At 36.7% G+C, this 62,140-nt stretch overlaps 1 protein-coding gene across 1 annotated transcript; it reads left to right on the top strand.

The window, feature by feature from the left end:
* The first annotated feature begins 7,082 nt into the window (after positions 1-7,082).
* On the top strand, positions 7,083-41,083 carry mRpL41 (mitochondrial ribosomal protein L41). Its single transcript, XM_090407055.1, has 3 exons — positions 7,083-7,402; positions 33,076-33,176; positions 40,810-41,083. Exons 1-3 carry the CDS (start codon positions 7,216-7,218, stop codon positions 41,026-41,028), a joined length of 507 nt encoding a protein of 168 aa, XP_090263181.1. The 5' UTR covers positions 7,083-7,215; the 3' UTR covers positions 41,029-41,083.
* Positions 41,084-62,140: the final 21,057 nt, after the last annotated feature.

Raw genomic sequence — 62,140 nt, 5'->3', positions numbered from 1 at the left:
CAGCATTTCATTAATCAGGTGCCAGGTTTCCTTTATGTCATTCTGAGCTGTTGTTTATTTGTTGCTGTAATAGTTTCTTTTTGCCATTCTAATCTGTGTTGTTAAGAGATTCCGTTTTCTTTTGTATTCAGCTTTTAAAGCGATATTGTTCGGCGATTTCTTAAGTTGTTTCCATAGGGCATCTTTTCTGTTAGTATGTTGTCTGTTATCAATGGATTTTGTTTAGTTTGAGGCGTATTTTTATTTTTGTTAATGCTTTGTTATATATATTGTTAAGTGCAAGTTTAAGATTATTATATACAGCTTCAGTAGGGTCTAAAGATGCTATCTGCATCCAGTCTGTTTTCCTGATTTCACCGTTTACTATTGTTTCGTTTAGAATGCTATAATACTGTTTTGTAGTCTCAGTGGTTTTTATGGGTTCTGGTTCAGTGTGTAACTGTAATGCTGTGAAATAATAGTCTGCCAGTTTGCATGTTATGACGGCTGCTGTGTAGCTGTTTGGAGGGGCCCTTATATTTATATGATCAATGCAGGATGAGGTTGTTCTCGTGTATACGACTGTATTGATGGGGTTATGTTATATGCCGATAATAGATCTAGGTATTGTTCTGTGTTGTTATTTATGTTCCTAATGTTTATATTAATGTCTCCTGTTATTATCAGGTTTTCTGAGGTACCAACTTCCGTAGGAACCTCAGAACATTCTAACATTCTGTGGCTGAAATCCATCTGTTTAGTTCTTCTAGGCATTTTATGGTGCTTAAGTTGGGTGGTCTGTATATTGCGTTTAATATCAGGAAGTTTTCTTGTTTGATGTTTTTAATTTCGATGCATATGTTTTCTGCGTATTCTAATTTATAGTTTATTTCTGTTACTTCTAGTTTATGTTTGGTAAATATTATTATACCACGGCCTCGTTTTGTTTGTCTGCAGTGTTTGTGTTGTTGGAAGTGTGGCATTTGGTAGGTGGATGCCTCTTCCTTTATTAGATACTTCAGTCAGTATTAAAATGTCTATTTCGTCTATATCTTCCTTCAGATAAGCTTGCAGGGTCAGCCAGTATTTTTGAATGCTTCTGATGTTGATGTGGAGAATAGATAGTCCTTTTTTGGGAATTGTCACTTGTTTCCATTCCGTTATTGATTGTAGAATGTGGCAATTATCATGTTCCGTGGTGATTACGCCTGCTTGATGGTCTATATTCATGTTGGTTGGTGTGCTGTTCCTTCTTTACAAGTTGTCAATATTCCTTTCAATGTGGCAGCCTGTTGAGGTCGTCTACGGATTGTATTTCGATTGGTTTTGCGTCTTGTGTCTTCCTAAGGAATATTTTGCTGTCTCTTATCCATATAAACTGGTATTTGTTTTCTGTTTTTACTTTCCTTGCTTGAATAATAATAATAATAATAATAATAATAATAATAATAATAATAATAATAATAATAATAATAATAATAATATTAATAATAATAATAATAATAATAATAATGTCTCTCAGAAATAAGGTCGTAAGCATACTAAAAATATACTGCTGTTTGAGCAGTTACAGTTGGGAAAGACGTAACGTGCGATGACAAGAGCAAACGAATATCGGCGTTAGATCGCAGTGCATTTGTTTCGTAATCTAAAGCGTTAATCGAACAATTCCAATTATTAACTATTCAATCAATGTTAAAACATAAGCTGTAACCTTTAACATGTTTACTGCATTTATATAATGTTGTAAGCATTGTTACTATTTATAAACACAAACAAAATTTAATTTTTTCATTTTTTCCTTGGGGGTGCTGCAGTGTCACAGTACTTTTGTATGGGCCGTCGCTGTTGTGAGCTCTCAACACGTCTTTATGCTAGACGTGTATTAAGTGAATTTCCAGATGTCTGTAGCCAGTGATACCGTTCTTGGATTTCCACCTATTTTCCCATGGTCGGGTCCGCCACGGATGTATTGACGTGATAGGCGCAATAAGGATAGACGTGAAGGACTGGAAGAATTTTGTTTTTGCTGCTGGTTCTACAGGGTAGTAGATGTCGATGAACCTAGTGGTGCGTCCTGGGTACTTCTAGTCGATGAAGAGAATTCTCCCTTCTGCATCTCTCTCTCTCTCTCTCTCTCTCTCACTCTCTCTCTCTCTCTCTCTCTCTCTCTGGATATTTTGAAAGGCTCCAAGGATGGGGTAATTAGCACAAGTACCCAGACTCTGCGCTGTTTCTTGAGCCGAAGCTCTATAATGATTGATGTAACGGGGTGCTTTTGGCTCAGTCGTAACTACATATCTCTTTAGTGAAAGAAGTGTTTCTTGCAGGAAGCCTAGTTCAGCTTTTACACCTTCTTCTTCTTTGAGTGCCATCTCCTATCGGAGGTCGGCGACCACCTTGGCAAATTTTGAGCGATTCTCAGCTATTCTGAGCAGTCTCTCAGAGTTCATACCAGTCCACTGTCTGATATCTGCCAGACAAGATTTTCTTCGTCTTCCGTGTCCTCTTCTTCCATTTATCTTCCCTTTTATAATCAATTGAAGTATCTTATATTTTTCATTACGAAGTAGGTGACCAAGATATGCAGTTTTCCTTCTTTTTATGGTATCTAAAAGTTCACGTGATTTCCCCATTTGCTCCAGTACTTCCTGATTGGACGTACTGCTATCCATGGGATTTTTAACATTCGTCTGTATAATCACATCTCAAAGGCTTCAAGTCTTTTTATTGATGTTGTCTTCTAGGTCCAAGTTTCTGAACCATACATAGCATTTAACCATGCGTACTCTAAGTTCTAAGCTTAAACTGCGGTTACACAGTGTTGATTTCATCAAGAGAAAATGTTGTCTTGCCATTTCACTTCCAACTTTTATTTCCATTTCTGGATTGCAATCTTCATTTAACCAGCATCCGAGATATTTAAACTTTGCCACTCTTTCTATTTGTTTCCTATTTAAAGAAAGTGCTAAATTAAGAATTAGTTTCTTATTTATGACCATGAATTTAGTTTTGGTGATATTTATTTTTAATCCCATTTTTTCACTCTCTGCATTTATTAGTTCCAAAAGATTTTGAAGATCCTGAATATTGTCAGCCAGAAGAGCTGTATCATCGGCATATCGGATGTTACTGATGATTTCACCATTTATACTAATCCCGTCCTTTCTTCCTTCCAAGACTTTTTGAAACATGGCTTCTGAGTAGATGTTAAAAAAGAAGAGGTGACAGCACACATCCTTGCCTTACTCCTCGTGTGATGTTAATGGAGTCTGTAATAATGTCATCAACTTGAACAGATGCCTTTTGGTTCCAATATAAGTTTTCAATGATCCTGATGTCTTTACCATCTAATCCAATTCTTTTTAATAGTACAATTATTTTAGCATGTTTAACTTTGTCAAATGCTTTCTCGAAGTCGATGAAGCAAATGAATATTACCTTGTTTTGGTCAATACATTTTTGAAATAAGATCTGAGAACAGAAAAGGGCCTGTCTTGTTCCCAAGCCGTTTAAATGGTTTAAATGGTAAATAGAACACTCTGACATATAAAAAAATCAGCTAACGCCTTTTTATTCCCGTATACGGGGAGTAGGCGATGCCATTTAGCCCCATCTAACTTTTGGAGACTGAGTGGGCAGTTCAATCTCCACTGGTACCAAACAGAGATAGATGGCCCAAGGCTATCACTAATTAAGCGGTTCTCAGTGAAGAGAGACGGCTCAAATGTGCCGCCATCTCGTGGTCCCTAACCCTAACACAATATATTTAATGTCTGAAATAATGTGGGTTCTACGGTCGATTTTCTTGAGTTTACAGGACGAAAAACCCGATTTTCCGGGAGGAAAAACCTGCTTGCCCGTGCCAGAGGTCGACTAACTCGGGAACCGGTCGAAAAAAGGCTTAGAAAAATTTCCTCTAGTCGCCGACTAGACTCGAAACCAAGTCTTCCTTCGTGCGGCCAAGCGCCGTGGTGGGCAAACGCCACATCCACTGAGCTACACAGGCTTACACTCTGACATTAAGGGAGCAAATACAGAAAAGGTGATGGCGGCATTATGATGTTTTTCGAATTTACACTCGACCTAGTTCTTCTTTTCTTATTCAAATTAAGTGGATATTGAATCCAACTTTATTTCAAAGCGAAATTGAGAAACTGCAAGAGTTTCCTGTTGAATGTATAGAAATTATAAAGGTTTCGGCGGATCCAATCATAAGCAAACCTGGATCTTCAGTCTAATGCTCTCACCACTGAGCTATTTCGGCTTGCATCGCCGAAGTGAAGCCTTTTGGCTCTCTATTTCAGCAGCTTTTATCCTTATTTCTAGAATCTACCAATTAATCATTCTACTCGTACGGAAAATATCCCGGCACCTGAAATCTGGCTTCTAGTTTCGAAAACAAGCTTTAGGATTTTGAACTCATGCTTAATGTTTGTAATTTTGAAGATATTTTGTTTTACAAAGTCTTGCAATCCGAGTTGTTAAATTAGGAGTGGGTACTTTTTTTGATTCTGACGTGCTTTTTCTTTTCTCTGAGGAGAGGTTTTCCACTCCATTTCGGATTCCTATGTTGTTTCTCCGGATTTTTGGAACTGGCTTCCATATTTTGTTCTTTTTTTTTTTTTGGGAAGAAGCTTCTTCCTTTTCCTTTTTGTTGGTTCCTTGCGGTGGTATTTGTTTTTCCCCTCACCTCGACTTCCATTTCTTTTGCTGGAGGAACCTAGCTACTTCTGATAGGATCTTGGACATTTCAGATATAATAGATGTAATATCTTCTGAAGTTGCTGTGGAGTTTGCAGCTGGTGGACTGGCTTTGTTCTAGACGTTTATGATGGCTGGCTGTGTTGTCCTCTTCTGTAGCTGAGAGAAGGTAGGGTTGTAGCCGAAGTGGAAACTGTTGTTACAGCAGCTGTTGTGTCTGCTGTTGATGTCTTCTTTATTTTACCCAAGACTTGTTTTTCCCTGCTGGCATTTTCTGGAAGTTCTGGAAACTCGCAACTCCAACAGGTTGCAGCTTTAGCGGCTCAATGGGAGTCCCTTGTGTGCTCTGCGAATGTGCGAAGAAGACAGTTGTTATCTTGTGCCCTATGTTATTGCACTTGCGCCAAGGGTGTGGATATGTGCCCGACTTTGACGTAATCAATGCACTTAGTTCGGAGACAGTCGCTTTCCAGATGTTTTGCCTCCTGGTATCTCCAATCCTAAAGTCGTGTTCCTTGACTGGACGGCAATAATCTTAGTCATGGTCCCTCTCTCTGCGTCTAAAAAGAAAGGGGAAAAACTGAATTAGAGTGATATGACTCGGTATAAATCTCATAGCATGAGACGCACGCGACCAGCAGAGATTAGTAAAGTTAATAAATAGCAATAAACTAAACAACGCTAGTAGTTTTAAACAAGTATGGAAAAGCGGTGGCCAAACCTATATAAAGTATAGAAAAATATCCGGTGAAAGAGTAAAAGAAACCCACAAGAAGGCCCAGTAAAATAAGAATGTGTCAATGTGTCCTAGAATAAAGAAAAGGAAGAGTGAGTAATTTCGTTAAGATTGAGGTGGGCTGGTGGGGAGGGAGGGTAAAGGAATGGTTCGGAAGTTGAATGGGGGATGAAGTAAGAAAACAGGCTAGGAGGATTCGCATTATTAGAAATTTTTTCCTTCCTTTCCATATGTAATATTTCAGCTGATTAATGATAAATATCAATAACTACTGTATGTTGGTTAATGGCAGAGCAAACTGCATTTGGATGACTTAATCCTGTTGTAGGAGGGGAATGTCGCTAAAACCTCCTCCATATGATGTTAGATAGAGGACACTAGTAGAAAGCGTGCTCCCCGGATCCGACTATAGTCACAGGAGGGGTTCCTGGTGTTATGGCACCTTTAGATATTATTATTATTATTATTATTATTATTATTATTATTATTACGGGCAACTCCAAGGAGTCCTTAGACTCATCGAGGGAGGCCCTAAACATCATATCAAGAACAACTCTCCGGCATTCGCACAATATATATCATATTTTGCTTTGAATTCATTTACAGTCATCAGATCCACAACAAGGTATTAACTGGAAGGATGTCATAAGGTGTCCTCCATGCCAGATCTTTTCTCGATGGGTAGCTTCGATGTTTGATGAGGTGACGAAATAAGATGTTTTTGGTCAATAAATCCGGAACTTTGGTAAGAAGGATGTTGAAGAAGTGCTGATTTCAGATGTTGCTCTTTCGGATGTCGGTGCTGCAAATGGAACCCTCAAGATGGTGGTGGTGGTGGGAGGTGGGGGGGTCTTCTGTAGAGCAAGACCCATAGGAATGTTGTTTGGGTCCCAGCTTCCATATGTTTTGATTTTGTTTTTGTCGGTGTTGGATGTGAGCCTCGACACGTGGTCCTTGGCAGGATGGGCATCATCTTGCTCATGGTCTGTCTCTGCCTCTAAAAGAAAGGGGAGAAGGAAAAAAAAAGAATTATGAGTCTTATGACTCGGTGTAAATCCCGTGGAGCGGGACGTGCTACCAGCAATGTTCAGTAAAGTTCATGCATAAATTTACAACACACACAAACACCGCTAGTAAGTTTTAACAACAATAAAAAAAAACAGTAACAAGATATCAGTGGGCATGTCACTATGCAAAAGCTAGGTTTTGTAAACTAAATGACATAGTCACGAAAATAGCTTCCTTCAATTTACGTAGTGCTGCCATTTTGCGTTTTATCCTGTTGAATGCTACCACGTGATCCTTTGCATGCGATTCGAAATTTTGAAAGTGCACCCAATTTCTACTCGAAGCAGTGAGGTATACAAATTATAACAAGATTCGTTTGAATTTGCGGTTGTAATTTTCAGAAACAATGTTCGTCTTTAGATTTTGGACACTAGTGTATAATGCATGCTGGTTAATAACCAGAGGATTTTTTTTTCTTCCTTTCTCCTCTTTCTGTTTTTTTTTTTTTTTTTAAATCTGAAGGATTGAAATAGAGTTCTAATTTTGCATCTCGGAAAAATCTCTATGTAAACACAATTTAGTTAAAAGATTTGGAAACATTGACTCTTACCCATTACGCAGTGGGCAATTATTTCGGGAATGATTCTCTGGCGAACGTAAAGCATTGTGCATTTATTTCTTTGTGAAAAAACAAAAATTTAGGTTTTAGGGATTTACGGATTTTTTGAAAAATTTAGGGATTTCTTCGCTCTCTTGTAGGAATAGAGAAATTTTCTTGATTCTGTTTTATGATGTCTGTGATTAATTTAAGTTTGACAGTTCGAACTGCTTTTTTCGGGTGTTGCATACGGTGCATGCCAATATGTATTTATGCTCCTCTATATGGGAAAAGAAATTTCAGAAAATTTCAATTTCCAAATAAGAGAGGATCAGTGAAATACAAACGTGAACTGAGTCGACTTGGTTTAGTCGATCGTAAGTATACTGTCATAGGATATACTAATTTGTGTATATGTGTTTTTAACAATTGAAGAAGAATAAATAGGTAGGACTATTCCATTTAAGAAGTTGTTTGCATGAAATACTCGGTGATATGCAAAGTCATGACCATGATTTGTAAATAAAATAGTCCATCCTCGACATATGACGATTGTATGAACGGAACCCGTCATAAGTAGGAAATCTCCACTTGAACTGCATGGATATGTTAACAATTAACATGCCTGGATGCTAAAATGTGCCCATTTTGTTATATTTTTAAACAAAGTTCACTCTTTGTTTATAGTGAAATCATACCGTAAAATTAGTATAAGAGTATATACTATACTCTAATAAATGATAAAACACGAGTACCTGTTGTGCTGCTGTAAGCAAATAATAAAATAATCAGCTGGAAAACATGGACAGGCAAATTCTTCAGAGCTGCTGCTTTATTAATTGGACAGTTCATTCGCGGACGCAGATGAAGCCAGTTAATAAACAACAAATTGTTCTTAGAAAGGTAACCTCTGCATTGTTTCTGCATAAATTTTTCCGTAGAAAGCATTTGCATCATACATCATTCTGTTTGCTTTGCTAAATTTCTTCTTGTTGGGGTTCATTTCTTTAAACAGTATCATGCCTTAATAACCTCTGCGATTTTTTTTTTTTAACTGCAACCTTTTTTTTGGGTGTTTAGCTTTTTCTTCTTCCTCCTCCTCTCTTCTTCTAATGAAAATTTCTATACTTTTAGCTTTATAAGCTCTTCAGTATGAGATTTCTTCGACAGCTTCCACCATCAGCTGCTCTACATCTTCATTGGCAACTTCCATCACGTTATCTGGCAGCAATCTCTTGTAAGGCTTTGTATTTGCTAAATCTTGTGAATGTATATGAACATATTTTCAGCATTAGCTTCTAAACTCCATTCATACACTATGCAGTCACCTAACTGTATATATACTGCATGTACATTCTTTGTACAATGCAAGATATTATATTCCATCTGTAAAAAGTCAGGTTTTCTCATCTGCAATTGCCTGATCAAAATTATTTCCTAAATAATATACCTTGAAGGTAGCAGCCACCTCATCCACATAGTGATTTATGATGACCCTCACAGTGAACATATTTAATGTGAGGGCCATCATAAGTCACTTATGTTGTAAGTTGAAGACTGACTGACTGCAATGGAAAATTTGGATAGGATTCTCATATCCCTCCCCCACACACAAACTTTTATTTGCACATCACTGAGTTCAAAGCATAACCCATAATATTTAGGGTAGGCTCTCACTGCATATTTGTCTATATGTACTTTAGTTTTCATGTAAAAATTAAACTAGTTATAGGATGAAGTATAGCTGAATGTCTGAACCGAATAATTTGAATTCACTGCCAGCATAGAATCGTGAAAACACGGACTGTTTCAGGTGGGCAAGAGTTTCTTATAGTGTGAATTAAAGATGGATTTTTTTGTGTCCACAGATTGTTTGATGTAAGAAACAGTGCCAACATTATCATTATTTTCAGCATTCCTCATTTCCCCAGACTTTATTTTATGCCAGCCCTATTCATGAAATGTTGGTAAACTAATTGTACATTTTGTGCTGTAGATAGGTTAAGCTGTAAATAATCCAGGAATCCTGCAATGAACACATGCCCATTGAGACCTCCATAAACATAAACCTCCATAAGTGGTTATCTCATACCATGTGATAAACTGGCTGTCAACTTTTTACAAACAGCCATGGAATTTAAACCACAGCTTATTGGTCAGGGAGGACATATACTAACCAGACTGGTAACTCAATGAATTGATGACCCCCCCCCCCCTCTCTCTCTCTCTCTCACATAGACATTCAATATCTTCCTAATGCCTCTTCTATAGATATTTTGGTAGACAGTGATCTGTTGAACTGGTCACCACCGTCATTTCTCCACCTTCTTCCAAGACTAAGAACTTGAGCAGCTGCTGACCGACATCTGCTTACTGCCCAGATTCAGATTTATTAGACCAGCTTATCTTCCTATTTTATTCTATCTACCTTTGTTCTCTTGAATAGCCTTTCTCAAACTGTCATCCCCAAAAAGTACAACTTCTCTCTGCTCAAGAAGCACATCAACAGATTTCTTCTTTCTCCTAAATCTGTTGTCCACATGTGGTACTGATGTGTTATGAGTTTTGTGGCATTTTGTGCTGTGGATCTGATACTTAAAACAGTAATAATAATAGTAAATAGAACAATACTTGCTTATGCCATAATCAAATGCATACCTTTCCTGTTCTCTAGAACTAATAATTGCATTTTATTAGTAAAACACATTCCTTTTAATGTACTTCTTACTGAATTGACACTGCTGTTAATCACTTTTATTAGTGCTTTATAAATTACCAGAAGAGCAAAAGTTAACAGTTGCTTAATATACTGCATATAATAACTAAGAAGGTTGTATGTTAGAAAGTGGCAGCCTACATATCTTTTATCCCTGTGTACTGCTGTAATCTTTGCTATGGCACATTATATGACCTTTGCTGTTCTTGCACCAATAGACCTTAAACCAACCAACCAGCCTATATCTTAGTGATTCATGAATACTGAAAGCATCTTCTGCAAATTAAGGTCCCAAAACATTAACTGCCACTATGTTATTAAGGCCTATAGCATAATACAGTAGAACTTTTTTTTTTCTCTATCAAAAGATAAACTTTCTATCTAGATTTAAATATTTAGATGGACCTCACAAGGGTTCATTCCTCTTCTTATCACTTTTCCTAAAATGTTTGGTTTTTTTCCAGTGTCATATACAAGAAGTTATTATATTCCATCTGTAAAAAGTCAGGTTTTCTCATCTGCAATTGCCTGATCAAAATTATTTCCTAAATAATATACCTTGAAGGTAGCAGCCACATCATCCACATAAGTGATTTATGATGACCCTCACAGTGAACATATTTAATGTGAGGGCCATCATAAGTCACTTATGTTGTAAGTTGAAGACTGACTAATAATACTGACTAATAAATAATACATAACTTCACAGTGTTGATGGTAAAGTAAGTTAATAATAAAACTTATTTAAATATTGTTATTACTATTAATATGTATATCCCTCCAGGTAGTAAAACAACTCATTGAAGAAGGGCCGTTTTAGTCACTCATACCTTAAAAACCTGTCATACCTTTCTATGAACATATCACCAAAGATACACTTACAGCATCTAACATTCCATATAATCACTGCTTGCTGTGAAAAGAATCTGGACTACATGTGCTTCCTAGTCACACCCTTAGCCATTTTCCAGGGCTGACCTCTAGTTATGCATTTACCAGTCATAAGCTGCAATATGTCACTTATGTCTATACTATAAGTGTACTTATAGTATATCATATCTTCCTCAAACTTAAAAGATTACATTTCCTGAGTCTATCCTCATGTGCAATTCCATAGGTTGATTATCATCGAGACCTCTGGATCTTTTTCCATCAATCTCCCAATCTCAGGTGATCATTCTGTGCAGAGTAGTCTAGATATCTTATCAAAGTTTTGTAAACCAGGAGAATAACTTGCTTTTTTTTCTTACACATTGATAACTGTATTGGTGAAGGGAATACAATATGGTGAATAACCAAATTAGCAGTGTGGCCCTAACTTTAATATCTGTCCATTTACTCCTCCCCCAACACACAAACACAAGTCCATAGCTTCGTTGATTACTGGCAGCAAATTCCCATTAATATCATATTCATATGGGGGTAACAGAATTCCCCTCCCCAGAAACATGGATTTTTCATCCTGCATATAAGCAAATCAGCGATGAGAAATGATGCAATTTACAGACAAAAAATATTGTTGGTGGTGGTGATGGTCAGTAGATGGCATTGATCAAAGTTCTGTGTAGTGGGAGAATTAAGTAGTAGGGGAAACGCTGTAATGTTTGTAGCAGAGTGGAGTAGTGTGCCCTCCCACAATGAGTCCTTGGACTGTTAGGGGGTGTCACATATTATTAATAAAAACAATAATATAATGCATAACTTTGCATTTAGAAACATTAAACTGACACTCATTAAAATTGCTCATATACTTTGTCTGTTCAAGTCAGCCTGCAGGAATTATTTATCATGGTTTAAGCCATTAGAGAGAGAGAGAGAGAGAGAGAGAGTACGGTTTGGTTGACAAAGTCCCAAATTGCCAGCCCGTTCCTTTTTTTTTTGTTTAGTATCCAGTGGATACCTACTAACGGTGCACCATGCGAAGGAGAGGATTGGGAAGCCCTAAGTCAGTTCTCTGCATTCCTTAAAGGTGATGTGGAGGTCTCTTCCCAGTTATTTGGCTTTGACCCTTAAGAAATCCCCAAACTGTAGTAGAAAAGTTTCAAGAGAAATGCAAACAGGGAAAATAAAAATACAATAAAAAAATAATAAAAATAATTTAATAATAATAAATGGTACTAATGGTACTAATTATTATCAATCAACAATCATTCATGGTTAGAAGTTACATTTAAAACAACTTTTTCTGTTTGGCTAACTTATTTTTATTAACAGAAATAGATGAGCTTTGTGATAAGATACTCACAATCACAAATATTTTGTCGTATCATACATCTTTATTGTAACAGAACCATTATGAATTTCAGTTGTTAGTAAATAAAATAAAAAAAAGAATGCACACTTGTGTCTTGTTGCAGAGGCTGATTGTTAGACTTTAATATATACACTATAAAAGTTCTTATTGGAATGTGTAATAATCATCATCAAATTCCTGCCATGTACCCTCAAGGGGGGGGGGTGTACAGGATATGATAGTACTACATGAAAAAAATTACATCATTACTAACTTCCTATCTACAATTTTCCTCTAAATCAGTCTATTACTTGTCAAGACTCCAACATTATCAGATCTTATATTTCTATCATCTAAGGCACTTTTTACCGTATCAATCCACCTATATCTTGGTCTTCCTCTGGGTCGTTTTGCTGCCAACCTGGCAGAGAACACTTGCTTTGCTAATCCTTCTTCGCCCATTCTGTTTAAGTGACCATACCACCTGAGATTAGCTCTGCTAACGCATTCCTGGATGTTGACAATGTCAAATTCTTTCCTAATATCCTCATTTTTAATATGATACTGCCATTGATGACATCTATTCATGCCTATAATCTTTCTCAGGACTCTCATATCTGCGGTCTCTAGTCTTTGGTCAAGTGTTTTACTTCTGACCCAGCTCTCAGATCCATAAGTTAAAATTGGTTTGAACACTGTCTTGTATACAGCTAATTTAGTGTACTGACTAATTTCTCTCTTATTCCATATGAATTTTCAATTGACTTCCTACCATACCAGCTTTGCTGATTCTGTTGTCTATTTCTATATTTAATTTACCATCTTCAGTAAAAATCATGCCTAAGTAGCTGAAATGTTTCACTTGTTCCACAGGTTCTCCATTCACAATACAGTTGACATTTTCAATGATTCTGCCTATTTTCATTGTCTTTGTCTTTTTATTGCTGACTTCCATACCGTATCTATTACAACAGCTACTCAATTTAGTCAGAGAATCCTGCAGACTTGTAGCGGATTTATTTAGAAGTATAACATCATCCGCATAAAGCAAAGAGCTGACATTAATATCTCCAATTTTGATATCATGTTTAATACCACTTTCTTTCATAATGTGATCCATGTAGATAATGAATAACAGAGGGGTTAATGTACATCCTTGTCTCACACCAGATTTAACATTAAACCATCTTCCTGTACTTCCTTCAATTCTAACTGCTGACTTACAACTCAAATAAAGACTAAGTATTGATTGATATAATGGCCCATTGACACCATATAACTGTAGCGTATTGAATAGCTTCTCTCTTGGCACCTTGTCATATGCCTTTTCCAAATCGACAAAACTTAAAATACAGATCTTTGTAATATTCCCATGATTTCTCCACTATTTGTCGTAAAGTGAGGATCTGATCCTGACAGCCTCTATTTGACTTGAATCCAGCTTGTTCTTCACCAAGCTTTTCTTCCACAATTCTTCTCAACCGTTTCTCAAGTATATTCATATATCTTACCAGGAACACTCAATAGTGATATACCTCTGTAATTCTCACATTCAGTTTTATTTCACTTTTTATATAAGGGAACTATGAGAGCTCTGCTCCAATCATTGGGAATTCATCCCTCTGTCCAGGCATTCTGAACTATGCAGTACAGCCATTGTAAGACTTTTATACCACCATACTTCAGCATTTCTGGTCGAATATCATCTACTCCTGCTGCCTTTCCACATTTCAAGCCTTTGATGGCTTTTTCTACTTCAAGTATGGATATGTATTCCTGACTGCATGCCTGGTCAGTGTTTTTTATCACTGTGCTGTCATCACTGATTGTTTCATTTAGCAAATTTTCAAAGTAATTACTCCATACTTCAAGGATATCTATTTCTTCCATTTTCATTTCACCTCTGTCATCTCTAACTCCTTTTACAGCACTCTTTCCTCCATTCCTAAGCTTCTTCAACAACCTCCAGAATATTTTGCCATCTTCTTGATATTTATTTTCTATGTTCTTGCCAAAGTTCCTCCCATGACTTTTGTTTAGCTAGTTTTACACAGTGTTTAGCATTCTTGCATTTGTCTCTGTATTCTCTAAGAGCACAAGCTGACTTATTTGACAGGAACTTTTGATATGCTTTCTTCTTCTTTTCCTTCACTGCCTCTTTAACTTCCTGTGTCCATCAGGGAGTTCTGATTTTTTTATCCTTGCAGACAACCTCACCACATGCCTCTCTGGCAGAATCAATCAATGTTTTCTTCAGAGTTTGCCACTGAATCTCCAAGGTTTGATTCCTGTTCTCAAACTCTTTCATTTTTTCTTCAATAATCTTTGTGTATTTTAGTCTACAGTTCACATCTGAGAGCTGCTCAACTTTTATTCGTTTTAAAACTTTCTTACATGTCATTCTTTTCAATATGAAATTCAATTTTATCCTGCTCAAGACTAAATAGTGATCGCTTCCAATTTCAAATCCTCTGTACACTCTGGTGTCCTGCACCAGGGAGAAAACATCACTATCAACAATAACATAGTCAATGAGACTTTTCTTATTTCTAGCCTCTTCTCTCCATGTGAATTTGTGCACATTTTTATGTTGGAACATGGTGTTAGTAATAACCAGTCCATGTCCTGAGCAGAAATCCAACAGATATTTGCCATTATTATTAGCTTTGCTCTCTTCAAATTTTCCCAAAATATTATTGTATGTCTCACAATCATTTCCTACTCTGCTATTTTGATCCCAAACAAGGACCAACTTTTCCTTTTTCATTGTGTCAGTTGCTTTTTCTAAAGCATCAAAAAATTCCTCAACTTCTACCGTAGTAGAACCTTCTGTGGGACCATAGGCACAAATAAGTCTCATTGTCCAGTTCCCCATTCTCATATTTTCCCACATTACTCTACTTGAGACTGACTGCCATTCAAGAAGATTAGCCTCGTATTTTGTGTTGAATGCTATGGCTACTCCTTCTTTTCCTTGATTGTCATTGCCTGAATATAACATTTTGTATTTATTGCTCAGAAAGATCTCACCAGTTTTTGTCTTTTTTGTTTCAGTCACCCCTATTATGTCGATCTGGTACTTATCTAATTCCTCAGCTAGCTCCATTTCTTTGCCATTCAGGCTTCTTATGTTGATAGTACCGATCTTTATCTCTTGGTGATGTTGAGTTGGGGTTTGTTTTCAGATTTGTTCCAGTAGCTGGCTTTTCGCTGTTCGCCCTGGTTTCCTGGCAAAAACAATGGGGGCCTTGTTTAACCGGGCGACGCCCCAGCTGGCATGAAATTTTGTCATGTCGTCCCGTCATTTTTCATTTTGGTTTAACCAATAAGAATACAATTTGGTTGGCTAAATCCCAAATTGCCAGCCCATCCTCGTTCGTTCAGTATCCAAGTAGATACCCAACAGGGTGCACCACGAGAAGGTGAGAATTGGACATTAGGTCAGAAGCTCTGGTTGGTTCTCTGCATTCGTTTAAAGGCTATGTGGAGGTCTCCTCTCAGTTATACAGCTTTGACCCTTAAGCACCCCATGTGTATAAAGTCTATATATAATATTTCTGACCTCTCCCTATTTTCCACCAGGCAGTGCAAATGATACCCCTCATAGGTTCCTGCCAAACACATTGATAAGACTCAGAACCTCCACATCTTTGAGATACAGCAATAAATCATTTTTTCAGACTGGTTGCCAAATAGTATATAGAACCAAACCAGATAGTAATGCATTAAATAGGCTTCCTGATTACCTGATGCATAATCTTGTGTGCATGCTTGGAGGGAGGCTGTGCTAACAGTATGTAAGGCACTGTTTAGACCACTTTATTGCATTCAGAACGGATACTCTCGGTATGAGCTAAATGTCATCTCTTCTCATAACATATTCCTCTGCTCTTTTTCTCTTTGCCTTTGGAATACTAACATGACAGTAAACCTAAATATAGTTACTGCAGTTAAAATCAAAAGCAAATGTCCCTCAAAAAATTATCCCCTAAAGATTAAACTCAAACATACAAAAAAATTTCTTATATCTTCCCTGACATTATCAGCATGAGGCACATCATCACTTGCAGAACATCCAAATCTGATAATTTATTTTTGATCCAACCCTAAATCTCTCCCACACAATAACCACAGCCCATCGACTGTCCAAACTACATTCCATATAATTATTTCTGCCAAAATGTGGTACTTGTGCTTTTGGTGGTCTGATATTCCTTGCCAGAGAATGCCTAATTGAATCTATCTACTTTTTTTGACCTTCCATAGCTTAAGATTTCCATGTATCATTCATCTGCTATCTCAACCCATTCCCCAATTCTGAAAATCATTTTGATATCTTTGATTTCTTTTCCTTGAAACTCGATTTCCTACAATTCAAATTTCCTAACAGTAAAGTCATCTTCCTTGGTGACCTTAATGTTCACAACTTTAACTGGCTTCCTTTTTCCAATTCCACTGACAAAGCTGGGAAGAAGTGGAAGTGTTTGCTGTAAGCAGTGACTTAAAGCAAATTATTCATTTCCTGATCAAAATTCCTGACAATTCTCTTCACTCCACCCCATAATCTGGATCTTTTCTTAATCTCCTTGGAGGCACACTGTTGAGGTGACTTCTCCTCTTGGTAATTCAAATCACGGTGTTATCTAAATTTTGTCTCTAGTAGAATGTTTCCCTTCTGCCGTTCACAGCCTCATTACTTTGATCCAACAACAATGCGAAGTGGGAAGATCTCCATGATTTTTACTCCTTTCCATGTTAGACTACTGTTTCCATTCTCCTGATCCAGATACTTATCTTGTTACAAAAATTATCCATGTTGGAATGTGAAGGTCTTCGTTCCCCACTTTGTTCAAAATTCTCACTATATATATATCCAACTTATAGTTTTCCAAGTGTGTACCAGCAGGGTGGTGAAAGGAAAACAGCTTATCATAAGTAGCTTAAGACAAAAACTAAATTTGCGAAACCAGCATTAACAAGACTGACTTTGAAAGGGCTAAATGTAGAAACCTTGCCACTGTGCCAATGGCAGTCATGGCTTCTGATCTCTTGCATTGGATGCAGTTTCTACACATCTTTGCTCCTGTCTCTTTATCTCCCTCACCTAGATAGGAGTAATGCAACATCACCTAAAGATAAAGCTGACCTCTTGACATCATTCTCATCCAAATTTTACATGTCTGCCATCAAACTAGACCTCCATCAAACACTTGACCTGTTGCTCACACCTCATTGTTGTTCAAAGTAATGATGACAGTCATACAGTCAACTTCTTCAATATAAGGAGACTGTCACTTAATCAGTCACCACCAGTATAGATTTTGTCAATCAAGATCCATAGCAGATCTTGTCTATGTTACCAAGGTCTTCCTTAAGAAAATTAAGACCAAACTTTGTTTTGGAAGCAGTGAAGGTAACAAGGTTATCACCCAATTTCAGGATGGTGTGGAGATCACTGTTTATGATGCTTATTGTAGGTTATGTTGAAGTCTGAGTTGGTTGAGCACTGCAAGGTTTGTCATATGAGTAAGATGATTGGAGAGTGCTATCATCAGCATAACTGTGAAAAAGGCTTTGAGGTCAGTGATATTTTTTTGAAAAATCTAAGTCAAAATTTGGACTGGAGTTGAAAAAAAAAATAATAAAAAAACTTGAGTTCAAATTTAAATTGATAGAAAATATCAATTTAAACTGAAATAGAGAAATAAGCCCATAATTACAAAACAAGCAATGCCTCACATTTCCAGCATTACTTTTCAGGGTTCACCATCACCAAAGTCTGCAACCATTCATCAAGTAAGCAGACAATATTGGTACTGCCACAATTGTGCCCTGTACAGGTTTCAAATCTGGGACCTTGCCATATGAAGTCTATCACTAACCAACACGTGAATGCAATAAGGTGGATTTCGAGCTGTCGGTGAAATAATGTGAAAGAATTTACTGAAATACAGTGAAGAAACTTACTGTGTTTCAGATTTCTGATATTAAATTTTATAATGTGTTAAATAATAATATTATTATTATATTAAATAAAAAATAATTTATAGAAATCTGAAAAATGAAATTGATATTTCTTAAAGCAACCTGTGTAGCTCAGTGGTTGTGATGTGTGTGTTTTCCACAGTGCTAGACTACTACCCAGAGAAAGAGCATAAGTTAAATTCTAGTTGCCAACTAGAATTTTTGCTAAACTTTTTTTCAACTTGTTCCTGAGTTAGTCAATCTTTGGCAGAGGCAAGTGGGTTTTTTCTCCCAGAAACTCAAGAAAATCAACTGTAGAACCCAATGCTATTTTCAAACAGTAAACCTAGTGTTAGAATTAGGGATCATGGGATGGTGCCACTTGTCAGCCACCTCTCTTCACTGGATGCCATATATAATTAGTGATAATCTTGGGCTAGCTATCTCTTATTGGCAACCAGTGGCGATTGAACTGCCCCCTCAGTCTCTGTAAAGTTAGATATGGCTAAAATGGTCTCACCTTCTCCCTATAGAAGAGCTCATTTAAAATCCTTGAACTTGAATCAAAACCTAAATTGTTATTTTTTAAATTGGCACGTGATATTTTCATAATCTCACTGTTTCTACTGACAGGTTGGTGGATATAAGGAAGACAGAAACAGATTCACATCATTCTGATAAGACTGAAGTGCTATGGATCTCACCATACCAGAACATATTTTGCTAGTTGAGCTTCACTATCAACAATGTAGTAACGCTAATGCTGCGCTTCGAGAATTCTGGTATTTGAATGAGAGGAGAAAAGGTCCAGTGATGATGATAAATCGTAGAAAAATGATTTTACGATTTGAAAATAGCAGATCTTTAGCAGTGAGGCTAGGATGACGGTGCAAATGGATTATTCTTCAACAAGTTGATGAAGTTGCAATTGCTGTCATGGAACCACGGAATGAATAATGCACAAGGGTCTAGCAGTGCTCAGGCAAAGTCAAGGCAATTGGACATGCCATACTCAACTGTGTGAAAAATCCTTCATTAAATGCTGAGGTTTTTCCCCACAAGATCTCCCATACTTAAGGTGATGCCAAAACTTGACTGTAGTTTGTCCTGATGTTCTTAGCTTGAATGGAGGTAGATGGTGCATGGCCATGGAAGATCTTGTGGAGTGACAAGGCACATTTTTATCTGAATGGTAGTATTAACTCACACAATTGCTGTATTTGGGCTGTGAATAACCCTCATGTATTTTATCAGACCTTGACACTCACCAGAAGTCTCAGTGTGGTGTAGTTTCACTGCATTGTTTATTAATGGTTCGTACTTTTTTGAAGATCTCCACCCAGCGGGACCAGTGACTTAATGCCTAACAGCAGAGACAATATAAGCGATGCAGGATGGAGCACCACTTCACATTGGATTGGCAGTACAGCAAATGTTACGAAAACAATTCACAGAACAGAGAGTGATTTGTCATGCATTTCCCACAGCATGGCCACCTTGTTCACCTGATCTCAATCCCTGTGACTTTTGGTTGTGGGACCATCTGAAACGCATGGTGTATGAAGGACATGTTCCTGATTTAGCAACCTTGAAAGATAGAAATAACGCAGCATGTAAGGCAAATCAATCCAGATCTGTTGTGTTATGCTGTAAAAAATGTCATTTACAGAATGCAGTTCTTAGAACATGTGAAAGGAGGACATATTGAACCACATCTGTAAGTTATGCGAACACAAAAATTGATTTGCAGTCTCTTCTAGCCATTACTGTTTAATTAATGTTTAATGTGGTGGTGTTGGAGGTGGGCAGTAGATGGCGTTGATGGAAATGATTCGTAGCAGAGGTTAGGTGTAGAGACAGTTGTAGGTGTCCTCCCGCGATGAGTTTTCGGACTCCTTGGAGGTATCAGGAATAATAATAATAATTAATCCCAAGCCACATGCTTATAGTATCAAGTGTCTCCTGGTGGCAGATTTTATACTATTTTTTATTTTCTGTAAATAAAAATCCCATATTCCAGAATGTACTTATGCCATGTTTGGTTTGAATTTTGTCCAATACATTTTTCACTACAGGGCTCTGAACACCTCCTGTTTAATTATGACAACTTTATATATCATAATATATATATATATATCACATGCAAATCATGAAATGTGTAGTTTCTTGCCCATTTCATGAATTGTACATCCCTCTTATACAATTCACAAAATGCCTAGGGCACATTTCATGAATTGTACAAAGGTGGCCATAATTAAAGATTGTACAATTCACATAATGTACCAAAAGTTGTGCATTTCATGAATCGTGTAATTACACAATCTGCACATAACACACACAAACTAATTTTGAACATTTTCAGAATAGTAATTAATATTACTATCAGATCTTTGCACAGTCAAGTGATTCAGTATATGAGGGCACACTGTTCACACATAGCTCATCATACCATGCCTTAAACCAGTTTGCTGTCTGTGTACATTTGACACTCTCAGGCATTGCATTTCAGTCATCCGACTCTCTTTGCAAAAATTCTACTCATATTCTCCTTATGAAGTTTCCAGGGATGACTGTGTTCTCCCACTTCACTTAAGAACCTCATCCATATTGATCTGTTAATAACCCCTTGCCAACTTATGTCTATCCTATCATGTCCTCCTCCTGTCCACTAGATTAGAAATTATATTTCCTCAATATTTTCATATACAACATTCCAGATACCAGAAACCACCTTATCCAATCCAGTTGTTCCTTGACTCATTTCACTCATTCTTCTGAAACCCAACTGACCAAGTTCACTCTAATCAGTGACCTAATCAAGGTCTTATACAATGGAATAGTATTTCAACTTTTATGTTCTAGGTCGTAAGTGTTGTTGCCATAATCCAATGTGTCCTCTAAATTTTACGTCCTTTGCAACTATCATTTCCTACATTTGTTATCTCCTTCACCTGCTCTAAGATATCCACAGCATCTGCAAACAATCCATGCATGTCCCTAATAAACCCTTTCTTGGTGTCATTAACATACAAGTAAACAGCAATGGGCCTAAAACACATACTCTTGGGACATACCATTAGTGACTTTCCTTGTCTAGGATATTGTTCCCACATAACTTACTGATAACTATTAGACAGCTAACCTCCAATCTAGCACACACTAATCTACTATCCAGCCCCATCTATTCCAATTTAATTACAAATCAGAGGCCTTTGCAAAATTTAAATATACAACTGTATGTGCATTTCCCTTGTCCAATGCATATGTCATCTTATTTTTATGAGTCGATTGCCAATACATGATCTTCCTTTATTATACTCATTCTGTCTATCAGAGAGAATGCTGCTGTTTTCCTAATTCTGAATCTTACTCATTAACCTCTCTAGTGTTTTAATCCCAACTTCATATGGAACAGATTGACCAATGTCTTTGTCCCTTGCCTTATCATATAGGAAACAACAATTTTGTCTTTTTTTGCCAATGTAAGACTCATGTTAAACATGATATATGTGAAAGCAGTTAATTTTTGGAACATTCCTTCAAAACATGCAGTGGTATATAATGAAGTAACATCATGCCTTATTATACTCATTTAGTATATAGTGTGTGTGTGTGTGTATATATATATATATATATATATATATATAAGTATACTCATTTTCCCATATACCTTTTGCTTGTTCACCATTAGTCCCTCCTCCATTCCTGTTCATAGCACTCAAGCTCTGCACGATGTCACATTCATGAAGGTGAAATACTTTTATGAATTACTCATTTAATATCTCAGCTATATCCTCTGCAGTGGTTATCAACTAACTGTGGTTAGTACTACACTTTTGCTACCCTTACCAAGCAAGTCACTTTCCTAGCCTGCTGTAGGTGCTCATCGTGTAACTGATTATTATCACTCATTTTGTACTGCCCTCATAATGCCACCTTCTTCTTCCAGACTGCATGCCTAACTGCTTCATTCATCCATTTCACACCTATGTCATTTAACCTCCTGACCCTTGGAATACATTCAGACTGCCTGTGCCAGATAGTTCTTGAGTAAGAGTCTAAGCAGCATTGATTTCCTTTCCATTCTTTCTTCATTCCTTGATATAGCTGCCAGCTGTCTCCTAAGCTTTGCCTTATAGTTCCAAATATATCTCGCAGATGTCTTCATATGGCCAGCTACCACCAACAGCATAGCTTGATTTTTAGCATCCTGGGCAAATTTGTGGCTATGTGCCTTTTTATAGTGCAACAATTTTGATAATTGGTAAAACATCCTGCTACTGGCACCCTTTCAGCTTCCCCTGTCTCAAAGTGTTCCTATGCCTCTGGCTACCACCCAGGTTATCACTTCATGGTCACTTTCACTAACTGGAGGGAGATTAAATACCTTATCTATAATATCCTTTAATAAGATGATCAAATCCAAGATCCTTGCTCCTCATGTGACCTGTGTTACCTACTACTTAAGGTAGTCATTTCTCAAAAACTCAAAATTCATTCCCTTTGCTACCAGATACCATCTCTTCATTCTAATCTTTATTACCATAATTAAAATAACCCGTGGTTTACCTTTTTTCTTATTTGCAAGACCTATATGTTTCCAAACTATCAACACAATGCTGTCATACTTCTCCTTGAAACCATTTACAGACAAAGCACTTATAACTGATTCAGGCAACCCATTCCATTTGTTCATCACTTTCTGAGCAAAAAATCTATTTCTCATGCCCTTACTAACCACACTCTTGTTCTACTCCTCTAGCCATGTGCTGAAACATTTCCCCTGCATCTGTCCTATAAAATCTTTCAAGCAACTTTAATGTTTCTATCATATCTTCCATTTTTTTTGCCTATCAACCCACTTTAGCAATCCACAAACCCTCATTCTGTCCTCATAGAATGAGGACAGGATGAGGGTTTGTGAATAACAAGTGGTCTGTGGGTTCCACAGACCACTTTCTTCTGGATCCTCTCCACTACTCTCTCATCCCCAAGAAACTCAGGTGACCAGACTTGAGCACAGTAAACTAGATGTGATCGTATTAAGGCTTTACAAAGAGGAATGATAACTCCCTTATCTCTGCATATTAGTTTGTTCTTCAATAACCAAGTAATCCTGTGAACTAACTTGGCTACTTTAGCAATATGTGCTCTGAATTTCAACTCTCTATCTATAAAAATCCCTTGCTTCATCAATTTCCTGTCGTACAGTTCCCTTAATGTGGTACATAACTTTTAATCCTTGTTTCATCCCTGCAGAACAGACGAATCAGCCCTGTGACCACACATCTATTTAAAGACAAGCCACTTCTGGAATAAGGATTAAAATGCCTGCACGGTGAAGTATGGGTCTACGTGCAAGCATAAAATCAACAACAGTCAACAGTCCCAAATTGCACGACTTTGCACTTTTCCACATTAAATTTACATCCATTATGTTTTGTTGCTGATACTGCCAGCCTATTTAGATCATCCTGTAGGCTCTGTTACCCTACCCAACTTTGCATCATCATCAGCAAACAAGTGAATATCTCCCTTCAAATTATTTCCTATGTCATTTATGTACAAATTAAATAGCAGAGGTCCAAGCACAGAGCCCTTGGACCATTAGTCACTTGCCGTCTCCTGGATTCTGCTCCTCCATATACTGCTTTTTGGTATCTGTCCCTCAATCACCCTTTTATCCATGTCACCAGTTTCATATCCATCCCCATCTGTTGTAGTTTGTGTAACAGAGTTCCATATGGTATCCAGTCAAAGGCCTTTGCAAAATCCAGTAGTATCATCGTGCAATGGGTGCCCCCCCCCCACACGTTTACATCCATCCTAATTGCTTTAGTTTTATTGACTCTGCACTTCCACACTCTCAGGACACTCCTCTCTAGATGCCTAACTCCAACTCCATTTAAGTGCAGTTCATCAGCATTGTATACAAATTTTTCCGTCCATCGAACTCAGGCTATAGGTCCACAAATTCTTCTGCACAACCTGCATATTGATTCATTGGTTACCATTGCTCTCCTCAGTTTGCTTCTATCATAACATGGCAGCAGATTTGTAAACTTCATCATCTCACTCTTCTTTTCACTTCTTCCAACAACTCTTAGACATCCTCCTTCAACACTTCTCACAGTATTGTATGGGGGAGGTCTGGTTTGGTCTGTGTTGAAGAGCTTCAAGACATTCTTTAATTAGTTGTTTCAGTTTATAGTTACAGGAATGTAGCAACAGTGTATATACGTCATGTCCATATCATGATGGAATAATCCTGACTTCTAGTTTTATCAGTCTGATAGATCATATCTGTACTCTCTTTTCTTTACTGTGTTCACTTCGGTTTACATAAGAGGTTATACAAACACAAAACCTGTTTTATGATAAACACTTGAGAGAGAAAAGGCTGCCAGTTTTTTCTTAATTTGCAGTAGAAAAATGTTAGTTGATTAACCCTAGAACACTGAATGGACATAAAAAGTCCAATACCAAGTTATGTAACTTAGATTTTTCACTTCTCTTCAGAATTAATTCGTATCTCCATGTGATATTTAGTTTTTTTTTCAGATAATTACATACACGTGTGTGTGTGTGTGCACATGTGTGCATGCACACACACACACATATTTTGTTTTCAAGCACCTTAGAAGTGTTAAGATATTTTACTTTGTAAATTTATGACTAATTACCATCCTTGCAAGTTTTTCATCATTAGTTTTCTGATGTGTGTCCACATATGCTATACAGGATACTGTAATAGTAGTACATGTACTACTATCATGTCCTCCTGTGATAATAATACATGATTAAGTTTAGATTATTACTTGTTTCTTATCATTAACTTCCTTCCAGATTGATCTGTTATTTGCAGGTCTTCAATATTATTATTATTACTATCCAAGACCCCATGGAGTCAAAGACTCATCTAGGAGGTCCTTTTATCGTACACACACAGCTCATTGTACCATGCTTTAAATTCACACATTTAAATACATTCAAATTCTCTGCAAACACCACACTCTCAGGTAAGGCATTCCGATCATTCACAACTCTGCATGAAAAAAACTTGCTTCTCACTCCACTACTCACATCCTCTTTATACAGTTTCCAGGGATGACCTCTGGTTCTTCCCCCTGATCTCCCACTATTTTCTGTAGAACCTCTCCAGCATTGATCCTATAACAACCCCTTACTAACTTGTAGGTCTGTATCTCTTGCAGATGCAACTTGCAGTCTGGTGGACAGCATATCTCCCCCCTTCATGCTGTCCACCAGACTGCAAGTTGCATCTTCTCAATCTTTCCTCATACTCGATATTCCACAGGTTAGAAACTACCTTAGTCAGTCGCCTCTGGACCCTTTCCAACATCTCTTCATCCTTCTGAAAACCAGATGACCAAATCTGGGCACATCCATGTGTGGCCTTATCAAAGCCTTATTATACAATGGAACAAGAATCTCCCTACATCTACAAGTCGGTGTCCTCTGCATCATTCCCAGAAGCCTTTGTGTTGTCTTCACAATTTTGGCTATGTTTCCCCTAAATTTCAGATCCTTATCCACTATCACCCACGGATCTCTTATTTCCTTCATCTCTGACAATATATCCTCAATATATCCAAGCATAAATTCTGGATCCCATTTTTGTTTTCCAAATTTTAAAACCTTACATTTTGCAACATTGAACTCGCATCCCCATTCCAATCACTCAATTTATTCAAGTCTTCTTGTAAGGCCACAACATCTTCTCTACTCTTCAAGGTTTGTCCCAACTTTGCATTATCTGCAAACAACTGAATATCTTCATCCAAATCTTCTCCAATATCATTAATATACAAGTTTAATCGCAATGGCCCTAAAACAGACCCCTGAGGCACACCACTAGTAACTTTCCTTTTCTTGGATATTGCTCCCCTGTACACAACTTGTTGATACTTATCAGATAGTCAGTCTCCAATCCACTGCACCGATCTAATATCAAGCCTCATCCGCTCTAGTGTGACTATCAACTTATCATGTTAATCTATCAAAAGCCTTTGCGAAATTTAAGTATATTACTGTGTATCCTTCTCCTCTGTCCATGGAAGCAGTCACTTTATTGTAATAAGTAAGTTGATTACTAAAACATGACCTTCCTTTAGCAAATTCATGCAGTCCATCAAAGATAATACCATTGTTGTCAACCCAACTCTGGATCCTAGTTCTCACAAGCTTCTCCAACAACCTAACCACAACACCTGACATACAGATAGGCCTATAGTTTGATGCTTGAGTTCGCTCACCTCCTTTATAAAGTGGCACAATATTGCCCTCCTTCCACTCGTTAGGAACTTGACTCAGTGCAAGACTTGTATTAAAAAAATATGTCAAGGCCAGCGTCAACTCCCTGGCATATTCCTTCAGAATACGTGATGATAATTATCATGTCCCAAAGCCTTATTACATCTAGTTTGCTCAACTCCCCCATACACCTCTTGCTCATTTACAATCAGTCTCTCTCTTCCCCATCGTCAACTGCTCTCAATCTCTCCCTGAAGTCAGATTCACAAGATTGAAAGACCTTTATGAACTACTCATTAAGTATCTCCACCACACCTTCTGCAACAGCTGTCTTTATACCATTTTCATTCATAATCATTACCATAATATACCATATACCATAATCATTCTTGCTTTTACTGGCTACATATCGAAAGAACTCCTTAGGATTCTCTTTGGCATCATTAGCTAATTGCTGTTCATACCTCTCTTTAGCTACCCTGATCAACCAAGTCACCTGACTTGCCTGGTCTTTGTAGTCCTCATGGAATTGGTTATTTCCACTTTTCTTATGCTGCCTCCATAATGCCCTTTTTCTCTGTATCGTATGCTTAATCTCTTTATTCATCCATTTCACACCTACCCTATTAAACCCTTCTCACCCATGGAATATATTTAGACATTGCATCTACTATATCAGCGTTTCCCAAATGGTGGGTCACGACCTGACACAGGATCACGAAAGCTAAATCCCGGGTCACCTAAAAAAACTCTCGAAAACCTACATGTTTTGTTTCTGGGTTTTCTTTTTTTTCACGAAACTTTAAAATACAAGTAAATAGCGTTTAATCGGGACTAATGAATAAATGATTTAATTAATAGAGACAAAAAACACACTCCATCCACATCACTTTTTCACGATCTCTTTGTTCACGGTAAAGCAGTTCAACTAATGGCGAGGCTGTGTGAAACCAATTGGAAGTCAAACCATATTATAGAATAAAGTTATCATCTTTTCTTCCAAACCTGAAGTTTCTAGTTAGCAAACAACAGCATCAGACTTCTCATTAATAAATTACTTGGCTTTAGTTTAATTTCTTAATTTTTTTGTAAGAGTAAATGCCTCTTTATTATAATAATAATAAATGAAAACTCTATGAACATTCAAATCTGTTTTATTTTACCTATTGGCCATAAAAATTTTAGTGGGTCGCAAACATGAAGTATTAAAATAACCGGACCACAAAAAAAAAAAAAAAAAAAAGTTTGGTAAACCTTGTATTGATAGTTTTGGAAAATCCATTATTTTTGCATATCAAACATTTTGGTTCTTTGGACCTTTACATCCATAAGTTTGGGAAGCAGTGCTTCCCAAACTTATGGATATAAAGGTCCCCTTTAAAAAAATTTAAATATTTCACGCCCCCCCCCCATCGGGAAAAAAAAATTGTAATACAGACATATATTATTATAATATTTATTTTATTATATTCAATACAAAACATACATAGCAAATATTGCAAAAATCAAATGAAATATTACGTTTTTAGCAACTTACATACACATCTTACATGGCACACTTAGTCTTAAAACATTTTAAATTTGTTATTTTTATGACTAAAAAAAAGCCTGCTTTTGTTTAGGAGTGCCCCTGTTGTAATGTCATTGGCTTTTTACTCAAGAATTCTTAGGGCATTGCAGATGTAGTTTAGAGACAAATATATGTAGCATAATAGAAGAAAATTCGCACATATCTTTTCTTGGATGTTGTTGTTGTTGTTGCCTGTCTTCTTTCTGCAGTGTGCATACTTCTGCTGTTATGGTGTTGAAAGGGGAGTGGGGGGGGGGGGCTTAATCAATGTGGAAGAATTAATTTGAAAAAACCCGTTTTTTTTTTTTTTTTTTTTTTTTTTGTATAATATAAACATATATTATTTTTAAGGGTGGACAGAGTGCTTTTTTTGTAGGGTGGGAAAAGGATGAAAAAGAGGGCTGAAAATCGCAACTGTTTTTTAGAGGAAGGGAAAGGGTTTATGGGGAAAGGGGGGGTGCGAGCCGTTTTGACTGTGTGGGTCATCGTGTGAACTCATGGAGGAAGTGGATGCTATGTCGTGTCAGCTTGGTGATTCTGCCTTTGAAGTGTTTGTGTTATCGCCTATTGGTCGGAGTTGTGACCTAATTTTTATGTTGTGAAGCTTCCAACACTCGGAAATTATGTAAGGTCAGTGGACGTTGATTGAGTTCTCATCGCATTTTATGGCTATCGTTTCCGATATTCTAATCATTGTCTTGTCTGTCATTATGATGGCCTTGTCGATTTGCGGGGTGTATGTTTTTGTTCAATGGCGTGAACTGCTATTTCTGTTTTCCCTGTACTTTGTATTCTATTTTTCTTTTTGATGTTGCATTTTTTAGTGTTTAAATGTTCTGGAATAGGGATGTTATAGTCACAGAAGTCTTTTTGTAGAACCTGTGTAGGTGATATCACAGTCTTTTAGGCAGAGAAATTTTTAGACTACGTTGTGGTGTTCTAATATTTCTTTGTGTGTGTGTGTGTGAGATTTAGTGGGTTTAGAAGATTTACCAATTTTTGGTTTGTGGTTTGCCCACAGTTTGGGAAGCTCTGCTTTAAAGGAACTGTTATCTGCATCAAACCCTACGTTTTTCTTCAGGTCTTTTTGTTGCCATTATTGGCAAATCTTCTAAAACCCACTAAATCTCACACAAATCTCCCTGTTAAAAAGACTGTGATATCACCTACACAGGTTCTACGATCAGGTCTTTATGGGCAAGACTACAATAACACTTTCGTGACTGTAACATCCTTATTCCAGAACATTTAAACACTAAAAAAACACAACATCAAAAAGAAAAATAGAATACAAAGTACAGGGAAAACAGAAATAGTAGTTCATGCCTTTGAACAAAAACACACCTGCAAATCAACAAGGCCATCATGACAGACAAGACAACGAAACAGTGCTTAGAATATCGGAAATGATAGCCATAAAATGCGACGAGAACTCAATCAACGTCCACCGACCCTACATAATCTCCGAGTGTTGGAAGCTTCACAACATAAAAATTACGTCACAACTCTGACCAATAGGCGATAACACAAACACTTCAAAGGCAGAAACACCAAGCTGACACAACTTAGCATCCACTTCCTCCATGAGTTCAGATGACGACCCACACGGTCGAAACAGCTCGCACCCCGTCAACTCCCCTCCCCGGCCCCCTTTTCCCATAAACCCTTCCCCTTCCTCTAAAAAACAGTTGCGATTTTCAACCCCCTTTTTCATCCTTTTCCAACCCCACAAAAAAAGCACTCTGCCCACCCTTAAAAAATAATATATATATATATATATATATTATACAAAAAAAACGGGTTTTTTCAAATGAAGTCTCTCACATTGCCTAAGCTCCCCCCCACTCTCCTTTCAACACCATAACAGCAGAAAGAAGACAGGCAACAACATCCAAGAAAAGGTATGTGTGAATTTTCTTTTATTATGCTACATATGTTTGTCTCTAAAATACATCTGCAATACCCTAAGAATTCTTGAGTAAAAAGCCAATGACATTAAAACAGGGGCACGCCTAAACAAAAGCAGGCAAAATAGCTGTGAAAATAATAATTTTTAAGAGGAGTAACATGGGAGGTTTCCGAAAAACAATACCTATATTTTAAATTTGTTTTCATTATTTCATGGCCCCCCCTCAACAAAACTAACAGCCCCAAAGGGGACTGTGGCCCACAGTTTGGGAATCTCTTCTTTTAAAGGCATTGCTACCAGCATCAAACCCCACTCAGATCTTGGTTATTCTTCAGGTCTTTTTTGTTGCCATTTTGGCATCAAATACCTCTTTTGCTAATCTTTTCTTTTCTATTCTGTTTTAAAAGACCATACTGTCTTAAATTAGCTCTGCTTAACCATTCCTGATTATATCCATTTTTCATATGATTCTGCAATTAAGACCATTTCTTCATTCCTTTTTTTTTAAATATTTTTTTTCTCAAAAACTTGTATATATGTTATATAACAAGTTATATATACAAAGTTATATTAAACCTCTCAGAGGCTTAATTTAACTTTGTTTGGATAATGTCTCACAGTGGTTAGACTGCTGTTTTGGCTAAAATCTGTCTTATTCCATGTTAATTTATTTGATTATCCCATCATACCAGCTTTTAGTTGAAGGATTTTTTTTGTTTGTTTGTTTGGTTGCAAAGCAAAATTAGAAATTATCTTCTTTTAATCCTTTACCTAAATGTAAGCAAAACGTTTGCACACAGAGTATCTTGTTGGGTCTAGCTCACGCTGATGAGATGTCGATAAAGATCAAACTAGTCTACTTAGTGATCCTCTCCATAATACATAGCAGTATACACATTCAAAAGGAAGTATATACATTATGGAAATGTTAAGGCAGTGAGTGTGAAGCCAATAATAGCCTCTATATATTAGTAGCTTGGTTGTGATGGTTCTTCATGTGTGAACTTTGTTTTCCTCAGGGCCACAGTTTCCATAGCATACGTCATAGCTGGCCTCACTACTGTCCTATAGATTTTGCCTTTCAGATTGATTGGCACCCTCTTATTGCATAGCACTCCAGCCATCTCTCTCCAGTTCCTCCAACCCGTGTGTATCCTGCATCCCACTTCCTTCTCAGCCCCTCCATCTTCTTCCACTGTGGAAGATAAGTATCTGAAGTCACTCACCTTCCTGATGACATTTCCTTCCAGCTCCAGATCTGTTTCCTGGCTGCTGTCCACTTTGCAACACGTATACTCTGTCTTACTTCTGCTCAGTCTCATACCTCTCTCTTCCAGTACTTTCCTCCATCTTTTCAGTTTAGCTGCCACTTCTTCTCTTGAATCTGCACACAGCAAGATGTCACCTGCATACAACATTGTCCAAGGCACATCTTCCGTCACCACCTCCATCACAATATTAAACAGAAACGGACTTAATGCTGATCCTTGATGCAAGCCAACTGTTACTTGAAAACTTTGTCTGTCCCAGACAGGTCCGAACTCTTATCTTCACATTTCTGTACATCTCCTGCACCAACCTGACATATTTCTCCGGTACCTTCTTGTCTTATCACTCTATTGTATGCTTTCTTCAGATCAATAAACACCAGATGTAGCTCTCTTTGTTTCTCTCGAAACTTTTCCATCATCTGCCTTAACCCAAAGATAGCATCTGTCGTTGATCTACCAGGCATGGAGCCAAATTGTTCCTCTGCAATCTCCACCTCCTTCCTCAATCTTTCATCAAGAACCTTTTCTATGAATTTCATTGTGTGGAACATCAACTTTATTCCTCTGTAATTCTTACAGTCTTGGGCATTCCCTTTACCCTTGTAAATGGGGACAAGAGTACTTTCCCTCCATTCCTCAGGTATATTTTCCAGTTGGCAAACTTTCATAAACAGGTCCCACCTCAGGTCAATTCCCTCTTCCCCCAGTGCCTTCCATGCCTCCACTGGAATCCTGTCTGGGCCCACCGATTTTCCATTCTTCATCCTCTTCATGGCCTCCTTCACTTCCACTCTACTGATGTTCTGCCATCCCCCTCAGAAGGCTGCCCATCTTCCTGTGAGTCCTCGCATTTTCCTCATTCAAAAGTCCCTCAAAGTATATTCTCCATCTGTTTCTTATGTCCACATCCCTCTATAATACTCTTCCTGTAGTGTCTTTGATCTGCCTCACATGTAAGATGTCCTTTGCTGCTTTATTTCTACATTTTGCTAGTTGGTAAATTTTTCTCTGTCCTTCCTTTGTAGCTAATTCATCATACAGATATGCCATGGCCTTCGTCTGTGCCACAACTCTCTTGGCTTCTTGCTTTCTCTCTCTGTACACCTCTCTGTCCTCTTCTACTCTTGACTCATCCCACTTCTGCTTTGCCTTCCTCTTAGCTGTCACTGCTTCTTGTACATTATTATTCCACCACCAACCCTCCTTCTGCTCTCTAATCTTTCCAGATGTCTCACCAAGCACCTCAATTGCACAGCTCAGGATACTTTTGAATTATATTTCCATCAATCTTGTACATTTCCTTGTCCATCCAAAATCCTCTCTAACACCCTCTCCCTAAAACGATTCCTCACACTCTCTTCTTTTAAGTGAAACCACTTGTCTTCAACCCGTGGCTTCTAGAGGTTCTTATCTTTGATCTTATTTTAAAGTCTGCGCACAGCAGTCAATGTTGCTGTGCCACTTGATCTGTTGGAATTACCTTACAATTTGTCACAACCTTAAGATGTTTTCTTCTAGTCAATTTGTGAACTGTTTTTACCACTTCAAAATGTTATCAATTCTTCCCTCTTGTAAAAAAATGAGTTCACAGTTGCCAGATCAAATGCTAATGCAAAGTCCACAATCCTCTCTCCTTCCTGGTTCATCATTCCCACTCCATGGCCACCATGCACCCTTTCACAGTCTCTATTCTGTCTCTCTATGTGTCCATTCAAGTCTCCTCTGACAATCACCATCCTGTTTTCTTCCAGTTCCCTCATTTCTTGGCTTCTTCTTTATGTTGAAAGAAATCTTACCTGAAATACACTTAGTGGGGAGATTCCTGTAACAACTTTCAATTTTGCTTAAAAAAATCAGCTAAATCCCAAATTGCCAGCCCATCCTTGTTTGTGTTTCTGGGTAAATACCTACTAATGAAGTCCACCATGGGGAGGTGAGGATTTCATGTTAGATTAGAAGCCCTGATCACTTCTCTGCATTCCTTAAAAGACTATGTTGAGGTCTCCTCCCAGTTATTCAGCTTTGACCCTTAAGCACCCCCTTTGTAATTTATTTGAATTTTAAATGTAGATGAAATGAATATAACTGGATTTAAAATGTAATATAATTACAGATCGTGGCATTCAATTTTGTGGCTACCAGAGAGGTCCAAAATTTTGTGTTGTACCAGAAATGATTCCAGAACTTATTGTTCCTGATCTCACAGGATGTGAGGTATTTTTTATTTTTATTTGAAATACAAAACTTTCCTAAGTTTTTCATAGTAATTAGTTAAACAACAAACCATAGTTTGCCGATTAGTTGTTTAATAACAATATATAATGGAATGTCAGTAATATACCGATATATAATAAGTAATAGTGAGTTGTTATATAATGAGTAATTTTTATTTTTTTATTTTATTTAATTTATTTAATTAAATAAAATAAAATTTTTATTTAAATATTTAATTTATATATTTTTAAGTGATTCCCACTCACAAAAGGTTGCAAGTCTTTAATATGTTAGTACCATAAGTGAGCTGAATATTTTTTTCCCTATTTTTATTAATTTTATATTTTTTTGCATTTTTATTTATTTATTTATCTATTGTCACTGGATTCTGCTTAATCAGCAGCTGCTCCAACAGAATTGTCAGGTCAAGTGAATCATACCTCCATTTATTTCTATCCTCCAAAATTCTTTCTTCATAAACACTGTTCCAGTTCTTTTTTTCTAAATCTTTTCTTATCCTGTCTCTCTACGATTTCCATGGTCTTTCTCTTGGTCTCTTCCTTCAATTTTCTTTTTCTACAATCCTCTTGGTATTTGTATTAAACATACCAGAGAGAAAATTATTCTATTCAGGAAGAAGAGACAATGTACTTAGAGAAGGAGTTGCAATTCTAATAAAACGAAATCTTATTGCAAGTATAACAGATATCAAGCCTATCTCATCCAGAATAATAGGAATTTGACTACACATAAAAGTTATTCCGATTTACACACCAGAAATCTGAATAATTCTACAATGATCTCCAAAAAAAGAAATAGATAACACTAACACTAACTTCAGAGACATCTTATTTTTAATCAGAGATTTCAATGCTAAGATCAGAACTTTCAGAGAAGAGCTAAAAGATGCAATGGGGAAATTTGGAATTGGAACCGGAAATGAAAGGGGAGAAACTATGTGCTCAATTTCTGCAAAGAAAACAACCTTGTCATCTCAAATACAATGTTTTACCATAGACCTAGTTTTAAATACACTACGAAATTGTATAGATTATATCCTAATTAGAAATAGATGGAAAATCTCAATCAAAAATGTAAGAACACTCAGAAGCCTAGAGCTGGATACAGACCATGAACTCCTTTCTGCAACAATGTGGATAAAGTTCAAAGTCAACTATAAAAGAAATAGGATTGATAAACTCCACACAGAAAAGTTTAAAAAATAACCAAATAAGATGAGATTACATTAGGAAAATTGAAGAAATAAATAGGACTCAAACAGATGAAACCGAAAACCTTTCGAAAACAGGAAAAGAAATCTTGGCAAGGAAAACTATAAGAATTTATAGGAGACCCAATAATAAATGGATAACATCTGAAATTTTAGAAAAATGTATAGAAAAAAGAAAACTAAAAATCAAAAAAAATAAAGAGACATACCCCAGAAGAAAACAAGAAGAAATACAAACAACTCAAAAACGAAATTGATACCCTGCAGACAGGATAAAGAAAACTGGCTGAACAAAAAAGCATAAAAATGCAATGAGGCATATAAATACTATAACTCAAAAATATTACATAACACAAAAAAATTTCAAAAACTTTTCACCACTACCTCTAACAATGATCAACCATCAGGGTGAGGAAACAGGAAATCCAAATACGATAAAAGCAATATGGATGGAACAACCAAGAAATCTTTAAGAATGAAAGCAATAACCACCTAATAACAAGACCCCACACTAACTCAAACATGACACCTTAATGATCCTTCCATCGGAAGTGGAGAATGCTCTAAGCAAATGAAAGCATCAGGGATAGACCAAATTCCATCAGAACTTTGGAAAGAAGGAAAGCAAAAAACTTCAAAATTATTTACCACACTTTTCAACAGAATCATTAAATCAGGAGAAATACCAGAAGATTGGAAAATAGTAATTCCCACACCAATTTACAAGAAAGATGATAAGAAAAATTGTAAAAATTACAGACAAATTACATTACTTAGCCATGCTCACAAAATATTTACAAGAGTATTACATTACTAAATCACTTAAGGAATTGACAACGTACATAAGAATATAAATTAAATTACACTTCAATAAATATTTCCGATATTTCGGCAGCATCACGTTTGCCATCTTCAAAAGGAACTTACAAAAAAGGCACGTGCATGTAGGCACTACAACACAGTAACTGAGAATGAAGTGACGAAGCTATTGTTCTCCTAAAAGTCCTGATGGTGCCCCCTAGCAGGCTATGTAGGTGTTCTTGGCCATAGTGCTGAAGGTCTGCTGATGTAAGCCTCCCAAATTTGGGACAGTCTCATTCAACCAAATTTGTTGAGGTTTGGAAAGTTTCTTAGTGCTAAGGCTGATTCCATGAATAGTCTTTCGAATTTGAACTTGCTACGGTGTATTATTATATCGGAAATATTTATCCATCAGGACTTTTAGGAGAACAATAGCTTCATCACTTCATTCTCAGTTACTGTGTTGTAGTGCCTACATGCGCATGCCTTTTTTTTTTTGTAAGTTCCTTTTGAAGATGGCAACGTAACGTTGCCGAAATATCGGAAATATTTATTAAAGTGTAATTTTATTTATATTCTTATGTACGTTGTCAATTCCTTAAGTGATTTAGTAATGTATAACCAACATATAAGCTTGTCTACGAGAAGAGTATTACAGAATAGAATAAAGAGCACATATGAGATCATTCTTAGTGAAGAACAGGCAGGCTTCAGAAAGAAGCACTCTACATTGGATCAGATCTTCATAATACAAAAACTAGCAGAATTATACTGGGAACATAACAAAAATATATTACTGTTTTATAGATTTCAAACAGGCGTTCGACTCAATAAATAGAGTAACGTTATTAAGAATATTAAAACAGAAACAAATCAATGAAGATACCCTGGACTTTTTAGAAAATATTATAGTCTCACAGAAGCAATAATTAAATTTAACAGTATAACAACAAATAAAATAAACATCATTAAAGGAGTAGTCCAAGGATGTCCCATTTCCCCATACCTTTTTAGCATCTGCCTAGAGGATATGGTTAACCTGGCCTTGGAAGGAGAAAAAGGGGTCAACCTAAATAGTTATAACCTTAATAACATAAAATATGCAGATGACATTGTAATGATAGCAGACCTAATAACTAAACTAAACAATACAGCTAAAGGATACAACATAACCATAAATATGGACAAAACAAAAATCTTGGTAATTGGAAAAAAATGAAGGGAAAAAAAGTAAACTTCTCCTTGAATGGATCAGTAATTGAACAGGTAAAGCAATTCAACTATTTAGGAACAGTAATAACAGAACCCTTAAATACCATGACCACTATTAAACATAGAATATCGACTGCATGGTCATCCTTTAATAACTAGGTAAAATCTGGAAATAATAACATCTCCAAACCTCTAAAAAAATAAAATTATATAATGCAATTATAATATCCACGGTGCTATATGCTTCAGAAACTTGGATGCTCAAGAAGACAGGGATATGAAAACTGGAAGCTTTTGAGATGAAATGTCTCAGAAAAATAAATAAAACAAAATGGACAGACAAGAAAACAAATTAAACTGTAAGACAAGACCTAAACTATACAGATATTAATAGAAAAGATAAAAGAAGACAACTTCAGTGGTATGGACATGTCAAGAGAATGCCACCAAAAAGGCTACCCAACCTCACTCTGTATGCAAGATTAGAAGAAAAAAGAAAAAAAGGAAGACCAAGAACTAAATGGATAACATCAATAAAGGTTAACTCTGGATTACAAACCTATAGACAGCTCACCAGCCACATGAAAAATCGAGACTACTAGAGATTGTAGTGGAAACATGGAAGACTCAACCCATTCCAGACAGAAGAGGACAGTAAGTAAGTATTTGTATTAAATGCATTCCTGTATGTCTAAACCACTTCAAGGGAAAGTTCAAAAGCAATTTTTCAACACTTTATAGTCCAAAACCATTTTTAATCTCCACATTTCTTATTCTGTCTTTCTTGTTTTTGCTGGCATTGTCCTTAAAATTTTCATTTCTATTGCTTGTAATCCGCTTATGTCTCTTTTTTGTTAGTCTCCATGTCTCCGCTGCACAAAACAAAATGGACAGAAAGTAACTTCTTTTCACCAAAATCTTGCACTTCAATGGCATCTCCCTTTTCCACAGGACTGCTTACACTGTCAGAAAAAGGTTTGGCCCAATGAAATCTTTCTCATTATCTCCTAATCTCAACTAGAAAACATATTCCCCAGATGATTGAAGTTTTCATTATTCTTCTTGAGCTTTTACATTTTCTCTATGATGTAAAATCGTGCTCTTACTCTTCCTGCTATTGATTACCAGAAATCAATGAACATCAACAGAAGACGCTGTTCATTTGTCCACTTTCTTCTATAGTTCTTCTGAATGAAGAAGAGCTAAAATGTCTTATCTCCAACAGCACTGGAGATAAGACACTTTCTTTTTTGCAGTCCATTGTTAAGTGTAAACCACTCTGAATTACCAAATTTAGTTTTTGCACAGCCCTTAGATTTTTAGCTATTATTTATCAGGAAATAACGTATACAGTACTAAAACATTAATTATAAAAACTTTAATTAATACTTTCCTATATTTCAGCATCATTACATTGCCTAGAGTTCTATACAGCCCCACCCCCTACTGGGCTAAATTGGATGGTCATGGCTGTTCGGCTGAAGATTTGAGGATTAATGCTTCCCAAATTTGGTGAAGCTCATGCACCCAAATTTGTTGAGGTTTGGAAAGTTTTTCAGGGCTGAGAAAGAGTCAAGGAACAGCCTTTTATATTTATATTTGCTGCAGTGTAGTAGAGTGGCCTTCTTCCAGTGTATCCTGTGGTGGGTATCCAATTCATGATCAGTAAGTCCTGAGTGACTGTTATGGTGGAACCAGATGTAGTTCTTGTGTTCAGAAATTCTGATATTGGTCGTCCTGCCTATTTGGTCATAGTAAGACAGTTTGCAACAGCAACGGACCTAGTAGACACCTAGTAAGTTTAGGGAATGTGGCTGATCTTTGGTGGAGCAGATAAGGGTTGCCAATTTTCTGTGTGGTTGTAAGTTGTATTTCTTTAAAATTTTTGTCAATTTTTTGGATGTGCCTTGGATATATGGAATTGTGATGGATGTTGAGTAATCTCTGCTCTGAATGTGGGGGGGGGCAAATGCCAGTGAACCATCAGAGTGTCTAGGAATGGAAGATTGTTGTTTTCCTTTTCCATGATATATCCTGGATGTTGACTGTTTAGATGTGTTAAGAAATTGTGGAGTATATCCAAGCCATGTGGCCAAATGGAGAACATCTGAATGATGTGTTGATGATTGATGAATGAATACCAAGGTTGAAGTAATGCAGAAGTCATGTTTCCTATATAAAAAGAAGTGAAAAGGTGTGTCACCTTATTAAATTACTCTGGATCGGAGACAAGTGTTGAAAGTTTTTTCACTTGGCTATACTATAAATTAAAGATTCAGGTTTTTCTGCATGTTAACTCTATAAGGTCTTTATTTGATAATTTTTCTTTCACAGCTTCTGCTAACTGCTCTATTTCACTGTCAACCTTCAGCACTTTAAACTAGCAACACAATCTTGCCACCAATCTCTTGCAAGACTTGTCTTTGAATAGTGTTTGAAAGAAGCTGCTGAAAATATGTGAGCATGTATTTTCAGCAGCTTTTTCTGAACACCTTTCATACACTTGCTGTCACCTCACTCCATATTGTGTATATATATTCTTCTACAATGCAAGATATTATATTCCTTCCAAAAGTTTCTGAAGGTTTCCTCATTAGTCAAATCCTATATTATTAAGCTTTAAGAACGTTTTGTATTTAGGGAAAAATCATACTGTAAAATGGATTTGAATACTTATTTCTCAAAGTTTTGTATGAACAAAAAAGTAATTTATGCTTATTATGTACAGCCTCGACTATTAAAGCCATGTAAAATGAGATGCGAATATCCAGATTTTGAGGGCTTCCACACCTTGAGGTCAAGTTAGCCCTCAGAGAGCTAACCTGATGTAAAATCTCACATGAATGTTTTATTTCATGCCTGTTTTTACAATTTTGAAAGAAAAGAAATTATTTGTGAAAAATACTTTTTTTTTGGTATGTAAGTTATATCTTGATTACAAAATTTTGTGTTATTCAAATTGGTGTCACATGAGTTGTGACATCAGCATATCTCGTGGTTAACATGACTCCGAGATGGGAATCAGAGAAGACAAGCATGCACACTATTTGCAAAACTTGAAGTATAAAAGCTTTTGCTTCAGGGAGGATCTTTTTCTTCCCTGGGATTGTTGCCATGTAATGGTCTACTGTTGTTGGAGTGACTATTTTTTTTTTCCCTGGAATAGTTGCCAAGTAGAAGTCTGTCGGAGCATCTCACAGGAGGAGATATGCACATGCTGTTACTGAGAGGTTGGCAGTAAGGAGAAGCATTCGTTAGTAGGAAGGATATTCATTGGTGGATATTGCAATCGTCACTGGCTGAGGTCGTCCACATTGCCTGGAACAGGAATTCTGAAGATAAAAGTTGAAAGTGCTGAAAGTTTTTCCACTTGGTTATATTATAAATTAAAGATGCCAAGAAATTATATTCTTCGTTTCATCCATTATCGAAGTGTAAGCAAACAAAGTTTGTGCATTAAGTAACTTCATGTCAGGGCAACTCATATATAGAGGCTAATGACTTCACATGAATTCCCTTAGTATCCCATAATGCAGTGCACATATCCTAACGGATCTGTATAATGCTATGCATTATGAGAAGGGCCATTCCTCAGGTGAGACTTAGTAAAGGTGAAACCAGTCTGGATAGTGGCCCTTTCCATAATGCATAGCATTATATGTCTGTAAGGATATGTGCATTGCATTGCATTATGGGATACTAAGGCAATTGATGTAAAGTCATTAGCCTCTATAAATGAGTTGCTATGTCATGTAGTTATTTCATGTGCAAACTTTGCTTCATTAAATTTTTGTGAAACAACACAGTGAGGCTGAGAGTCAATGCACTAATCTCCCCCCCCCCACACACACACCCCAAAAAAATGTGACCCTGGAAGTATCTGACCAACAAAGAGAAAGGAATTTAAATTGTTAGTAAATAAGAATGGGCAGAGATAAAGGGGAATAACATCTATTTTATCTCTGTTTAAGACTCTCACAAATTCATACTTATAAAAATTTAACTGGCATAGTCGATAAACAAATAAGTTAAATAAAGAGTGTGAATGGGAGAGAATAATAAAAGATTAAAATAAACAAAGGACACAGATAAAATAGATATAACACTTGATACCCAAAAAAGCATGAGAAATTTGGTCAAGGCTTGTAACCTTCCATTTTTGAAGTTTTGGTTTCACATTTTGCCAGCACATTTTGAGTTCTTCCATATCTGCTGAGTGTACTGGTCTTCACTTCTAAGTTAGTTGCTATAAAACCTTCTTGAGTATACCATAAGAATTTGTAGTGTTCTATTCTCTGATGTTTAATTGATGACATATCATTTTGCATAATGTATTGTGTTATATTGTGTGTATGTATATTTATTTATTTATTTATTTGTACATTACAGTTAAATCCATATGTATCATATAGAACTGAAATTTCCCAAGGAGAATTTACTGCAAAAGACTTATTCAATATGATATATGCAAAGAAGATAATTCAGGACTTTAAAGACAAAAAGCTAGATACTGATGGTAATCCTCTTGAACCTTCTGAAGATGAAACATTAACACCTGAAGAAGCTAAGATTAGAGCTAAAACTACAGGAAGTGATATTTTTGGTTGAATTGCATAGCTGCTTTAAATATATAAAAGTTGTAATAAAAAATTACACAAACCAATTTTTGTAATGTTTTGAATTAATTAGTTAATTCTGAAATAAAATATTTAGTAATAGTGAATAAGTAGAATTTTATTGTACATTCAGTGTACATGTTGAAAGATAAAATGACTAAAAACATTAATGAATAACTGTGTGTTATTCATTATTATACTTGTTTGTATGTGTGTGTGGTATATATATATATGATTATAATTTACCATAATTTTAGTCTTGTTTGGTTATGATTGATTATGGCATGTTTGCATTTGGAAGTTAATCAGGTTTGAAGTACTTTTTCAGAATAGCAGCTAACAGAGGCAAAAATGACAGTAAGAACAAGGTCATCCAGACACACTGTAAGAAAATCGAGTGTGTTAAGTGGTGTGGATTTTACCAAGATGGTTTGTTGTTAGGAAATGTATTATGTATGTGTAGGCAAATGTGGCAGATTTGTTTGTTGAGAGATTAAACAGGAAAAGTGAGAGAGAAAGTGAGGGTCTATAGAAAGTCATATGTTAATAGATTGCAGTGATTTGAATGAAAGTTGGGAACCGGAAGCGAAGAAAACCTAACGAAAGACAGTGATGGATGTTAGACAAAGAATGATAGCCAGAAGAGTGAGTGTGATAATATGAGTGTATAGAATGTGATTGTGAATATAGAAATTTTTTTTTTTTTTTTTTAAAAAGAAAAACTGGCCATAATTACGGAAGCAGAAGTGTGCTTGACTGATGAAGCAAGAGCTGGTGTGACTGTAAAAACAGAAGAATGTCTGACCTTTGAAGTAATAGTGGGAATAATTTGCTAGAATACAAGAATTGAAGAATTAAATGATTAGGATGAGGAATGAAATAAGGCATAAAATTAGATCTATGGTAGATATGAATGGAAGAGTGCGAAAGAATAAAATTAAAGATATTAGAAAGAAAGAAGTAGCAATTGGCTCAAGAATAGCACTACATAGAGATTCTAAGATAAAAAGTGGGGGGGAATGATAGGGAGTGCACAAGGTGTTTTTCCAGAAGGGAGAATGAAATGGGCAATTGAGGTGCTGGATATGAGAAGTAAGCATGCAAGGGAGTTAATGGTTGTGGTTGGAATTAATGATTTGGTTGGGTAGGGTGAATGGGAGATTGGATATCAGGAGATTATTGAAGAGAGTGAAAAACAACAGTGTGGTAAGAAGGATAATTTGTGTGTGTTACCCAGGTATGAAAATGACAAGTTGCAGCAGAGAGCAAAGATTTTGAATGGGGGATTGTTAGCAGAAATGTGTTAAGAGAAAGGAGTGCAGTTTGTGAACCTTTTGGAATAGTTTGAGGGATGAATGGAACTGTATAAGAGTTGACTGCATCTGAATGGTTTTAGAGTGAGTCATTTGGAAAGGTTACTGCTGGAAGGAATTGTAATGATAATCCAAACAAAGTATCAATGGAAGTCAAAGATTATGTGAATGAGCAGGAGATTGGATTAAGTGAGACTGATGTGAACAGAGTTGTGATTGGAGAAGAGAATGCAAGTTAGACAGGGAAACAAGGGAGGTTAGGAAGACACATGTAAGGAGAGTAGATTCTAAAAGTGTAATGTATGTATATATGGGGATGGCCAGCATAGGAATGGAATGGCCAAGAATGTGGAGGGTTAAGTCTGGGGTGTATAGGGCAGAAGGTGAGCAGACAGGAGCAGGTGATAAATCACAGGTGGGGGGGGGGGAGCATGAGTAGAACTGGTTATATACCAAGAAATGAATTGTTATGCTTATTTAGGAATGTCAGGAGTATCAATAAGGTTGATGAAATTGTTGCATTGATTCAGTTTATGTGCCTGAAAATAGTAGAAATAAGTGAAACACGATTGAAAGAGAATGACTTAATTCATGAGAAATGTAGGATACATTTTTTGCGAAAATAGGAAAGGGAAGGGGGGGGGGTGCTGCTGATGATTGCAGGGGAATTATGTCTATGGAAGGTTGAGATACAAGAAGAAAAAAGTAGCAGCATAGTTGGGAAGTGGAAGTTGATAAAATGAGAAATTTGGTGGGATGTTGCAAACAGGCCAGGGAATGTGAAAGGTGGAGAAAAATGTGTAGGCAACTTGGCTTAGTGAGTAAACATGGAGTGGTCATGATGGGTAATTTCAGTTATGGCAGTATCAATTGGAATGAGGAGATAGCAACAGTGAATAAGGAGAATGCATTTTGCAAGTTCTTAAGGCACAGCAACAGTATGTAATGGTGGGAGGAGGCACACGTGAGAGTTTAAGAGTCTTGAGAGATTTGGCTATATCATCAGAGGATATGATTGTGAATGGAGCATCTAAATCTTTCCCCAGTTGGTGAGAATGACCATGAAGTGATCACCTGGGTTGGAACTTCAAGGCTGGTGAATGGAAAGCTTAGGAGATAACTATGAGCTACATAGTGGAAAGAGTAGTTGAGTGGGAAGGATATATAGGATGCTGCAATGGCATTCATCAAGAGCTATGTAACAGCAGCATTGAGTTTATTCCAAAAGTGAAAAGCTAAACAGGGTAGGAGTAAAATGGATGAATGAAGACAGCATGAAATATGGAAGAAGAAACTGTGGAGGCAAGAAAAGATGAATGTTGGTAACAATCAGTTGCATGAAGAGGACAAAAAGCAGGCCAGGAAGGTGACTTGGTTTGGTAAAGACTGCAAAAGTGCAGTATGAGAAGAAATGCCAATCAAGCTAAGAAAAATCCTAAGTTCTTTTAACTCGTGGCATGTAGAAGGAAAAACGACTATAGAAGGATGGTGCTAGTTGATGACACTGGCAGATAGCTAACCAATGAAGAGGATATTGTTGAAGTATTTAATAATCAGTGTATTTCATCCTTGTGAAGGCAACATCAGGAGAAGCTGGAGTGTAGGAGACATGGTGGAGGGTCTGATAGTGAATGAGGATGAAGTATATGATTAATGTTAGTACTTGACAGTATATTGCCACCACATGTCTTGAGGGGATGCCCTATGAAATTAATATTTTGGCATGCCTATTTAATATGGGTGTTACAAAAGAGAGAGTCCCAAAGGAATGGAAGGTGAGAAAAATTGTTCCACTTCACAAAGGGTGTGGGGATAAGACTGGAGCTTCAAGATATAGGTCAATCTGTGTCTGGGGTTCGAGAAGTTGGTGAGGACTAGGATTCAGAAGTAGGTTGATAATAGTAGTCTTTATTATGGTCTGCATTGGTTTGTTTGAGGTAAGGTCATGTTTCAGCAGTCTGCCGATTAAAAAAAAAAACGATTAAATTTGAACCTACTCTGATGTAGCATCTTGGTATAGTTCCGGTGACCTCTGTTTAATGTCTGGCAAGAGAAGCAATGCCTGAATCTTGAGATTCCAAAAATCTTATATATTCTTGATGTTCTTCGATTCTAATCGTAGCAGAACGGCCAGTATGTCCGAAGTAGCAAAGATGCCAAGAAAAAGGTATGTATGATAAACACCAAGCAAGAATAGAAGTGATAACGTATGGTAGGCGGTTAGAAAGATGACAGCTTCTGGACTGATCTGAAAGTAGTGTACAGATTATATTTATTTTTGTAGTCAAAAAAAAAAAAAAAATCAGCTAACGCCTGTTTTTTCCCATATGTATATATATGTATATATATATAGGGAGTAGGCGAGGTGTTTAGCCCTGTCTAACATTTGGAGACTGAGTGGGCAGTTCAATCTCTACTGTTACCCAATCAGAGATAGCTGGCCCACGGCTATCACTAATTAAGCGGCACGCAGTGAAGAGTGACGGCTCAACAAGTGCCGCCATCTCGTGGTCCCTAACATTCGTATTTAATGTCTGAAATTTTCTTGAGTTTATGGGAGAAAAAACCCGCTTGCCGTGCCACATCCACTGAGTTACACAGGCTCTATTTTTATATAGTATATTTATAACATTTTTATTGTGATCGTTGGCATGGCGGCAAAGACCACGTTGTTCGGCGATTTGAATTTGCGGATATTCAGTGCAATATATGCTCGAGAAAATTAAAGAATATGTGTCAGGAAGTTGAAACTGGAGAGAGAGTTATGTATTAAGTGTTTTAAAAGTGAGTGTCTGTTAGGTGACGAGAACGCAACAAATACCGATAAGATGAATATGATGTTAATAATGTCGAACGTGCGGCCGTGGAAATAGAGGAGAATGAAATGGATAGCAATAAGAACTAGCGCGTTTAAATGTCCATCATAGGACAAAGCGTGAAATTGAAAAATTACAGAAGTTGCAAGAGTCGAACAGGGCTGAAAAAAGAAAGAAGCAGGTGATCCGAAAGAATAATGACTGAACAAACGAGAAAGCAAGTTAAGGAGAAAATCATGTATGGATTCTCAATAATCAGGGGAGTACCTAACGAAAATATAAAAAAATCGTGTTTCCCGTGAGCAAAAATTCACGATATTAGCCACACCTTACTGATGTAGAAAGGTAAGTCGAAGGAAATGATTGTGTTGGTTGGTACCAATGATTTCAGAGGCTTACATTCAGGGCCGGCGGAAGTGGACATGTGATGCATGCGGGCGCTGCTGCCGGGGCAGTTCATTTTTAAGAAACAAAATTTTTATCATGAAAACAAAAAAATTCTTAGAATGATCAATATTAAAATAAATAAAACCGGATACACCGAATAAAGATTTTAAAAAATTGTGTATTGCCGCCTCTTTGATCAGTCGGCTGTTTACAATTTTGCAGTGAGACCAGGCTAAATGCTTGCCTACAGAATGTTGTGTCTACTGCAGTCTATCTAAAGTGAAATGGTGAAGGTTTTTTGTGTGCAGAAACGAATTTTCGTACAAACCATTTGTTGCTAGTTAACCAGTCATATGGTATGCATCTCAGTAGGCTACTAATAATAGTGTAGCACAGTGCACACTATTATTTTGTGTCATGTTGTGTAGTAATTTCTTGTGGGTATAAAATAGAAATGGAATCAAAAATTAAAAGTTATCCGGTGCACAAAATCGTAAGCGTCATGCTGCGAAAGAAGCAGATATTAAGAAACGAACTGGGCCTCTTAATAAATTTGTTAAAATATTAAAATATTCTGATGTAGCTTGTAACCAACTCGATACATCAGAAATCAGAGATGAAGAACCGTGCACATCATCCAGTTGCATGAAAGTACTATTGCAACTATTGAACAAGATAACAAGATGCATGCTTTAAGCGAAAAACAGTTAAGAAAAGATTTAGTTGTAGTTGACCACGAAACTAACACATTGTTAGTCTCTGTAAATTTAGAAGATCCAGGTGAATGGGGAAATATCGATGAAAAATTACGAGTTGTTTTAATTGAAATGGGGCCTGTTCAAAAGAAAAATATAATATATCCCAGAGATACATATGGGCATAAATTTGCGACACGTATTATAATAGAAAAATGGAAAATGGGGAGCTCGTATAAAGAACATGGCTCATATATTCCGAAACTTTAAATTCTGTTTTTTGCTTTTGTTGCAAACCTTTAGCACCTACCGAATCAAGTATTCTTTATAGAAGGTTATAACGATTGGAGAAATGTAAGTATAACTTTGCATAGACATGAGACTAGTTTAACTCATATTAAAAATTTCTTAAAATGGAAGGAAGTTGATTAAAATTAAAAAAAAAAAAAACTATTGATTGCCAGACTCAATGGAAAAGAAACATTGGACGAGTGTTTTAGAACGCTTGATTGAAATTATAAAATTCCCTGGCAGCCAAAATTTAGCTTTTCGCGGATCATCTGATAAATTATATGAAATGAATAACGGCAAGTTTTTTAAAATTAGTAGAACTGTTTGCGAAGTTTGATCCCGTTATGGAAAATCATGTTGACAGGACCCTACAACGAAACTATTGTTTCGTTTAGGGTCCGTTGTAGAGTACACCATTTGAGTAAAGACAGTCAAAATGAAATATTGGAAACTCTAAGTAATGCAATCAGGGATACAATTTTATTATCAATTCGAAAATCTAAATATTATTCCATAATTTTTGACTGCACACCTGATGTAAGTAAAACAGAACAAATGACCATTATTATTCACTTTGTTTCCTGTGACAATGGAATTGTCAAGATCAGGGAAAACCTCTTAGGTTTTGCAGATATATCAGATTCCACAGGACGTGGTTTATGTGCAACAATAATGGATATGACAATGGGGCAAATATGAAAGGGAAAAAATATGGGCTCTAAAATTTGTTTTTAAACAAAACTCCTCGAGCTTTTTAGGTGTCAGGTGCTGCTCATGCTCTAAATTTAATCATTAACGATGCAGCCAAAGCGAATGCAGATACAATTAGTTTCTTTGCAATTATTTAAGAAATATACAATTTCTTTTCATTCTCATACAAACGTTGGGCAATCCTTTTAAAGGATTGCCCAACGTTTGTAAGAGAATGAAATGTCCTTCATGCTGAGTTCGTAAAAAAATTGACATTGAAACAGAAACGCGATGGGAAAGTAAAATTAATGCACTCCGCCCTCTACGATATAAGTGAGGAGAAATTTACGATGCACTTTTTGAAATTTTAAATAATGAAAATTTTAATAAAGAAACTCAGTATGAAGCACAAACATTATGTGCTAAAATAAAGGACTACAAATTTATTTGCTCTCTTATAACTGGGCATGATTTACTTAACAGAATAAACCCTGTGAATAAAATGCTCCAAGACAAAAATATGAACATTACACTTGCTTTAGAATCTATCGAAAACTTAAAAATATTCTTACAAGAGTATCGATCAGATACAAATTTTAAAGAAGTTCTAAAAACGGCAAAAGAACTGAGTGAAGAGGTGGACGGAGAACAAGAATTTAAAACTGGTAAAGAGGTCCGACGACGAAAGAAGACACGACAATTTGACTAAGAGCTTCATGACGAAACGCCACAATCGCCAGAAGATAAATTTAGAGTGAATGTGTTTTATACACTTCTAGACGTTGCCATGTGTTCGTTAATAGAACGTTTTGAACAACTAAAAACATATTATGATAATTTCAATTTCTTGTATAGATTACTACAAATTAATAACGAAGATTTACGAAAAAATTGTGACGATTTAGAGATTCTCTTGAAGGACAGAGACAATAGACATATATGCAATAGAACTATATGACGAATTATGTGCTTTCCGGGATATTTTCGGAAAGATAATTTAAATATTCAAAACCATTTCGATATTTTTAATTTTATTGTGTCCAATAATTTATCTTTCCCTAACTTTTCAATTGCTTTAAGAATACTATTAACCTTACCTGTTAGTGTAGCGAGCGGTGAGCGTTCCTTTTCCAAGTTGAAATTGATTAAAACCTACTTAAGAACAAGTATGTCACAAAAAAGGCTTGTTAGTTTGGCGTTAATAGCTATTGAAAATGATATATGTGCGGAATTAGACGTTAAGACCATTATTTCTAATTTTATGAATATGAAATCAAAACCCCTAAAATTTTAATTTAAAAAATTTCAAGTATATTTATGTAATTTAATTTATTTTCTGTTATTCTGTAAATATGTTATTTTTTGAATACTTATACTAAATGTTCTAATTATTTCTGAATTCTTTTCTTATTTTCTCATCTATCTTGAGTTTCTTTTATTTTTCTAAAAGATAGTTCCACTTATAAAAATTATTAAAAAATTTTTGCAAGTTACTAAGAATTTAGTAACTTGCAAAACTTGAGTATTCGGGTTTTTGAACGTTTATCCTGCCTAGTCAACAACCGCGGTTCGTTACATTTAGCGAACCCACGTGTGGCTGTTCTGTCAAAATTTATTTAAGAAATTTCAAATAATTTAAATTTTTATTATCGTAAAAGAACCACACACGCCCGGATCGTTACAGGGGGCGCTTAGATAGACATTGCATGCGGGCGACAAAGACCCTAGCGCCGGCTCTGCTTACATACTCCCTCAGAATCCTTTACATTCTCAGGGAGAATGTAAAGGATTTATTAGAAGAGGGAAAAACTGAAGAGCGAGAAGGTGAAGATTGTAAGTCTCCTACCACGCTATGATAGATACGAACTGACAAGGAGGACATTGATAGCCAATGAGTCTATACGTAGATTGTGCAAAAGGAATGATGTAGAATTTGTGGACCTGTAGTCTCTTGCGGAAAGAAGGAATTGTACAATGCTAATAGACTGCATCTGAATGGTTTTGGAATTAGGTGGAGAGAGAGAGAGAGAGAGAGAGAGAGAGCTTTGTTCAACGAGCATGCTGACGTGCAAATTCAGGGAAACTTAAGCAATTACGGCGGAAGCAAGTCAGTTTGTGTTAAGGAGTGTGAGAATGGCCAAGTGAGGAATCAAGTCTCTCAATCAAAAATATTGAGTAAGGTAGTCAATTCAGAAAGTAAAGGTGGGTGGGGAATAGGATGTTGCCATTTCTATATACTAATGCTAGAAGCATCAGGAACAAGAGGGAGGAGTTTTTCGCATTGGTTAGTCCAACCTCGTTATAAGCATTAGTGAGACTTGACCAACAGCAGATGATGTAGTTGCAGGGATATAATGTGAAGGGTTTGATATTTTCAGGGAATACAGCGAAAATACAAGTGGGGTAGGAGGATTGCTGATGAGATCAGATGAATTGTAATCAAAAAGAATAGGAGAGAGAGAGAGAGAGAGATATGGAAGAGTGGCTGTTCATTTGAAGCAATCTGGTGTGAGATTAAGACAAGTAAGACAAAATATACAGTTGGTTGTTGTTATAGGCCAGGGAGTTCCACAGATGATCTGGAAGACGTGCATCATCAAATTAGTAGCATGAGTACAGGTCGAGTGATTATTATGGGGGACTTCAACTATGGAGATATAGACTGGAAGGGGGGGGGTAAAAAGATCACATGGCAGAAAGAAAATAGAATTAACACACCTGCCTGAAAGATAATTACTTAATGTAGCATCGTGATGGAGGGAGACTAGGAGTAAGAGAGTATTGGACCTGGTCATAGGATTAGAAAAGCTATTCATAATGAAATTGGAAACATTGCCTCCAATTAGTGAAAGTGACCATGCGGTCTTGACATGGGAGATTGTAAAAGATGAAGAATATTCTATCAGGAAGGGGTATTTGTGGAACTACAAGGCAGGTGATTACAGCATCTTAGGAAAAAGCTTAAACCTGCACCATGGCATAAAACACGGCAGGATAAGGGTGTTAGTAGTGCATGTGATGTAATAAAGGGCCATCTAGAAGAAGCAGTATTAAATTTCATACCTAGGGTAAGGAGGGTTAATCAGGTAGGAGTTAGATGGATGAGTAATATCATTAAGGACGAGCTGCAGAAGAAGAAAATGCTGTGGAGGTTATATAAATAAAGAGAACGGTGACTAGCAAACATATGAACAGTTTCTGAGAAGAATATAGCCGAGCAGGCCAAACCAAAGAGTTCTTTCATTATGTAGCAATTAAGAGGAAGAATGACTATGGAAGATTAACCTTAATGAGTGATGATGATGGTCACGAGGAGACAGAAGCGGATATAACAGTTGAGTTACTCAGTGACCACTATGCAATTGTATATCTTCCTAGTGAGGTAACTGCTTTAACCTATGTGAAAGAGACACTAACGTCGGAAATGATGTGGATGAATTGGAGGTTCTTAAGATATTCCAGAATCTCAATGTAAATGTAGCTGTAGAATTAGATGAGATATCAGCTAGGGTGTTTCAAGAATGTGCAATGGAACTGGCAATGCCTTTGACTAGGCTATTTAAGTCTCAGCTCTGGTTAAATTCCAAGGGAGTGGAAAGAGGGCAAAATTATTCCTTCGCATAAGGGAGGTTTTAAGACTACAGTAGCAAATTATAGATCAATCAGTATCTCAGGCGTGGTGTTTTACGTAAAAGAACTAGAAAAATTGGTGAAAAAGAGAATTCAAGAATAGGTATAGATTAAAATATGATACTGTATGAGGGTCAACATGGCTTTGTGAAGGGTCGGAAAGATAATTTAAATATATAAATTAAATATATAATGCCTTAGTAATGTACTAACTTTTTATAATAGAGTAACAGCCGAGTTGAATAAAGGAAATGGCTACACGATGATTTTGCTGGATTTTACAAAACACCGTAACAGAATACCACATGGAACACTGCTGTGCAAATTATAAAAAATGTGGGAGGAATTTGACACCGGTTAAGTAAATAAGAGGGTGGCTGATGGACAGGTATCAAAAAGTGGTATATGGAGGGGCAGAATCGAGGCGTAAACAGGTGACTAGTGGTGTGCCATGGTGATGATACTATTGCTGTTTATTTATTCATAAATTATATAGGAAATAACTTGAAAGGAAATATTCACTTGTTTGCTGATGATCAGAAATTAGGTAGAATAATAGTTAATCAGGTCTATGTGAAGAGCTTGCAGAATGATTTAAATTGGCTTTCAGTATGGGCAAAATTTAATGGATGTCATTTTGATGTCGAGAAATGTAAAGTATGCATTTTGGGATAAATATATTACCATCTGTGTATCGCAATGATTGGCACCTTACTCCAGGAAATTGATGAAGCTAGAAATTCAGGGGTGGTGGTAGACAGAGAGTTAAAGTTTAGAAGACATGTTGCTAAGTCAGCCTATATGATTACTTGGCTAGTGAAGAATACATTAACAAGTAGAAACAAGGAAGTTGTAATTCTTCTTTATAAAGCCTTGTTACGCCCACATCTGGATTACTGTGCTCAAGTCTAGTCCTCTGGATTTCTTGGTAATGAGAGAGCGGTGGAGAGGATTCAGATGCGAGTGACCAAGATGGTGAGTGGCCTGTGGAATATTCCATATGGAAATGGATTGAAGGTTTGTGGATTGCAGAAGTTGGTTGATAAGAGAAAAAGAGGGAATATGATAGAAACATTTAAGTTGCTTAAAGGGTTTTATAGGATAGATGCAGGGGAAATGTTTCAGCAGAGACCAGAACAGGGGGGGGGATCGTCACTTGAACTTGAATAAAGGTGTGGTTAGTAGGGGTGTGAGGACTAGTTTTTTGCTTGAATAGTGGCAAATGAGTGGAATTAGTTGCCATAATCAGTTGTGAGTGCTTTGTCTGTTAATGTGTCAAGGAGAGGTATGATAGATTCTGTGGATAGATTTGGTCTCCCGAGATCAGTCTTCGGACTCCATGGAGGTGCCGTATAAAAATAATAATAATAATGTCTTATCCTCACGTGCCCTCGAGAGTACAGAGGTCTGACATACATTAGTTTGCAGGCTGAAATGAACCTTGTGAGAAGGACCATTCCTCAGCAGAGTGCCAACAGCATTGAACGATTGGTTTCCTTCCAACTACTAACCGCGCTCAGACTTGCTTAACTTGCATGAGCCATTAGTAACAGAGACGCTGCCAATCGACTAACCTTTGCTGGTAATAATAATATTAATAATTTTTTCAATTTACATATACATGCAATTTAATTATACATACAGTTTATATAATACAAAGAATTCACATCTTAATAATACACATATAATAATTTATACGTGTATTTATAATAATTATTATCTGCGAAGGGCCTTGCTATTTATTCAGATATTCCTTTAAGGTAAAGTATGTTGATCCTTTTGTTTGAGCGAGGTTACTAGTTGGAAGGGGAACAATCGTTCGATGCTGTTGGCACACTCTCCCTTGATGAGTCTTTGGACTCCCTGGAGGTGTCAAATAATTTTTATTTTATTCTATTATTTTTAATATTATTATTGAAATTATGATTGTATATTCTGATTGCATATTTACAACACATAATATTACATATTTACAATAGGATTAGTTCTTTTTTTTTCTGTATAATGTATTATATTATTTCTTTGGGAGGCATTTCTGATTTCTTCCTCGAAGCTTAGCAGAGCTTATCTGAGGAAGATAATAGATGGGGTGGTTTCATGGTTATGTTTCTATACTAGTCGCAAGCCAGGTGTTGATTGTTTCTGAGGAAGTGGTTCTGTGAATATTACCCAGCATTTCATTAATCAGGTTCCAGGTTCCTTCATGTCGTTCTAGGCTGTTGTAAATTTGTTACTGTAATAGTTTCTTATTGCCGTTCTAATCTGTGTTGTTAGGAGATTCCGTTTACTTTTGTATTCAGCCTTTAAAGCGATATTGTTTGGCGATTTCTTAAGTTGTTTCCATAGAGCATCTTATCTATGCATGTCTGTTAATATGTTGTCTGTTATCCGTGGATTTTGTTTCGTTTGGGAACGTATTTTTATTTTTGTTAATGCTTTGTTATATGTTTTGTTAAATTCAAGTTTAAGATTATTATATACAGCTTCAGTAGGGTCTAAAGATACTATCTGCATCCAGTCTGTTTTTCTGATTTCATCGTTTACTATTGTTTCGTTCAGAATGCTATAATACTGTTTTGTAGTCTCAGTGTGTTTTATGGGTTCTGGTTTCAGTGTGTAACTGTAATGCTGTGAAATAATGGTCTGCCAGTTTGCATGTTATGACGGCTGCTGTGTGGCTGTTTGGAGGGACCTTTATATTTATATGATCAATGCAGGATGACGTTGTTGTATTTCCGACTATCTCTATTCGTGTATACGACTGTATTGATGGGGTTATGCTATTATTATTATTATTTGACACCTCCAGGGAGTCCAAAGACTCATCGAGGGAGAGTGTGTGCCAACAGCATCGAACGATTGGCATCCTTCTACTAACCGCTTTCAAACTTACTTAACTGAGCCATTAGTAGCAGAGGCTCTACCAATCGACCAACCTTTGCCTATGCCGATAAGAGATCTAGGTATTGTTCTGTTTTGTTATTTATGTTCCTAATGTTTAGTATGGTCCTAATATTCCTAATGTATAATAATAATAATAATAATAATAATAATAATAATAATAATAATAATAATAATAATAATAATAATAATAATAATAATAATAAAAGTGCAATCTAAATAAGGGATGATTAGCATCAATATTATCTGTATCAAGTTCTCGGTGTAACCATTAAGTAATAAAATAAGGTTTATTTTAATTCTTCTAATAGAAGAGATTCAGAAGAACAAATTTTTGTGCTCTTGGTGCACAAAGCTTTTGATAATATCTATTTTCTTTTCTTTTCTTTCTTTTTTTTTGTGATGAATATATCTGCCTGTAAAGAATAGCTTCCTGTAAACAGAAAATTCAGTACTTCTAGCAGAGTTACGACGTATTAAAGTATCCAAAATGGGAGACAATTGTTAGATTCACATACAATAGTGAAGTTATGCGAGTATACAAGGAGTTAATTTTTTCCAAAAACTGAAGTAGTTCTGTTTCAGAGTGTGATCAGATTGCAAAAATATCCACAAAGCGTAGCTAAATACTAGGACAATGCGAAATAGTGTTAGAAATCCGATCCTTTAATGCTCCTTAAAATAATCAACTCGAGTTGGGGATATAGGACCACCCATCGCAATACTGGTGATCTGCTGAAATAATTTATTACGCGAAGTAAAATAACCAGCATTGATAATAAACTTGAATAATCTGACAATGTCATCAGCGATATTTACTTGTAAAGGCTGCAGATTTCTTGAAGTGGCATATTTGAAAACGGTGAGACTACTTGAATGGAATCTATTTATTCAGACTCTTGAAGATGGAGATCTTCAATTTTTTTTCATTGAAGTCAAAGCTATTTTTGATATAACAGGTGGTTTTACCAATAAACTTTCCTACAAGTTTTGAAAGATTTTTTGCAAAATAATAAGTAGGAGATCACTGGAACTAAACGAAGATATTACACTACAGTATGTTCAAATTTGATCGTCGAATTTTTGATACCTGTGAAGCCCGACGCCACCATCCTACTGATGAGACCTCAGTAAAGGTCGAAACCGGTCTGGGTAGTGGCCCCTTGCCTTTAATACATAGCATCATACATCTCCTCAAGGAGATGGGCTGTGCATTAAGGGTAAATATTAAGAATAGTGATCAGAGCTTATTCTACTGTTACCATGAATTGCCTTGACTTGCACTACTTTGAGGATTAGCTAGGCTCGCAACACGTGCAAGAGCAAACTTGACTTATTTGTCTATTTGCTTACTTGGGAAATGGAGTAAAACCAAGTTTAAAATAGCTTGGCATTTTTAACATTTATTATACCCAAGGTAAAATACTTTCTACACACACACACACACATATATATATATATATATATATATTTTTTTTTTTTTTTTTTTTTTTACGTAATTAATTATACACCTATACTCACTTCTCTGAACTATAATACTGTGTCCTCCTACTCAGGGTGACCACATCTAGTACTTTCGTACTAGATGTGGTCACTTTTTATAAATTTTTAGTGTTCTAGTACGTTGACCAACAGATCTAGTACTTCCTTCCGAATAATAATAATAATAATAATAATAATAATAATAACAACATGACCGGGTTCCTCGGGATAAGCTTTGGCAAGTAGTACAGGAGTATGGAGTGGATGGTCAACTATTAGCTGCCATCAAGTCCCTGTATGAATGCCCAGAGTTTTGTGTCAGAGTAAACAGCACAAACTCTGAACCTTTCACAGTCTCCGTTGGCCTCCGTCAAGGGTGTGTTCTGTCACCCCTCCTTTTCATAATTTATGGACTGGATTGATAGGCACAGCCGAGGCAGTGAGTGTGTCAGAATTGGAAAATGTAGCATTGGACGTCTGCTTTTTGCAGATGACCTAGTTCTGCTTAGCTCTTCCACAGATGACCTCCAGCGGACCCTGGATAGGTTTGTAGCTGTTTGTGCAGACGCCGGAATGAAGATCAGTGTGTGGCCAAAACTGAAACATTTGTGGTCTCAAGACAACCATCCCAGTGCACTCTAAATGTAAGTGGAGTCCCAATGAGGCAGGTGGAGAAGTATAAATACCTTGGGTCCATATTCACGAATGATGGAAAATGCTTAGCTCTTCCACAGATGACCTCCAGCGGACCCTGGATAGGTTTGTAGCTGTTTGTGCAGACGCCGGAATGAAGATCAGTGTGTGGCCAAAACTGAAACATTTGTGGTCTCAAGACAACCATCCCAGTGCACTCTAAATGTAAGTGGAGTCCCAATGAGGCAGGTGGAGAAGTATAAATACCTTGGGTCCATATTCACGAATGATGGAAAATGGGACGTAGAGCTAGATACTCGAATTGGCTTAGCAAGCTCAATATTGCGGGAGCTTGGCCGTTCGGTAGTATTGAAGCGGGAATTAAGCCAGAAGGCAAAGCTGGCTGTCTTCAATACAGTCTATGTCCCCATCCTCACCTATGGTCATGAGAGTTGGGTAATGACCGAAAGAATGCGGACACGAATCCAAGCGGCTGAAATGAGGTTCTTTCGAGGGGTTGCGGGGCTGACAAAACTCGACAGAGTCCGAAGCTCTGCAATTCGGGAACCCTCAATACTCAACCGCTGCTTCTCCGTGTTGAGAGATCACAGTTACGTTGGTACGGGCGCCTGGTCAGAATGCCACAAGAGAGGCTCTCTCAGCAGGCCCTCTTTGCCAAGCCAGAGGGTGGGAGGCCACGTGGAAGGCCAAGGACTCGCTGGATAGATTATATCCAAAACCTTGGGTGGACACGTTTGGGAATCCCACCCGAACACCTGAGCTTGGTGGCAGAGGATCGTGACCATTGGAAGTTCCTCTTGCAGCTGTTGCCCCCACAACCCAATTAGGAAGAGCGGGCCTTGCAGATGTATGTATGTATGTATAATAACAACAACAACATGAGAGTTAGACATGAGTTTAATATTTTTCTCTTCTCCCACCTCCCCATATGTCACATTCAGTGACACAAGCATGATTTCTCTCTTTTTTTTCTCCCGTTCTCACTCGCTAACCTTCTCTTCCCCACCCCCGAACTCATTCTCACGCAATCCAACTGGTATTAGCTAATGAAAATATATTCTTTGCTATTCAAACATCTCTCGCGCGTTATAAGATCACTACAGCAATGAAAACAAAAGGAAAAATTAAATATTTCAATATGAGTAACCACCTTTTATTTATGCACAGCGTAAATTGGACTCCATTGAAAAGATAAATCCAACCGATAACGAGCAGTTTTTAGACATAGAAATGTATATCTAGTGGCGTTACAAAGAATTAGATAGAGAATGGTAACTATTGAAGACTGTAGAAGCAAAAAAGTTTTTTTTGGAATAAAGTTTTTGAAATGAAAAATGCTTTTTTTGGAATAAAGTTTTTGAAATGAAAAATGCTGTAGAAGAACAAATGTTCCCTAATTTAACAACATTCTTTAAAGCTGTATTGTGCCCCCTCATTCATCAGCAGCAACTGAAAGAATATTTTCAGCAGTGACAATAAATAAGAATAAAATAAGAAATCAACTACAAACTCACTTGATGAATGGACTCCTTTTGACAAAAGAAAAATTGAAACTTTCATCAGCTACAGATTTTACTATTTCTGAAGGGTTAATGAATTTAGCAAAATCTGCTAAAAATAATGAATAAATACTTCCAGTATTTTTCTTGTGAATGGGCACCCCTGTATATGTAAATAGCATATTAAATAGCTGAAAATTTAATGTTACATTATTTTAAACACTAAAAAATATGCATTACAACTGGGACTTCTGTTTTGATGAATGACAACTGCAGCTCTTGGACTCACAGATGACTACAGTGAGATGAGTTTGACTTTTTTTCTTTTCATTTTTGTCGTACATGTGTTAATTTAGAGGTTTTACATAGAGTTCATCTATGATAATAAGGTAGTGATATCGTAAAATGCCCAAAACAGAGGGAAACGAAAGGAAATAAAAAGCTAGTACTTTTTTTTCAGATTTAGAACCTTTTCCTTGCATAAGTTCGTACGAAATATTTTTGCTGAGTGGTCACCCTGCTCCTACTGTATATAGCTGTGAAAAGTGATATTAAATGCATGGTGTATGACTCGTTGCTGTATTCATAATTAAATTTGTGTTATTATTTCTGCCTCTTCCTCTAATGAAGCGCATGCCATATTGAGCGAAATTTATATGAGTAATAAATTCTATTTAGTTTTCTCTTAAATGTGTGACGCCGTTATTTAAAACATCATACTATGTCTAACGCCCAAGTCTCTATTAAACGTCTAGTAAATACACCGATTGTCCCAGTGTCTGGAAGGGCAGACATGGTCAATAACTTAGTAGTAATTTCTTGTCATGCGTTTTTTTTTTTTTTTTTTTTGTACTATCCTGGATAATGTATGAAAAAAATAGAGGAAACTTGCGCTTTCTCTCTCTGAAACAAAATTCAAGACAAAAAAGTTTTGAAAATCTCTTTGAGTCCTTGACTCCCCTGGAGGCTAGCCGTACTTATACACAGGCGCACGAGGCTCTAGCTGGGGGCGTCCTCAAAAAATTAGGGTCAATTTAAGCGCACCAAACAATGAGGGAATGGCCTCCGTAGAACTCTAACACCTCGGGAAAAATGCGAGTATGGTCCTGCGTGCAGGCTTAATAATAATAATGATAGAAATTTCTGAAAAGAAAGTTTGATGAGTGGCTGCGAAGTAATTCACCTGAATTTCAATCAGTATATTATATGACATTTCAATGGACTCATTGATGAATAAGGCATAACGGTATTGTTGCAAAAGACAATTGACATTAATGGCTTTAGGGATGAAGCAAGATGCTTTTCATATTCCCCGTGCCATCTGTTATGGCCACAGTGAGGGTAAGATTTTATGAGCAGTTTCCTCGCCCTGAATGGGTATAGAGATTATGCATCGCTACAAGAAGTTAAAATTGCTTTCGGTCTTTTATGTTTGAATATATCCGTTGCCTCATCGGCTAGAGCTTGCTGAACTAGATCTTGGGGTGGTGTATGGACGTTTTTAGGAAAACTTTGTTGCTAAAGATTGTGGGAAAGAGAAGAGATAAGGAATATTTGTATCTCGATGAAGTTGATTGTTTCTGATGAACCATGGGAAGTTTAAAATCATTCGTAAGCACTTGTACTGTACACGTTGCAGTTTGAGAATATTAGAATTGGAGGTATGGCTCCAGGATGGAGAAGCATAAGTGACTATGGGAGGAATCGTCAGCTGGTATAAAAGCAATTTAATTCTGATGTTTAGCTTACTGTTCCTGTTAATTAGTGAGTAGATCTGGACGGTGGCTTCAGATGCCTTTTGCACACGTAGTCTTGATGTGTTGTTTAAAAGTTAATTTTTTATTAATTCGAGCACGACACCAAGATATTTTGTTTCTCACTGCCAGAGAATTTTAGCATTGAATAACAAGATGTCTCCTGCAGGAGATATCGATCTTTTCGTGAAGAGAATGGCTGAGCACTTTTGGGGGATTTATTTGTAGTCTCCATTTGGAGCACCATTTCTCTAACTATAGAAGGTTTTCTTGAAGCTTTTTAGTAATGAGGTGTGGCCAGAGAGAGATCTGGCTAATAATTCTGTATCATCCGAATATATGGCGCTGGGATGAGGTAGTACATTGATCTTGACTTGAATGCTTCTATTCTGTAGATATGATCTAACTAAATGTACCATCTTCAATGAGATACTAACTGATATAAGTTTATGTAGCAATCCGAAGTGCCATATTTTGTCAAATGCTTTCGATAGATCAAGAAAAACAGCTCCAGTGTATTGACGACAGTTGTAGCTGGCGATAATATATTCAACTATTCTGAGGATTTGCTGGGTAGTACTATGGTGTTGCCAAAAACCGAATTCCTCTTTAGGAAGGATGTTTAGTTCATTTACTGAAGCTTGAAGTCGTGAGAGGATGACCTCTGCAATCTTACCCAAGTTGGAGATTAGACTGATAGGACGATAATTATGACGCAGGTGCGGGTCCTCGCCTGGCTTATGAATTGTGATTACATCAGCCTGTTTCCAAGCCAGGTGGGAGGAAAATAGTGAAATCTTAAGATTGCATTTATTATTATGGTCAGGTGCACTACACCTTTACGAGGCAGCAGCTTGATCACTTTATTTGTGATGCCATCTGGTCCAGGAGCTTTTTGTTCTTTAAATTTTTTATAATATCATATATTTCAGCAGGTGATGTGGGTGCAATATGGAGACAGCACTGATATCAGGAAGTTTTAATGATAGTCTGACCTGTCTGTGAATTTTATAGAAGTGATCGAAGTCTAAGTTTTCATATGAAGGTTTGCACTGCTCTTCTAATTTTTTTGCTATTGAGATTTTTTTCTATCAACAGAAAAAAATCTCAGGACTTTAGAATTTGTTGAATGTAGTTCGGTTTTTATTTTATTTTATTTTGCCTTTTCTGTGTCTGTGTGAACAAGGCCCTGGTCAGAAAGAACAGGGGTAGGGATCTGCCTTTATTTCTGATATTCCTCAGTAGTCCCCTGATAGAGTGATCAGTAGGTGAGATAGAAGGTAACTTTTCTTCCCATAGTTGGTCTCTGTAAGCTTTGAGTGCACCTCTCACTGCCCCATTTAGTCTGTTAAGAACTGTATTATCTTCCAAAGATAAAACAGTTTTATCTACCAAAGATCCTCTTCCAAACCTGACCCACCCAGGGGTTTACCAAATTCAATGTACCTATAACCTGTCTTACATAGGGGAAATAGGATGCACCATCCTAATCAGAAAAGACGAGCACAAACGCCACATTAAATACCAAAATTATGGTAAAACATGCCTATCAGACCACGAACTCCAAACATCCCACAGAATTGACTGGAAAGAGACACCAATTCCATACACAGCGCCAAAACCTGTTTTGAAAGAAAATTCAAAGAAGCTTATGAAATGTTGATACGTCATCCAAATCTGAACAAAAATGATGGATTAATTATTCCAAGAACATGGAAGACTCATCTTCAACCCGTATAGGAACCAAAACAACCCAACAGAAAAAAATCTCAATACAAGAGGACTTTAGAATTTGTTGAATGTAGTTCGGTTTTTATTTTATTTTATTTATTTTAATTTTTTTCACCAGAGGTGAGTCTAGGGTAATTGATTAACAAGCATTTAGATTCATCTTACTTTTGTTTAGTGTGTCATGTAGCTTGTATCCTGCACATATGTATTTTACTGATGATGACCTTCATACAAATGCGAAACGTCGAATGTTACTTTCTTAATGTTAAGCAATTATTATAACGTGTGTTGTATCTACACAAATTTTCCATATGAATGCTGACCACAGTGTAACATTAAAAGAAAGAATTCAAGAAAAGATTTGATAGCTCGTGCGTGTAGCATCTGGCCTCCCTCGATGAGACCCTGGCTCCCTGAAGGTCTTTCTTAATAATAATAATAATAATAATAATAAAAAATCAGCTAACGCCTTTTTATTCCCGTATACGGGAGTAGGCGAGGCCATTTTGCCCTATCTAACTTTTGGAGACTGAGTGGGCAGTTCAATCTCCACTGGTACCCAATCAGAGACAGATGGCCCAAGGCTATCACTAATTAAGCGGTAAGCAGCGAAGAGAGACGGCTCAAATGTGCCGCCATCTCGTGGTCCCTAACCCTAACACAATATATTTAATGTCTGAAATAATGTGGGTTCTACGGTCGATTTTCTTGAGTTTACAGGACGAAAAACCCGAGTTTCCGGGAGGAAAAACCTGCTTGCCCGTGCCAGAGATCGACTAACTCGAGAACCGGTCGAAAAAAGGCTTAGAAAAATTTCCTCTAGTCGCCGACTAGACTCGAAACCAAGTCTTCCTTCGTGCGGCCAAGCGCGGCGGTGTGCAAACGCCACATCTGCTGAGCTACACAGGCTATTAATAATAATAATAATAATAATAATAATAATAATAATAATAATAATAATAATAATAATAATAATAATAATAATAATAATAAGCATTTGTTTTGCACTCGTTGTAATGTTAGTATGTTAACTTTGGAGGTATGGCTCCAAGCTGGGGAGAATAGGTAATTACAGGACGAATCACCATCTGGTAGAGTAATAGTTTGTTCCTTGTGTTCAATTTGCTGTGTGGATTAATCAAGGGATAGAGTTGAGCGATAGTTTTGATTACTTTCACACAGATGTGCCTGATATGGTTACTGAAGCACAGTCTTTTGTCTGGTATGAACCCGAGATATTTTGTTTATATTTGCCATGGGA

This window comes from Typopeltis vanoorti, chromosome 2 (assembly GCF_054136105.1).
Source record: "Typopeltis vanoorti isolate ZY-2024b chromosome 2, IOZ_Tvanoo_1.0, whole genome shotgun sequence".
In the NCBI taxonomy this organism is placed as follows: Eukaryota; Metazoa; Arthropoda; class Arachnida; order Uropygi; family Thelyphonidae; genus Typopeltis; species Typopeltis vanoorti.
The sequence above is the reverse complement of the archived record's forward strand: the minus strand, read 5'-3'. Positions and strand labels throughout refer to the sequence as shown.

Excerpts from the sequence above, each read along its gene's own strand:
- mRpL41 (XM_090407055.1), top strand. The coding sequence starts at position 7,216 with ATGATGTCTGTGATTAATTTAAGTTTGACAGTTCGAACTGCTTTTTTC. Across the intron at positions 7,403-33,075 it reads TCGACTTGGTTTAGTCGATC|ATCGTGGCATTCAATTTTGT; the intron begins GTAAGTATACTG and ends ATATAATTACAG. Across the intron at positions 33,177-40,809 it reads CTGATCTCACAGGATGTGAG|TTAAATCCATATGTATCATA; the intron begins GTATTTTTTATT and ends TGTACATTACAG.